This window comes from Salvia miltiorrhiza, chromosome 8, assembly GCF_028751815.1.
Source record: "Salvia miltiorrhiza cultivar Shanhuang (shh) chromosome 8, IMPLAD_Smil_shh, whole genome shotgun sequence".
Taxonomy (NCBI): Eukaryota; Viridiplantae; Streptophyta; class Magnoliopsida; order Lamiales; family Lamiaceae; genus Salvia; species Salvia miltiorrhiza.
This window is the reverse complement of record NC_080394.1, coordinates 32,177,419-32,249,507: the sequence shown is the minus strand read 5'-3', so window position 1 is coordinate 32,249,507 and position 72,089 is coordinate 32,177,419. Positions and strand designations below refer to the sequence as shown.

The 72,089-nt window shown below is 36.8% G+C and overlaps 3 protein-coding genes and 1 long non-coding RNA gene across 5 annotated transcripts; 2 read left to right on the top strand and 2 right to left on the bottom strand.

Moving 5' to 3' along the window:
• Window positions 1-21,498: 21,498 nt before the first annotated feature.
• Window positions 21,499-24,244, top strand: LOC130997746 (BTB/POZ domain-containing protein At5g03250). Its single transcript, XM_057923157.1, has 4 exons — window positions 21,499-21,782; window positions 22,129-22,198; window positions 22,281-23,495; window positions 23,675-24,244. Exons 1-4 carry the CDS (start codon window positions 21,724-21,726, stop codon window positions 24,134-24,136), a joined length of 1,806 nt encoding a protein of 601 aa, XP_057779140.1. The 5' UTR covers window positions 21,499-21,723; the 3' UTR covers window positions 24,137-24,244.
• A 465-nt stretch (window positions 24,245-24,709) lies between these two features.
• LOC130997747 (cytokinin riboside 5'-monophosphate phosphoribohydrolase LOG3) lies at window positions 24,710-27,916 on the bottom strand. Of its 2 annotated transcripts, none has more exons than XM_057923158.1 (7): window positions 27,487-27,916; window positions 26,691-26,788; window positions 26,475-26,505; window positions 25,577-25,676; window positions 25,328-25,398; window positions 25,096-25,239; window positions 24,710-25,024 (listed from the first exon to the last, which is right to left on the bottom strand). In XM_057923158.1, the coding sequence occupies exons 1-7, from the start codon at window positions 27,604-27,606 to the stop codon at window positions 24,932-24,934; spliced, it is 657 nt and encodes a 218-aa protein (XP_057779141.1). In that variant the 5' UTR covers window positions 27,607-27,916; the 3' UTR covers window positions 24,710-24,931. The 2 variants fall into 2 exon arrangements, with proteins under 2 accessions (XP_057779141.1, XP_057779142.1); XM_057923159.1 differs by lacking the exon at window positions 27,487-27,916 and adding an exon at window positions 26,880-26,932.
• Window positions 27,917-45,628: 17,712 nt separating this feature from the next.
• Window positions 45,629-47,629, top strand: LOC130997745 (uncharacterized). Its single transcript, XR_009093171.1, has 3 exons — window positions 45,629-45,945; window positions 46,349-46,591; window positions 46,983-47,629. It is a non-coding gene; the product is annotated as an uncharacterized LOC130997745 (long non-coding RNA).
• Window positions 47,630-49,165: 1,536 nt separating this feature from the next.
• On the bottom strand, window positions 49,166-51,440 carry LOC130998337 (uncharacterized). Its single transcript, XM_057923762.1, has 4 exons — window positions 50,934-51,440; window positions 50,625-50,870; window positions 49,342-50,576; window positions 49,166-49,271 (listed from the first exon to the last, which is right to left on the bottom strand). Exons 1-4 carry the CDS (start codon window positions 51,438-51,440, stop codon window positions 49,166-49,168), a joined length of 2,094 nt encoding a protein of 697 aa, XP_057779745.1.
• Window positions 51,441-72,089: the final 20,649 nt, after the last annotated feature.

The window sequence follows — 72,089 nt, the reverse complement described above, 5'->3', positions numbered from 1 at the left end:
TCCCAAAATATAGTGTGTACCACTCTTCATTTCTTTATATTTATAAATTATTTTTTATTTCATTTAAATTTATTATGCTTTTATATATTATAAAGATAATTAACAAGGGTTCACTCATCCATTTAGGGTTTATAATTATTTTTTTATATTTATTTGAATTAATAATAGATTATTTGGGTTCATTAATTCAAAGTTAGGGTATATAATTTTTTAAATTTTAATTTTTCAATGATAAATACTAATTAGAGTTTATAATAATATAATGATTTTTATTTTTATAAAAAATAATTTATAAAATAAAGAAATGAAGAGTGGTACACGTGGTACACACAATATTGTGGGACAGAGGATCTCATCTGATCCCGTTCCCCTATTTTGTTTTTCTAATCGATGCATCTTTTAATAACTCATTAATGCACCAATTATGGTCACAAGAAATGAATAATTAATCTCACCGGTATATAGGTTTCATATATATGTAAAAATATTCCATTTGCTGCATGTATACTCTCTTGTCCAATCAAAAAAAATCTTGAAAGAAAAAGATTAATAACTTGTGTTAGTTTATCAAAAAAAAATATTGTGTTAGTTTTTTTTTTAAAAACGAACGCACAAAGGAACTTATTTTATCAAACACTTTGAAAGAGCTTATAAGCTCTTAAACAATTTATAAATTATTTTGACACTACAAAAAAAAGTAGCTATTACTACATAGTTATAGTGACATAAAATATTACATGTCATAATAAGATCTTTATTGTGACATCAACTATTTTATTATTGATTATTAAATATTTATTAATTATTATTGCAACACTGAATCCTATATGTCATAATACTAATCTTATTATGACATTATAGAATGTTGCTAAACATCTACTATACGCTATTACAACACAACATATTATATATCGTTATACCTATATAATTACGACATTTCAATGTGTTGGCAAAATTAATTTTGAAAGAGAATAATTTAATATTTTATTTTTTAAAATAGTATTGCTTAAAATGATATGTATTCTTTTACATATAGGTGACACCCATTGAATGACAATGAAGCGTCAAGTTCTTCCATTGAAGAAGTTTCTACTAGAAAAGCTAGACGTTTCAAGGAAATTTAGATTTTACTTAAATATTGTAAGTACTATGTTTCCATTTAGGAGTATCTACTTATGAGACATTAGAATAGGTTTGATATTTCTTGGTTATCAATTACTGTTATTAGGCACTTTGACTTTTAATTTAAAAATATTTCATTTATCAAAAGTAATATATTTTTGTTTAGTTGTTATATATGTTTAAATCATTTTTATTCTCAAAATTTATAGTATTCAATACATTTGAAGCTAATAAATCAAATAATATGAATTTCTAAATTATTACCTTTAATTATAACGACATAGAAAAATGTGGTTAAAAGTACTACGTAAAATATATAACCACATCTTTCAATGTTAGCAATTAATATAAAGTGACATTTTACATTGTCACAATAAATCACACCAGGTGTTGTAATAAAGTATGATTCTAGACAATAAAAAATGTAGTATTAGTTAGTTTTCGTGACATTAGTAACTGTTGTATTATATTTTTAAAATCTGATAAATAATTAACATATTATGACATTATCAAGTGTCACCATAGCTAATTAACCCTTTAGCTACACTGTTACACGCGACACTAAAAATCAATGTGGAGATAGGTTAGATGTTGCAATAAACTATTTATTGGGACATTTTCAGGTGTCTTTTAAAGCTATTTTTTTTGTAGTGTGAAGAGCTTATAAGTTTAGCCAAACACCCTCATACTCATTAGGTTTCATATATATGTAAAAGTATTCCATTTACCGCGTTTATACTCACTTTGTACAATCAAAATCTTGAAAGAAAAGATTAATAACTTGTGTTAGTTTATCAAAAAAAAAAAAAATAACTTGTGTTAGTTAATTATTCTAGTTCACATTTAATTAATCAAATTTAACTAATTACTAAATCTTAATTAAAACTCTAATGTCCTGATCACCCAAGTGTTTTTTTGTCTATTATATACTGGAGTAGCAACTCGATGACTAATATATATTGTATAAAAATAATTTCTTAAATAATGTTAATTAATTAGTTTCTTTGAGTAACAATTGAAATAAAAGAAAAGCATGTACTCCCTTCGTCCCCCAATTTAATATGTATCCCTTTAAAAATGACCAGAATTTTAATAAATTTGTTAAGTGTCTTGTGAGTGGAATAAGAGTTCCGCCTTTTATAAGATTGTGTGGAGTGCTGCTCTTAAAAATAAAAATGAAAATTAATTTGAGGGGCAGACTAAAATGATAAAAAAGATACCAAATCGAAGGACAAAGAGAATATTTATATATATAGTCATTTAGTCACATTTGAGACCTTTTTTTAAGGGATAATTGCGTGAAAATACACAAACTTTGCCAAAATTCCATATTTGACATGAAGTTAGGATTTTACATTTTAATACACCAACTTTCATTGTTGTCCAAATTTGACACGACTTAATTCTTAAAAATTCAAAAAATAACCCATTTTTGTAAATAATTATACAAAGACCCACTTATGTTATTATTTGGGACATTTAAACCAAAACAAGATATTTCCTTATGATGTTTTCTTTTAATCTTTGATTCGCGTCTAAAATGGTTTAAAAGAAAACATCATAAGAAAATATCTTGTTTTGGTTTAAATGTCCCAAATTATAACATAAGTGAGTCTTTGTATAATTATTTACAAAAAGGGGGTTGTTTTTTGAATTTTTAAGAATTAAGTCGTGTCAAATTTGGACAACAACGAAAGTTGATGTATTAAAATGTAAAATCCTAACTTCGCGTCAAATATGGATTTTTGGTAAAGTTTGTGTATTTAGGTACAATTTTCCCTTTTTTTAATAGGAAAAACGTCTCAATATTATTAGTAAACGTAATTAACAAAGAAGAAACACTATAAACATTAGAGATTCATCCGAAACAAGCGAAATCAGAAATTTCTTTGATATTCTAGAAAATTAATGGGCCAACATAATTGCCTCTCTTCTACTAAGAAACTTAAAAAATCAAATTATCATTAGCATCAATATCCTAGCTCCGAAAAATCATCACGTGGGGAATTCACTGCAATCTTAATATCCAATCTCAGTCACTAGACGATCCATGAAATAATATAGTATAAGAAAGTTTACACATGTAATTTGATTGCTGAATATAAGTAAGAACCTACGTGAAATATTAAATGTAGTTATAAGACTCGAAATTGATGGAAGAGAATCCATTAGAAAAGCTGGACTCTAAAATGGCAATGCAGCCCAAACGGAATAAGGTTTAGTGACAGCTAGAAGACAACAAGTGGGCCTGGGCCCCCCAATTGTCATAATCACGTTTAGAATTAAGAGTGGGTGAGTGTGTGTCCAACCACCGACGACACTGCCGAATGTCTGTCGTTTACTTGCCTGCCCTTTCGTTAAATTGTTAATATTTTGAGGGCACTCTCGTCATCCCTCTAGTCTACGCTCATTTCAATTTTATCTCATACTTTCTCGTCCTTGTTTTTGCACACATTTAAAAATTGACACCGATATAATTCAGACTTTAAATTTATTTATACTGTTACATACCGTAGTATATACCATTATGTTTTATTGATTATATTTATGTTATAACATAATAGGATTAAAGAGCACAATCAAACCCCCGGGAGTCAGCGTTAGCCCAGCCCCTCAATTGTCCCACGAATAGTTTCAGGGCCTCACAGAAAGGGGCTTGATATTTGGGAGCAGCCGGCGCAGGATCAGGACAAACCCCAAAGACGAATAGGAGAAGGACCTTCTCCAGAACCGGATACCACCACAGAGGCTTTTCCGGAGAGTCAGCAGTTATACCCAGCAGCGTGTTGAGATCATCATCTCGGATGTTGTCCATCAGAGCCTCCAGATCCAGAGCAGAGGCCTGCTCCTCTGACGCCCCCAACATCTCTGCCGTCTTCATTGCTTTCTCCTTGATAATATGGGCAAAAAGCTGGGAGAACCCCTCCAGATAATCTAGTGTCCTCTGAAACGCCTGCAGGGTGTCCTCCAGCATCATGTCCAAAATTGCTGGCCCCGAGGGGAGATGAAGAACTCTAACCGCTGGTCCCGAACACCCAGCACATAGCCACTCTTCAGAGTGCCTTCACAGGCCACCTTTCATCGGTTCTTGGCCTCTTTATATTCCGATTGGTGTCGGGACCGGAAGCGCGCCAGATTTTCATACCCCTCTTTTTTTGCCCTCTCCAGCTCTGAGGTCAGGGAGGCCTTCTCCACTTCCAGCTGCTCAACCTTGGCCTGCAGCGCGACCATATCCGTGTCAGCCTTGCTGAAGCGCTCCATCAAGACCGTGACCTCCTAGTCACGCTTCGCCTGCGTATCATTCTTCTTTCTTAAATCTTTCTCTAGTGTATCGTAATCATCGATACACTGGATTGCCCCACCTATTTGGGACTCCAGCTGCAGGGAATCAAAGGGAAAGTGTCAGAGCAGAGAAACTAAAAAATGAGCACAGAACATCGCCAAGATAAGGGTAAATGCAGGCTACCTGAATCCATAGTTGGCCGATGCTGCTGGCCAACCTTGCCCTCTTCATTTTTTAGGCTGCCTCCCGATCCTTGGGATGGATTTGGGTAAGCAGTTTTCGAACAAAGTCTCATCCCTTCATGGACGAGACGGGCTTGGAAGTAGAGGCCTCTGATGCCTCCACAGTTAGGGCCAGAAGATTGGCCTCTTCAGCATCCGCGAAAGTGGTCTCCGCTTCACCTGTCGGCTCCTCCTCCACCTCCATCGCGCTTCCTTTCTTCAGGGATTCTCTCCTTCTCTTCTCCCCGAGAGACAGTAAGGTACCTTTCTTCCTCTTTTTTGTAAACGCAGGAGTAGGGATGTCCGGAGTCTTCTCTGGTACGGGAGCATCCTCGGAAAGATCCACCAAGGGGGTATCACCCCCGAAAACAGCAGCGAGAGCAGACCTCCCTCTGCCCTGTGAGAGCTGGCACCAGAGCCGCCGACCTTCTGCCGATCCGGGCTGAACATCTCCAGGACCTCCATGGATTTTCCCCTGCCCGGAGGAAGGCTTCGTGTGGGGGTGATCACCCTTGCGGCGTCGGACACCGTCCGAGAGGTGTTCACTTCAAAGCCAGCGGGCTACTCTGACGTGTCTGCCTTGGAGCTGGCATCTCCAGAGCCTCTACCGCCGGAACCTTGAGTCCCAGAACCACGTCCCCCGGGACCAGAAGGACGGTCGGCAGACATAATTAATCGGCATTTTTGTCTCCACGACATGCCTGCAAATAAACAATGCTACATCATCAGAATCAGGGCAATGCCGACATATATATTTATTAACACGTGACATTACCTATAGCTCTGCGTGGATACAGAGGGAATAAATCATTGGCTGCTAGAGCCGAGTTTCTCTCGGTGAGTTGTTTGCAGGGGAAGGGCTCTTCTTTACTAGAGGCGTTAAGTTTGGCTATCACCCCCAGATCAAAATCACCGGGGGTTCCTTGGGAAGCAAGCTTATGTTTAGTACGAACATCATGGCATTTTAGCTCTTGGACACCGTACTGGCGCCAACTACCAGTGGCGGTTACCACATAGAAATAATAGGGCAGAAAGCCCTTATCATGAGAGTTCAGAGAACTAAGGAAGGTGGTGGGGTACGTTTTACGGGCGGCAAAGCTGTATAGGGGACCACCCTGTAATCTTAGGGATTGGGTCTGGAGGAATAACTTTTTGGTGTCTTCGACACCATAAAATTTACATAAGATGTGGAACCAATACAATCTCCGGAGGGCGGAGGGTGCTACTTGATAGAAAGGAATCTGGAAATGATTACAAACATCTATCAAAAGTTGGGGAGGGGAAAGTCTCAATCCGGCATCAATTTGGGCCTGCCATATAGCCACGGTGTTCATCTGCATTCTTCGGAATGGCTCTAAAGACTTAGTCTGCGGTTCGAACCTCAGGCCTGCGGGGTTCTTACATATTTCAGCCATTTTATTCATATCGGCGATATCTAGCTTGGATATGGGAATGGGCTTAGGCATCTTAGGAGGAGGTGGGGGAGATTCAGGGAGAGCCGGAGGGTCTTGAGGATTCTGGGGATCGGGAGAAGAAGGTGGAGAAGCCGGAGGAGTAGGGGTAGGAGATGGGGAAAAAATAGGGCGGTTAGCGGAGGAAGAGGCCATGGATGCTATAACCTAGGGTTTACGAACTCTAAACAGAGCACCAACAAATTCAACACAACCAACCCACACCGAACACAAGTACCAGGGAGAGGGGATGTAGGATTTACCTAAGTCTGCGGTGGAAATTGAGGAAGATAAATCGCAAAGTGTACGTCGGAATCGGGGAAAGAAGACCGTCGGAAATAGTGGGAGCAGCTGAAACGTATGAAGCAAGAATGAAGAAAATGAGAAGTGAGAGTTTGAGTTTGAATCCGCTAAGTTTAACCCACGCGGGCGATAGCAGGGTAGCGGGATGAACGACACGTGGCACCAAGGAGAAGATCGACGGCCAAGGATTTCTACGAAAATACGAAAAGGAGGAAAGGCTGAAAAGGTAACCTCGGGATGCGGTAAAGTACGCTGCAAAAGGGCGGGCATTTAATGCGGGTGACATCAGCAACGCGGGCGAACACTCTGACTAGTTACTCCGTTTTAGAGCAACTAACCAGACCAGAGGGGAGAGTAGCTGATGAGGAGTAATATATGCAGAGCAGAGGAATGGGCTTGGACAGAGGAATCACTCAGGTCAGAGGAATCGTTGAGGTCAGAGGAATGCTCCACTCATAGACAATCAACGGCAGAAAAGACCACTTTACCCTGGAAGCGTCAGAGCAGAGGAATCATCTGTTCACAGAGGAATCCAGAACTCCCCGATACACACAGTTCTCTGCCTCTGAGCAGAGGAATGAGCGAAGGCAGGTGAAATTACCATAGTACCCCTGATTACGCGGGGAACGTGACTTCAAGACTGAAATTACTATTTTGCCCCTAAAGTGTACTCTATAAATACCCATGCACTTGTACCATGTATTTTTACGTGCACTTTCTCAATACAACGGCGAACTTCTTTTTGTTCTTGGCAATTCAATTCTACTCCACTCTCTTTCGATTCTTACATTCAATACTAGGTAAAATTCACAACCCGATCATGATTCCCCGATTAAAACACTATCCACTCAATTACGATTCACCATATTTTAATGAAATTTTAATTATTAGTAAAATGTGTTATTTAAATTTGAGCAATTAAAATTACATGAAAAGCATAAAAATCAAAACTAAAAAAATCAAGTAGACTATCAAGTAATCTCAATGCGGCCTCCTTACTCAATGTGGTCCCCTCTTATCAAGTAGGCACCAATGCGGATGCTCTAAAAAACATAATTAAAGGTTGAAGATGGTGTAGAGGAAGGAGGTTGAAGATGGTGGAAATTGTATAGAGAGAAAGAAGAAAGAAACAGTTTTAAAGAAGAGAAAGAAAAAAAAAATTAAAATTAAAAATCGGTCAAAGACCGAGTACCAAGGCTGCCAATGGTCACATTCCACCAATTTTGAAAATCTAAAATTTTTATTTTTATTTTTTATTTTTTAATTCGGCGCGTGCATAGCACACGCCCAAATTTCTCCTCATCAAGTGCTACACGATGCATCGAGCAGTTCTTGAGTGACGATGGGCTGTATCACCCTATTCGATGTCGCCTCTACTCGAATAGGGCGCATCGAGTAGAGCGATGCGAGTAGATACATAATATGTATGGATAAATTAATTGAAAATAAAATATTTCTAGAATAAGAAAAAAAAATAACACATTACCGTCACTTTAGTTTAGGGTTAAATTAGTCAAGCTCTTAAATAATTAATAATCCAACTATATATAGAAAATGAATTTTAAATTTTAAGAGTATTATGTAGATGAATAGATTAATTGAAAATAAAATTGTCGCACAAATGTCAATAAGGGAGACATCGACAGACTTTTTTTTTTTTAGGCAAATAGACTATTTAATCCACACGCCTAAATTGCGTGGATGACACATGCATGATCCGTATATAAATAGTTTTGATCACTTCAACTAGGGCTGACGATCGGTTCGGGTTCGGTTACCCATACCCGAATTTTCGATTACTCGAATTCGAAATTGTCATATTTCACTAACCGTTCCCGAACCGTTTTAGGTGTTCGGTTACCCGATTCGGTTATTTGGGTATCCGGAATACCCATTTTAAAAAATTAAAATTCAAATAATTTGTTAGATAGGGGATTTGAACCTTAGTCTCTAGAAAATACACAAAGCAACTTATCCACTAGACTAAAGCTTATTCTTAAACTTTAAACATATCATAATTTTATTTTAGCTAAGACTCAATTTTTAAATAAAAAATAAATAAATTAATGAATTAATAATTAAAAAATATATATAATTTATTAAATAATTTTCGGTTATTTCGGTTAACCCGTTACGGTTATTGGGTTAACCGATACCCGAAATTTTTCTAAAAATGATACCCGAAATCGAACCGATACCCAAAAAATTCAGTTATTGGATACCCAAACCCGGAAATTTCGATTCGGTTAACGGATTATCCAAAACCCGATAACCAATTAGACAGCCCTAACTTCAACATAAGGGCCAGAGAATTGGGAAGTTCCTGATAATCTTGATTTATTTTTATTTTTATTTCCAAAGTTTTGACTTCTGATAATGAGGTTGCTCACTGCATAAATCCGTTAATGTAAAATAATTGCAATTCATAAAAAATAAATAAATTATAGTAGTTAAAAAAATTAATCGTAACAAGCTTGACCTAGAAACCAGGGTCATTTAAAATTTAGATATTGAGTGACTGATTTTTACCCATTTCAACATTTTCCGCAATTCCAGCCCATCATAAGAACTCAAGTCCGGTCCAGTTATATTTTTTTAACGATTTTCTCAGTTGGGCCAGTCACACATTTTATTTGGTTAATTGCATATAAATTATTAAACTTTTAATACATTTTCACTTAATATAATTTTTTAAATTTTTTTATTTAAATTATTCAATTATTATGTTATTTCTCATTCTACATACTCGTTCATTTTTCAACCAAATTTTATACCTGAAAGACGTCGTTTCCATCCAACAATATAATACAATGTTAATTCCATTTTTTCACGCAATCTTATTTATGTCATGCGAGCAAATTTATGTCATGTCATCTTTGGCAATAATTTTATTTCTTATTTACATAGAAGATGCCTCTTTTGGACAACTAATTTTGCGCTTGTGCAATGCACGAGATAAATTATTTTTTAAAAAATATTAAATAATACCCCATCTGTCTCACTAAAAGTGGTTTGTATTTCATTTTGGGCTGTCAAACTATAAGTGGGCTTGTTCCATAAATGACAAAATTTAACACATAAAAAAGTGTAGGCCCTACCACTTTTAACCATGCACTTTACACATTTTTCTTAGTTTACGTGTAATAAAGCAACCCTCTTGATGAGGATGGAATTAGGGATTCCCGTGAGGAATACATCAAGCCCACTCAAAGCCCGAAAATAAACTATTATATTCATATTATTTTGATATTGTAGCAGGTTTAAAAATCATGTTGGGCATATCTGAAACAATTATAAATCCAAGTCCAGCAGAACTGATCAGTATTATAATTCAGAGTTGTGTCGAGTCTGAAGAAAGAGAGAAACCAGATCTGAAGATGCAAGTCAAAATTAAAGAAGTAATGAAGATACATAGTATATTAATGTGCTTGGGCCAAGGAACTTATATTGATGGGCCCTTGACATTAGGGTTTAGATAGGTTTAGAAAGTAGGCTATAAATAGAGAGAAATATTCAAATGTAAAATGAATTAATGACTCCTCCATTAAAAAACAAACACGAAAAAGTAAAAAACATCTCATCTTCATGATCCTTCGCAATATCTTCATTTTTAAGTCAAAGTTCATGTTTTCTTAACAAAATTTGATGTTGAGATTTAAACCCGACTCAGCACTATGTAGAACACGTATGAATTCGCTGTGTAAATGTATGAATTGCGAAAAATAAATTTTTTGCTACCTATGAGATTCGAACTCGGGTTCATGAATTCATCCAACAAGGTGATAAATCAACCGTAGATCTTGATGATCTAAGAGTTGAAAATGGTTCATATTTTATATTCTAAGAGGTGTTTTTATTTTACCCCACCTCATATATATATATAGGAAAAAGTATATATATATATATATATATATATATATATATATATATATATATATAGGGGAGGGCTAGAATAAAAACACTCTTAAGTGTATAAAATATAAATGATTTTCAGCCCTTAGATCATCAAGATCTACGGTTGATTCGTAACCCTGTTGGATGATATCGTGGTCCTGGGTTCGAATCCCAAAGGTAGCAAAAAATTATTTTTCACAATTCGTAACCATGTTTGATGAATTCGTAACCCTGTTGGATAAAATTCGTACATTAAAAAATATTTATATTTATATTTTAAGAAGTGTTTTTACCGTAGCCCTCCCCTATATATATATATATATATGTATATATATATGTAAATGATTAGGTGAGAACCGCATCTTTTTGTGAGAACGGAGAACCATGGACAAATACATAAAATACATGAACAAAAGACAATAAGATCTAAACATCTTTGTTCATGTGTTTTTTATTTATAATACATAAAACTCTCAGAAACACATGAACAAGATGTTCATATCTTATTGTCTTTTGTTCACGTATTTGTTCATGGTTCTCTGTTCTCACAAGAAAATATTGTTCTCACCCGATCCTAACCATATATATATATATAGAGAGAGAGAGAAAAGTTAAACAGAAAATGCTAAATATTTAGAGAATAGAGAATTCGTGAAATAAAAACGAACAGATCTACAATTTTTACGAACAAATCAATGTACTGCATGAACAACAATAACACCTACAAAATATTTGAAGGATTAAAAATTATATAAAACAATAAATTATAGTTTTATAATTATGTTTAATCAATTGATAGGATTATAATTGATACAGAATTATAATGGTTTGATTCATCTCAAGCCCATGTTTGATAGGCCTTACAAGGCATTGCTTAACTAATAATATATGGTTATAAAGGTGTATGATATCTCAAATTCTTAATTTAACAAGCTTGTTATACACTGGAGGCTTGAGCCTAGTTCATTATTCCTTCATCAATTTTGAAATCTCACACCCCGACCCCACCTAATAACTAAACTTATTGCTACAGTAACATCCATCAATTTATAATCAACCAAAACTACCCTCGTGAATCTAAGAAGATGCCGTCACTTCTTCACAAAGAATGAGCTAATCACTCGGCTCAACCTCTACATGACTTCTGGCATGAGAAAGAGACCTCCTGGGAGGGTTGTCCACAAGGGGGGAGGGGGTTGGGCTTGTCCGTGGAGGTTCAAGAAAAATAGGTTTTGTTTGGGTCAAATTTGGTGGGGGAGGGGGAGAAGACTGAAGAGGTGGTGCTAATCTTAGTGTTGTGTATTTTTTTATTTTTTGTGTGTTGGGAGGTGCTGATCGAGGAGAGGGGGCGGCTAATTTGAGGTAAGGAATCACTCCCACTGTTTGTATGTTCATTTTTTGTGTGCGTGCTAGGCAAAGTGTGTTTGTATTTGGGTGAGTAGTTGCTCCAACTGTTATGTGTTGCCTGGGGGGGGAGGGGGATACCAGCTAGGCAGCAATGAGAGTGTGTTTTCATGTGGGGCGTCGGCCAAGCTGTTCAACGTGCAACAAAATCTTTTTTTTTTTTTTTTTACATTTTTTCTTTTATATTAAATTACTTTATTCCAATTTATATAACACTAAAATTGTATTTTGCTAATTCAATCTACAATTGTAACCTTTCTACCAAATAACAATATTAATTATCCCAGGATTATAATTTACCTATCAAACACATATAAATAATACTAATAATAATCTCATATAATCCATATTATTTATATAGTTTTTATTTATCACCATTTATCTCATCCTAACTACCAAACACATCCTTTATATAAGGCTCAACTAGGAAATGGAGGCTTATAACACTGACAATTAATATATATCTATGAGTTATCCCGGATGTTGTTATAAGTGAAAATAGAAGATCAGAGTTGAAACAACACCTAAACTAAGTTGTGGCGGAGCTGAGCAGCCCAGAACGAAGTTAGCCAGCGTTTTAGCTTCAGTTTCGGTCAGCCCGAAAACAAAAACTATTGTAATAAGGCTTGAGTTAAGTTATCTTGGTTAATGGGCTTGTAACCTATAAATATCTCTCTTGTGTAAGATAGCCAAGTTATTATCATTTTCTTGATTACTTATATTATTTCTTCTATTTTCTCCAAATTTCCTGTTGAGATTAAAACCCGACTCAACATATACACCATATAATATGATCATATCATATAAATTATTTTTGAAAGAAATATGTAATAATATATTGTTGTCTAAAATGACCACATATGTTCTGTATATATAAATAAAAAAATTTAGTTAACGTAAATAGAATTATTAAAATGTTAATATTGATAAGATTTATGATTGTACATGGACTTATAACATATTTATTTATTCAATCTTTATTGAAAATTTAATCGTCATAATTATCGCTCAATTGCACAGTGTTACGTAGGGCTGAGCATCGGTTCAAAATCGAACCGAACTGACCACTTTTACTATAACCGAAACCGAACCGACCGTTGTATAAATCGAGCCGAACCGATATTAGTTCGAAAACCGACCAAAACTGAACCGATAAAAATCGATCAGTTTCGGTCGGTTTCCGAATCGAACCAACCATACACGCACACACAGATTCTCTTGTCCAGATTCTTGCCCAAATTTAAACAACAACACAATCACCTTACACACACACATGTGAAGATCACCGTTCGCAAAACATATGAATAATAAACATGTGAGAAACAAATTGCATAACTTTCAAAACTCCCACAAACATTTCAGAAATGTATTCTCATATTTGACTGCAAATCATTATTAATTTGTTTACCCAATTTGTTTCTCTCTCTAAAATTAGGCAATTTGTAAAACTAAAATCACCACACAATTTTTTGCATAATTGAAATTACATTCTGATGAATGATGTTTCAACGCCGGTGGAGAATGCTTTTGCTGGCGGCAGCCGAGGAGAATTTGGGCAGCAGCAGGTGGTCTGGGTAGACGCTTCTGCCTGCGGTGGCATCGCGTCGATGTGGGGGAGAAGGGCGGCATCATCGGTCTGCTGGTGGCGGAGGAGAAGCCTGAGAGGTGGGCGCTGGTCTGCTGCAGCTGCTGCGTCAGCGTCACAGCATCGACGCAGGCTCCTGCACAGGCCTGCTGCTAGGGTTGCCACCGGTTCCGGGCCCGAACCGGCGGTTCAGGTTCAAAAATTTCATGAACCTGAACCGGCCCGCCTAAAATTTGAAGGGCCGGTTTTCGGACCCTGAACCGGCGGTTCCGGGCCGGGCCGAAAACCGGCGGTTCACGGGCTTTTTTTTTTTTTTTTGTATTTTTATGAAATTAAATGATTTGTGATGAAATTTCAAAAAATTTTACTTTACAAGTGTTGAAAATTTTCAAAATTATTAAAGTTAAGTATTATATTATTAAAATTATTCAAAAATTTCAAAAATTATTAAAATTTCAAAATTTGTAGGTTATTATATTATTTAAGATTTTTAAGTTGAGTAATTTCAAAATTATTAAAGTTAAGTATATATATACGCAAAATTTAAAAGATACAACATATATTTATAAGTTATTATATAAGTTATATATTTATAAGTTTTTTTTTTTGACATTTGGGTGAGGGGGAGCAATGAGGTTTGATCCCTAGACCTTATAAGTTATAAGTTATATATTTATAAATTATAAGTTAGTATAAGTTATATATTTATAAGTTATATATTACATGAATATAAGTTATATATTTATAAGTTAAGTTGAATCCCACATTGAAAAATGTAGAATATGAATTTGATTTAAAAAAAAATTAAAAATTCGGGTGGAACCGACGGTTCAGGGTCGAACCGCTGGTTCAGGGTTGAAATATATGTGAACCTAAATCGGCCCTTAACGTTTGGCGGTTCGGCCCTGAACCGGCCCGGTGGTCAACGGTCGGGGCTAGAACTGTTGACCACCGGGCCGGTTTAGGGTCGAACCGCCGGTTCCGGTTGGCCCTTGGCACCATTACCTGCTGCTAGTCGCCGGAGTTGAAGGGGGAGGAAGGACCGAGGAAGGCTGAGGTAGGGTTATTGAAATTCTCTAAAGGAAGGAGAAGGTTGGGCGGCGAGTAGTTTAGTATAGTTAGGGTTATCAAATTTTAACCATGTATTTAGACTTTAGTATAATAAATATATTATAAATAATATATTTAATAATATATATATATATATATATATATATATATCTATATCAGTTCAGTTCGGTTCCCGATCGAACCATGAAATGAGAATCGAAACTGATCCGACATTTGATCGAACCATGAGACGAGAATTGAAACTGAACCGACGTATGATCAGTTTACACATTCAAAAATCAAACTGAAAACTGACTCAAAAATCTAAAAATCGAACTGAACCAAAAATAGTTGGTTCGGTCGATTTTTTTGGTCCGGTTTGATTTATGCTCACTCCTAGTGTTATGGTTGACTAAGAACATTGTTTATCTTATTTTTTGTTACTATTTGGGCAGTTTATCACATACATCCAACTTTATTTTAGTTGGGTTATGTTGTGTTTTATTGTCATTATTGGTGTTTGTTGGTGTTTTGCTTTAATTGTAGGATTCTTGGAATTTTGTACGTAAAAGTTGAATTGGAGAGCTGCAATCCACAAGACTCGTCGCCCATCCACTCTCCGCGCCCATTGGGAGGATTTCTCGAAAAAGCTCGGCGACCGCCTTGCCTCGTATAGTTATTGGAGACAGTTAAGAATGGATGTGTTGGAATAATTGGTTGATTTAGATGTTGTGAGAGCCTTTCTTTGCTAGGTTATTATGAATTTTGCTCGAGAATAAACAAAAGACTAAGTGTGGAGATCTTATTTTTGTCACTATTTTTGGTAGTTTATCACATGCATGCGGCTCTATTTTAGTTGGGTTATGCTGTATTTTATTGTCGTTATTGGTGTTTTTCGGTGTTTTACTTTAGTTGTAAGATTCTTGGAGTTTTGTGCATAAAAGTTGAATTGAAGAGCAATAATCCGCTAGACCCAACGCCCACCCACTCCCGACGCTTGCTCAGAAGATTTCTTGAAGGAATACATCGACGGCCGGCGGCCCCGGCTCCCGCAATGCTCCGGCTATTGCCACCTTGTAACGTCTGCGGGAACTATTTCTCAAAGGGGTACCCCAACAACTGCCTCATCCCGGCCACCGCACCCTGCTATCACTGCCTACCCAGCGACTGCCGACTTTCCTATTTTTTGAGACAATGCAGCAGTGGATGATGCATGCTTAAATTAGTTTCAATACGATTTTTAAAAGAATTTTTGCGAGGGTTTTCATTTATCATGACTCATATATGAGTTTTTCTTTACATTTTTTTTTGTAATTTAAGTTTTGGGATAATCTTAGTGAAGTACGGACCTAAATATCATTGATTTTTCTACTTTTATTTAGATTGTTGTAAGATGCAAAATTAACATTTTGTAAGAACCTAATTTCCTTTTGAATTGTTTCACTTTTTTGATTGAATTCTGCGATGTTGTGATCTCTGTGTTGGCTGCATTGAGAATTATTTTGTTGTGCCGTGAAAATAGAAATATGCTCTCATTAGGATTAACATTGTTTTCTTACGTAACTAGTTTTTGTGTTTATATGCGTTCTTTATTTTGTCGATTCATATTTAGGTAATTTAATTGTCTTCCTTTAATTTATTCATAGAGATTAGTTGATTAATGATAAACCCAAATTGTGATTAAAATGTTTAAGTTTCATTTTTGTTTTATGCGTGTAGCATAAATCGTCACATTATTTTGTCTTTCTCGTAAGTATGACTTGAGTTAGTTTACTGCACTGCGATTGACCTCCAACAATTACAAGGCAATTCAATAGCGTTTTGAGTTGAGTCAAACATGAGATTTGAAAATATGCATCCAGAAGGATTCCGATGAGTTGAAGGACTCTTAAAAGTGGATTGCGGGTATCAAAGATAGAACTAATGTGGCGAGTAATAATGATTATGCATCTATGGATCTCATTGAAAATGTATATTGTATACTTAAATGATCTAAAGATCCATTTATAATAAAAAATGATCTAAAGGTCCAATAAGAGATATCATTTCAAGTAATTATCGTCTTACTCGAACAATATTCACGACAATTCTGATTTCAAAAAATGAGGAATAGTTGCTCATACTCATATTATACTCCCTCCATCCACGAAATGTTGTCATAATTTGCTATTTTGGTCCGTCCATAAAAAGATATTCTAATTTATTTTTAGTAAATTTGTGGGTCTATTTCAACCTCACTAACATGTGGACTCCATCCTCTACTCATTAACTTAATTAACTTTTTTCACTTTTCTTTATTTGTAGACTCCTTTCTCCACTAACTAAATAAACAATACAAAATTTCCTAAACCTCGTGCCTCCTTCTCTTTGGACAACATTTCGTGGACGGAGGGAGTACAACTTAAAATTTTCTATTCTCATATATCATTAATAAATAATTAAATTTTAAATATAAAAAATATTTTATTTAATATATATATATATATGGGAAGGCTAAAATAAAAACCAAAATTAGACTATGAAATAAGAACTATTGTAGGCCATTAGATCTTGATCAATTAGCGGCTAAATTTAGTTGATGATTTCTTTAGCAAATTTTTGGTGCTTATGTGTATTGGGTAAACAAGTAATTTTGTAGTTTTAATTAATATCTTTTCCTAAATTATGGGGATTACATTCAAGCGTGTATCTTTTTTTTATCAATTACTAAATCACAATTAAACACGTTTATTTATCAATAATCAATAATTGAACACCTTATATCCATTTTTAAAATTTCGCTTGATTAATCATCCAAAAAAACCAAACAAATTAATAGAATTACGAACGAGTTTGCATGTAATTATTCTTTGAAATTGACACATGTCGATTGCAAAATGTACACAATTTCTCTTTCTTCAATCTTTAATCTGCAAACATGTATAATTTGTTTAAGCTTCATTTTTCGAGCAAATCAACTGTCCTAATATTTAATTTGACTCTATAACATCATCCACCAATACCATAAAATATATTTCAATGCATTGTTACTCACTATTTTCATACATTTCTTCATTCCAAGCACATGTAAATTTATGTTTTGTTATTAAACAAATATATTTGGACGTCCTGTATGAATTATTAGGCAATCATTTTTTAACATGTATGAATTAACAATTATATACATTATATGCTCATGAATTATTAGGCAAGTATTTTTTGAGTGTAATGTATGAATTATCATCTGTAAGAATTATATGCATATGAATTATTAGGCAAATATTTTCGAATGTACTGTAGGAACTATCAACTATAAGAATTATATAAGTACGAATTATCAGGCAAATATTTTGAATATACTGTACGAATTAGCAGTGCAATGATGAATTATTTGTATGAACTATATGCATGTCAATTATTTGTATGAACTATGTATTACCACCTCTATGATATCGACTTTTGTTAAGTCCGGAGGGTCTCGAATAGGTGTATAGGGGGGGGAGAGGAATACACCTATGGGCTATTTTTCTTTCCTCAAACTGAGGGATCTCAAGATAGAGATCAAAACGAAACTTTACACGCAAACTGTGACACCTGTTAACTGAAAGGAGTTTTGACCAAACAGGGTTGACGAATGATACTGAAAACTCTTCAGTAAGGAGTTATCAGTTAAGTTACTGGAACTTAACTGATGCACGTAAGGGCTTCAGTCGAGTTTGCTAAAACAGAGATGATAACACTCTTCCTGACTATCAGAAGATAGATCTGTCAGACTGATATCATACGCAACGGAAATAAACTTAGTTTCGTAATAGCCTCGATTGAGCACGTTGTTAGTCTTAGGTTTCTCTTTGCAGTTATTCAGTATTCAGTTTATCAATTGAAACAACACAAGTAAGAATGTAAAACTGAAAGCTGTAAATAACACAGAGACTTTTATGTGGTTCGGAAAACCCTTTCCTACATCCACGGTCGGTTGATCAGACCAACAATCCACTCTACAACTGCTTAACAGGTGCACTGCAAACCAAACCGTGTGCTTGCCGGGTGCACACAACCATACCACTGAAGAAACCACTTCAGTACCCACACTTCACTCGTGTCGGATTTCTCGCGCTAAGACTTCTCAGAGTCAGAGTACCTTCCTGAACTCCGAATCACTCAAACACTCTACTCTTTCTTCTTGAAAGGAGGTTTGAACGGTTGTCAACTGTACTTCAAAGATCAAGTTCTTTGGAGCAAGTTTGACATTGGCTTCTGGGTAAACAGAGGGTTTGCCTAAGGTCTAAGAGAATGTATGTAATCAGCAGTGACTGATTTTGGCTTTGGAATTCTCTTCTTCGATTCAAGCTTTGGGGAGGTTAAGCTTTAGGCTGAGTAGCGATTTTGGCAGAGCTTCAGCTTATGTCGTTGAATCGGTGAAGATTGAAGTTGATCATCGAGCGCTATTTATTGGAGAGGTCTTGAATAGATCCGTTGGCGGAGAACGTCTTCAAGATTTCTTCCGTTGGAGAGCATTTCGAATTTGGGCTGAGGCTTCAATCTCCGAGGTTCCTTGTTTGGTGGAAACAGCTCTCTTGAAGGTCAGGAGATGTGACGTCTCTGATAAAGTAGCCACCAAATAGGAATGACCTCTGCAGAGATAAGGAGATCCTGAGATCTCTGCATTTAATGAGGCTGTACTTTTGTGAGTACGTGGCTTCCTTTGAACGTTGGAAGTTTAGTCCGAGGAAGAAAGTTTAACTGATACTTGACTTTAGTATCAGTCCGCTGAGTCCACGCGGCACGCATTAAGTAATCAGTTCCGAACTGATTCTTCAACTGATACTTCAGTTGGTATCTTCAGTCTTCAGTCCTTCGTCCTTCAGTCTTCAGTCTTCAGTTTTCAGAACCGCAAGCTAAACTAGAAACGAACTCTAACACTTGAGTTCAAAACTGTTCTAGTCTATTACAATTAAGACCTATGGATTTTGGTATCATCAAAACAAAGATTAGGATATTCCACAAGGTTCCCAACAACTTCTTTTCCAAAAAAATTGCAATAATTGCGGGATCTAGTTATTAAGGTAGAGAGAGATTAAAATGCAATACCCAAATATACCCTTATGCGACAATTATCTATTAACTATATGCACGTCAATTTCAAATGTAACAACTCATAATAATTTAATCCCAGCCGTTCAAGATTTGATATAAATGGTCAGGATTTGTTCTTATATTATAATCTAATGGGAGTTTTCTGTATAGCCCTCCCCTATATATATATATAGGGTAGGGTTAATATAAAAACCCCTCTTAGGATGAAAACTAGGAACCAATTTAAAGCCGTTGATTTAAATAAAATAGAGGGCTGAGATTAAACTACAGATGCACAATTTCGATTGCATAGATGCACAGTTTCAATTGCATAGATGCACAATTTCGATTTGCTTGAGTATTTTGCATTGTTGGTTTCAATTGCATAAATTGCATATTTTTTAAGTGCACAGTAAAATATAATAGATGCACAGCTTCTTTTGTTGACTAAATCCTAACAATTAGATCTAATATTTAAAAGGTCAAGATTAGGTTCCTAGTTCTCATTTTAACAGAGGTTTTTATTAGAACCTCTTCCTATATATATATATATATATATATATATATATATATATATATATATATATATATATAGGAAGAGGTTCTAATAAAAACATCTGTTAAAATAAAAACTAGGAACCTAATCTTAACCTTTTAAATATTAGATCTAATGGTTAGGATTTAGTCAACAAAAGAAACTGTGCATCTATTATATTTTACTGTGCACTTAAAAAATATGCATTTTATGCAATTGAAACCAACAATGCAAAATACTCAAGCAAATCGAAATTGTGCATCTATGCAATTGAAACTGTGCATATATATATATATATATATATATATATATATATATATATATATAGGGAGAGGTTCAAATAAGAACCACTAATAAAATAAGAACGGAGAACCATTTTAAGCCATTCGATCATCAAGATCTACGGTGGATGTATCATCTTGGTGGATGGATGCAGGTGCTGGGTTCGAATCCTGAAGGGAGCAAACAAATTACTTTTTTCGGATGCATTAATTTGTATAGCAGATGCAGTAATTTTATTGGTTCTTATGTTCTCACGATAATTGTGGTTCTCACTATAACCGCACCCTATATATATATATATGTATATATATATATATATATATATATATATATATATATAGGGTGTGGTTCTAGAGAGAACTACATTATTTGTGAGAACGGGAGAACCATCAAATTTAATGCATCCACTGTAAAAATTAATGCATTCGCTGTTAAAATTAATGCACTAAAAAAATGCTCCCTTCAGGATTCGAACCCAGGATCTGCATTCATCCAACAAGATGATGCATCCACCGTAGATCTTGATGATCGAATGGCTGAAAATGGTTCTCCGGTCTTCTTTTATTTATGGTTCTTTCTTGAACCTCTCCCTATATATATATATATATATATATATATATATATATATATATAGTGTGGTTCTAGAGAGAACTACATTATTTATGAGAACGGGAGAACCATCAAATCTAATGCATCCACTGTAAAAATTAATGCATTCGCTGTTAAAATTAATGCACTAAAAAAATAAAAATAAAAATGCTCCCTTCAGGATTTGAACCCAGGATCTGTATTCATCCAACAAGATGATGCATCCACCGTAGATCTTGATGATCGAATGGCTGAAAATGATTCTCCGGTCTTTTTTTATTTATGGTTCTTTCTTGAACCTCTCCCTATATATATATATATATATATATATATATATATATATATAGGGGAGGGCTATTCAGAAAACTCCTCTTAGACTATAAACTATAAACTAATTAAAATGTATGAATTATATGTAGAACACCCATGAATCCGCTGTGTAAATGTATGAATTACGAAAATTAAATTTTTTGCTACCTATGGGATTCGAACTCAGGACCATGAATTATTCCAACAAGGTGATGAATTAACCGTAGATCTTGATGATCTAAGGGCTGAAAATGGTTCCTATTTTATAGTCTAACTTTGATTTTTATTTTAGCCTTCCCCTATATATATATATATATATATATTTAAATAATATATGGATGTAGTTATTATATTTTCAGATTGGGCAGGTGCAATAGCATAAGTGTGACTGTGACTGCGAGTGTGTGGCAAATGACATAATAGACTGAATCTAAAGTAGGGAGAGAAAATGAAGGAGAGCGATGACAGTTGGATAACGGCCTTCATATTTGCAGTTCTTCACTCCCTCCAATTGACTCGGACGCACTCTCACTCCCACCAAATTATTCCACAACACCAACAAAACTAAACCCCTTCAATCCTCACATTTCTTCATTTTCACTTTCCATTTTACTTTTACTGTTCCTCCTCCACCTCCACTCATGGCGTACATGAGGCTTGGCTCCAAATCTGAAGCCTTTCATCGCGACGGCCAGACTTGGTAATCAACTCAACCATTAATTATACTTCGTCACCTTCATTATATTAAATTACTGTTTTACGCCTCCAATTGTGTGTTTATATCGTCATCATAAGCTTATTGTACTTTTTTCCAGTCTAACTGATTTCACATGGCTTGATCTCGTTATCATTATGGATTGATTACATACACTAGGGTTCTTATTTCCGTTTTTTTTCTTTTTTTGTGATTTTTATATGATAGATAGGAATAGAATGTGATCGGAATTTATATTTTGTTAGCGAACAGATCTTCGTGTAGTGGAGAATTCAGAATTTTTGGATACTCTCAACAACTAGTATTTAATCTAATGATTTTACATTAACAGGCAGTGCACTTCTGGCCTACAGAGCGATGTAACAGTTGAGATTGGAGAAATGTCCTTTCATCTTCACAAGGTGAACTTAAATTTCAAAACTTTTATGGCTAAAAGGAAATAGAAACTTGATATATTTTGTATTAATTGTTTACATGTTACAGTTTCCTTTGCTGTCAAGAAGTGGAATGCTGGAGAAGCTTATTTCGGAGCTGAGTAATGCTGATGGATCGCCTTGTGTTTTGCAACTGAGTCAGCTTCCCGGTGGAGCTAAATCATTTGAGCTAGTTGCAAAATTCTGCTATGGTGTCAAAATCGAGCTCACATCTATGAATGTGGTTAGTCTTAGATGTGCAGCAGAGTACCTCCAGATGAGTGAAGAGTATGGAGAGGGGAATCTGATTGCACAAACCGAGGCTTTCCTCACCGAAGTTTTTGGCAATTGGACTGACACAATCAAAGCTCTTGAAACCTGTGAGGAGGTTCTGGTGCACGCGGAGGAGCTCCACATTGTGTCGAGATGCATACATTCCTTGGCAGTGAAGGCCTGCGCGGATCCCAATTTGTTTGGCTGGCCTGTAGCAGGGTGCAACGAGACAGGGAGGACTTCAGGGGCGGGGTTTTGGAACGGGATATGCACTGGTTCAAAGACACTGTCGATAACTGATGATTGGTGGTATGAGGATGTGTCGTTCCTCAGTCTGCCTCTGTATAAGCGGCTGATCCAAGCTGTGGAGGCAGGCGGGATGAGGGCTGAGAATGTGGCGGGGGCATTAGTGTTCTATGCCAAGAAGTATATACCACAGATGAATAGGCAGTCCAGCTTCAAGAATTTGAAGACTGGTTCGACTATCTCCATCCCTTCTGAGGCGGACCAAGGCTCGCTCCTTGAGGAGCTAGTGGAGTTGCTGCCTTACAAGAAAGGGGTTGTGCATACGAGGTTCCTTCTCAGGCTGCTACGAACTGCTATGGTGTTGCAGGCGAGTCAGCCGTGCAGGGAAAATCTGGAGAGGCGAATTGGGTTGCAGTTGGATCAATCTGCATTGGAGGACCTGTTGATACCAAACATTGGATATTCTGTGGAAACGTTGTATGATATCGACTGTTTTCAGAGGATTCTGGACCATTTCATGTCGATAGAGCAGGCTTCAGCTGCTGTTTCTCCGTGCATTATTATGGAAGAAAGTCAGATAGCAGATGGGACGAATTCATTAACATCGTTAACCATGGTTGCTAATCTTGTAGATGCTTATCTTGCTGAAGTTGCGCCGGATATTAATTTGAAGTTTCCAAAGTTCCAGTCTCTGGCTGCTGCAATTCCTGACTATGCCAGGCCAATTGCCGATGGAATTTATCGTGCTATCGATATATATCTGAAGGTAAAATTTTGGTAAATCTCAGTTTTTTTTTTTAATAAGATGAATTAGGCCATTGTTAGAAATTTTAACTTTCCCATTGATTGCTGAACTTAAAAGTTTCAAGATTGACTAGATTACCACAGCTATGCATCTTTATTTAATCCTTGTGTTAAATTACTAAGATACAATGACTGCATCAGGCGCATCCTTGGCTGACAGATGCTGATAGGGAGCAAATCTGTCGACTGATGAACTGTCAAAAGCTTTCATTGGAGGCGAGCACTCATGCTGCCCAAAATGAGAGGCTGCCTCTGAGAGTGATTGTGCAAGTCTTATTCTTCGAGCAGCTGCGGCTGCGCACATCAATCTCCGGCTGGCTCTTTGTTTCGGACAACCTAGACAGCTCCCAGGATCCGAGCTCAGTCCTTCCAACATCCAAGTGGCGCCATAGGGAAGCATCGGATATAGACGAAGTGAGGGAACGCGTTAGTGAGCTGGAGAAGGAGTGCCAGACCATGAGAGAGGAGTTCAAGAAGATTAAAACAAAGAGGAGTTGGAATATATTTTGCAGGAGGAAAACACATCAAGACTGCAATGTTAAGGCTCAGAAAGCATGCAGCAATGAGAAAAAGCGTCACCAAAAGGGGGGATTGGGAATTTGATTGGGTAACAGTGGAATGATGATTCATGGCAAATATAGATTCAGTTTTGTGCTGTGTAACTCTACCTTTGATTTGTTTAGTATAGTGAAGGCAGCCATAACTTCAAAATAATGAAAACTGAATATCAAATTCAAATAGCGATTAGAAAAAAAAAGAAGAAGAAAATATTAGTGATGTTTTCGGACTTGTCAATGTGTTTTATTAAGAGAAAATGTGAATTAAATATGTGAAGCAATTTGATAAACTTATATCGAAAATGGGTTGAGCTTTGTGAATTGTGATGAGTACATCCACCCCCACAAAATACCCACACATGCATATGCAGATGCAAAATGACAATGGTGTTGGGGATATTATGATTTTGTCTTCAACTATAGATGAAACGAGCACATGGACATGGCCCTTCCCCCCACATTCATTTGTAAAATGCCATGCAACTGCAAATTTGAAGCTGATTTTCTTGCAATAAAGCAGGCAGGGCATAATCTGTTGAATTTGTGGGAAACCCAATCCATATCTACATCTCATCATGTCCAAACAGAATCAATGGTGTTTGGTGAGAACAGAGTGAAGTGAACAACAAAAGGGAATGATACTTTTCCATTAGTGAGGAAATTACATAATGCAATTCAGTAGTTACATCTTGCAAATCAAAACTATTCGCCGAAACATGTAGAGAGGGAAGGGGGGTGGGTATCACATAATGGGATCATATCAATTCCCATATACATTTACAAAAATAAGATTTTCCTAAAATCCCAAGTTAGCCTTCTTGAAACAATGATCTCACCAATTTCACCTCGACAAATCATAATCTTGGGTGTATCCGAGCTGCTCCGTCTCCCAGCTGAGCTTCGAAGCAACACGTTCATGGCGAGGCACGTACTCCTGCAACCACAATTCACCATTTCAATCCACCATGCACACTTTCTTGTTTCTAATTATATGTATAAATTTACCTCCAATTTCTTGACCAGCTCCTTTGGTGTTGGTGCAGATACAATAATGTGGCGAGCATTCGGACTAATGAACCCTTCCTCTACGGCCTTGTCGATGAATGACAACAAAGAGTCATAATATTCATCCACATTAAGCAATCCTACCTGCAAAATAAATACTTGTTCATTTCCTATCTTTCTCAAACTCATTCAAAACTAACTTTATATTATATCATTATAATCAATCTTATACCGGCTTATCATGGATGCCGAGTTGAGCCCAAGTTATAACTTCAAGCAATTCCTCCAAAGTTCCATAGCCACCTGCACTTCAACATTGCATCATCTATTGGTTTGAAGCAAATGAATTTTTGAGTGCAAAAATGTCAAATCAAAAACCTCCAAGTTGGGGACAAGCATTATTAGTTGGCATCACAAGTGTCGGACCTTTTTAATTTGAAGAATATGAAGCAAAAGAGTATTTGATGGAGAGAGTGGAAACCTGGTAAGGCAATAAAAGCGTCAGAATGCTTCGCCATCTCAGCTTTCCTTTGGTGCATATCTGCTACAGCTTTCACTTCTCCTACTGTTTCCCCAGTTAGCTGCAAAGCAAAAAAAGTGCCAAATCCCTTAAAGCATTCATAAAAGCATGACCAGATTTGAGTTTAATTGTATTGGTTGCTGTGCACTCTTGCAGTCAAGCAATCATGATTTTCTTTTCTTTTTTCTTTACTCATTTTTTTTGCAGAGGAAAATAAATGTGGAATATTTAATTCATGTCAGAGCCTGTGGTGGATTTACAACCAGATAAGCATAATTAATTAAATTTAAAAAGGAAATTGTGAAGGGAAAACGCCAAAAGAGAGGAATACAAGTAATAATAATAATTGTACCCATAAGCAGGGGCAGGGGCAGGGGCAGAGAGCAGAGCAAAGTGATGGTGAAACAGAAATGGAAAAACCAGGACAAAACATTTGCAGGCCTAAAATTACATACATACATTGTACTCGAACAACCCCAACCTCAATCTGAGGATAAGGATTTCAGTAACCAACCAAGAATCAAGAACATCTAATGTTGTAGAACACGTACCAGAAAAAAGGGTACAAGAAATTATAATTAGTATCAGATCAAAAACATCAACATACCGAGTTAGAAAAGTAGTCAAATTTCCAAGTCTAAAGCCCGGAGCAAAAGAGGGGGCAAAAGGGAAAACAGAGGTAAGGAAGCATATGTCCTAACAACAAGGAAAATTCAAGAATTAAAGAAAAAAAATTAGAGTGAAAAAGGAAAATGCAATCGTAGTTTAGCAAAAATGATGTTCGTTTTCATGAATAAAATAAAGAAAAAAAATTAAAAAGGAGCAAGACTTTTTTCAACCATAGCAGAACATAACATACCTCTCGAGGCATGAGAGTCTTGGGAATCACCCTGCAGAGGAGACAATAACAAGACAAAAAAATAATCAGTTTTTATTTCCTAGTGAAGAACTAAACATAAAAACACAAACTTTAATAACAGATTAAATCCATCTAATCATTTGAGGCAAGTGGTCAAAGGATAAGAGTAGAATGCAAGAAAAGAAAAGAAAAGAAAAAAGGTTTTTTTTCACTCACCCAATGACATGCCGACCGCCATCATGAACTGCTTGTGAGACCAAACCCATCAGGCCTATGCTGCCACCCCCATAGACCAAATCAATGTTCCTTGAAACCTTAACAAACACACAAAATTCATCACTTTAATGTTTCAAGATTCAATCTTTTTTCCCTCTCAAAAAATAGAATTGAAATCTTTTTGCATACCAACAAACACAGGATTATTGGGCCACGTTTTCATAGTTTGTACTGAGCCAGGAGGGTTGATTGGTTAACAAATTTATGACTGAGACAAGTATAGTCACATTGTTTTTGACAGTGTGGGGTAAAATTTAAAGGGTTTCTACCATGGTTAAGTGCAGATAGTACTGTGTGAAGAGTAGTTGTTATAGTACACCACCCACATATCATGTTCTTATCCATTTGAGGTATATAGAGAGAGAGAGAGACAGACAAGTATTCGTATAGAAGAAACTGAGAGAGCCCCTGTAGATGAAAGTAACAGGACTTGTGGATAACAGAAAATACCAAGCAAAAAACATGTAAAGATTGTAACTTTTTTATCTCCTTGGTGCAGATAAAGAACCTGAAACTTAAGAGAGAGGGAGAGAGAGAGAGGCTCTTTAAGTCCTAGGGAGAAGGATTAATGAGCATGCAAAATTCCGGCTTTAAATACTTGAAGAAGGACTATATATATGCATGAGAATATTAATGGGGGAAAAACAAACAAGGGAAAACCAAAACATTGAAGAAAAATGAGGAAAGGAAAGTAGAAAAAATATATACATATATACAAGAGAGATGTGTATTTTACCAGAACTTTGCCAAGTTCAATAGCAGCTTCTTGGTAGCTAGCCTTCTTGCCTTGGCTACTGCCACAGAAAACACAAACCCTCTTGAATCTTGATGATTTCATTTCACTATCTCTCTCCATTTTCTTTTTTCCTTCTTCTTTGTTCTCTCACCAGTCACTGCCCCCTTATATATTTGTCTTTTATCTCCTAACGTAGGTCACAACTAGGAATAAAATAAGAATCTTGCTTCTATTAGTCTCCCCTGTTTATGGACCTAACTAGTTTGTGGGCACAAACTATATAATGCCTATATGCTAGGTAATGTCTATTACTTGAGAGAGAGAGAGAGAGAGGGAGAGAGACAGAGAGTTTGTGCAATGATAGAATGGAAGCACTAAGGCATCAACTAGAGAACTCTTTGCTTGCCCAATCTTGGCTCTTCACCAATAAATTTTGGGGAAGCATTTTATTTATAAGGACTTTCGCACGTGAGAAAAGTACTGCGTGGCTGGCACGTGTGAACCACTGCATAATTTTATTTTGGATAGCATGTAGTAATTTATTTATTTTTCGAAACCATATACTATAATTTCACGGCACATGTTTGCATATTTTATTTCTCAAACAAAAGAAATGAATCCTTATGTAACATCCATGCATATAATTTATCTTTTGTATAAATAGAGAGATCTATAGTTCAAATTCACCGTTGGCCTTTTTCAAGTAAAAAAAAAAGATACTTCCTCTGTACATAAAAAATTATCACATTATGAACGGCATATATTTTAATATAATGTGAGTGGAGTTATCAATGGAATAAAACCTTAAATATGAGTGGAGTTTTGTGGATCCTATAACTATAAATGAAAGTGAGAAATTTTCTATGAACGAATCAAAAAAACAAATTGTAGCAAATTTTTCGTGGACGAAAAGAGTATATCTTGTTCAGCAATGGAAGAAACAGAGACAGATAGAAATTGTTAATTCCTTTTGTAGTTTATCTCAAAAAGTGTAAAGTGACTAATTATATGTAAAAGAAAAGGAAAAACTCAGGAGGGAAGAGATTGATCTCAGTATTGCATCGCTGAAGATCAACAATGAATTCAACGAGATATTCGTTTTTTTTGAATGAATATGATAGCAATACTCAAGAGGGGACAAGATTCACAAATTGATTATAATGAAACCTAGAGTCTCATCTGATGATAAAATAGCGAAAGAATGATAGTGACGGATCATAAAGCCTTTTAAATCAAATGTACATTTTTATCCCACTGTAGTACGCCGATTTGATTTCATGGGGAAATACTGTTCTAATTTACTTCAAATATCCATTTGGGGTTGTTCATTTTCAGGCATATTTTGCTATAAAATTGCTGCAAATTGTGATGGCCGGGTTTAATTGATGAAATTCTTCAATTGTCATATTTGGAGATTATAATATTTGTTATTTAATCACTACTAGATTCAAATAAAAACTAATATATAAAATAAAAATGAATAATTATTTTCACTCATTCAATCTTCAAGATCAACTGTGGATGCATTATATTGCTGGTTTATGTGGCTATTCATGATTCTCAGTTCTCACGAAAAATGTGGTTCCCACCTGATCCTTTAACTATATACTCCCTCCGTCCTAAAAATTGTGGCTTTATTACTATATTGAGATGTCCCTGAAAATTGTGGCATTTCCTTATTGGAAATGATCCTACAAATTTTTCCTCTCACTATTTACAAAAATATGTGGGACCCAATCTTCACTTAAAGACAATTATCACACTTTTTCTTAAAACTCGTGTCATCTCTTTTGGTTCACAATTTTTAGGGACGGAGGGAGTATATGGGAGGGCTATGATGAAAACAACTCTTGAGTATACAATATGAATAGATTTCAAGCATTGATCTATCCATAATTTAACGGTTGAGATTTAATCTTAGAGAAATCGTATGTAAATGTATGAATTGTGTGTAAAACACGTATGAATTCGCTATGTAAATGTCTGAATTGTGATTTTATTTTTTTTTGTATTTATAGAATTCGAACACATGACCACGAATTCATCCTACAAGTGTATGAATCGCCCCTAGATCTTGAGGATCTAAAAGCTGAAAATGATCCATATTTTATATTTTAAAAGTTATTTTTATTTTAGTCTCTCTCTCTCTCTCTCTCTCTCTCTATATATATATATATATATATATATATATATATATATATATATATCTAGGAAAGGGCTACCGTGAGAGCACCTCTTAAAATAAGAAATAAGAACTATGAAAAATGTATGAATTTTATGTAGAACAAGTATTAATTCGCTGTATAAAAGTATGCAGTGCGAAAAATAATTTTTTGCTATCTTTGAGATTCGAACTCGGGACCATGAATTCATCCAACAAGATGATGAATCAACCGTAGATCTTAATGATCTAAGGGCTGAAAATGATTCTTGTTTTATATCTTAATAAGTGTACTTATTTTAGCCCTCCCATATATCCATATATATATATACATAGGGATGGGCTAAAATAAGAGCATTTCTTAAGATATAAAATAAGAATCATTTTCAGCCCTTAGATCATCAAGATCTACGGTTGATTCATAATCCTGTGGGATGGATTTATGGTCCTGAGTTTGAATCCCAAAGGTAGCAAAAATTTATTTTTCACAATTCATACCTTTATACAGCGAATTCATACGTGTTCTATATAAAATTCATACATTAAAAATTGCTCTTATTTCTTATTTTAAGATGCGCTCTCACGGTAGCCCACCCCTATATACATATATATATATACATATATATAAGGAAGGGCTACCATGAAAACACTTCTTAAAATAAAAATAAAAATATTTTTCAATGTACGAATTTTATGTACAACACATATGAATTCATCCAACATGGTTACGAATTGTGAAAAATAAATTTTTGCTACTTTTGAAATTCGAACTCAGGACCACGAATTCATCCAACAGGATTACGAATCAACCGTAAATCTTGATGATCTAAGGGCTGAAAATAATTTATGTTTTATATTTTAAGAAGTATTAGCTCGCCCTTTTATATATATATATATATATATATATATATATATATATATGTGTGTGTGTGTGTGTGTGTGTGTTTAAATTAACATAGAAACCATCCCCAACATTAAAAGTAAGAAACTACTTATACACCATTGATTACAAGAAAAATAGAGGGCCCAAATTAAATTTTCAAATCTTCACGTATTAAGCACACATCATCTAAAATTTGGCATAAGGATGAAAAGGTACTTTTCACTTTCATTTACAGGCATCACTTTCACTCTTTCTTTTATAATCCATATTTCATCTCTTGCGGCTGCATGCAACATATCTTGCATAGTAAATGGTAATGCGTTGCATTGTTCTTACAATGTAATGTGTTGCATTGTGTGTGTATGCAATTTGCACAACGATTTCTATTTGACTGTTTATCGTGTAATGATGCAACTTTTTTTTTTTTACTTTGATGGTATTTGGTTAAAAATAATATTATTGGAATTGCAGATGACGTATATTTGAATTGCACAAGACGTATATTTGAGTTGCACACGAGGTATATTAGATACTACGTGTATTGGAGTTACATTTTTTATATTATATAGTTGCACAGATATAATTTTGTAATTGCACGAGTACTTTTAATAGTATATTAAAGTTTCACACAACGTATATTGAAGTTGCAGTTATTATATTATATGGTTACACGGATATAATTTTGTAATTATAAAAATCTTACTGTTATAATGTAATGCTTCTTTTTATATATAAATATATTAGTTGTATGAATAATAATTTAAACTTGCATAACTTCTAATTCTTTGTTGCATTGTTGTTAAATGGGAGTTGCACATCGATATTTTTATATAGGTTAATATGAAATGATTTACGGTTGAAAATAAAATTACTAATAAGCATTAATTTGTACTCCCCACATCCTTATAAAAAGTATCAATTTTTAAATAACACAGGTTTTAATAAAGTAGTTGACAGGAGTAAGGGTCCTACTTTATTGTGATTGGAAAACTTACAAAAAAATAAATTGGATATATTTTATATAGACGAAGGAAAATGATCAATTTGATACTACATTTTATGTGGATGTAGAGAGTATTTCTTAATAGTAACTAAGAGTGCTTAGCAAACGAAAGTTAACAAAAGAAAAATAAAAGAATAAAAAACAAAAGAAAGTAAATTGAATAAAAAATAAAGAAAAAAGTAACTAGCCTATTTAAGACGTGAAAAATCCCATATTTTTCGGACATTACCATGCAAAGAAAGATTAAAAATTACGTTAAGTAACCTCAACCGTTATCAGTAATAAAAAAATGCACAATATATCAAAACAAATCTTAACCGTAGAATATTAAAATTGAAAGGCTGATATTAATTCTCATTTCTCACAATAATTTTGATTTTTATTAGAACTCATCTCTCTCTGTATATATAGGGGAGGGTTATGATATAAACATTTAATTGTTAACATATAAAATACGAACTAGCTAAAATATATGAATTCTATGTAGAACAAGCATGAATTCGATGTGTAAATGTATGAATTGCGTAAAATAATTGTTTTTGCTACCTATGGAATTCAAAAACGGGACCATGAATTCCTCAAATAAGGTGATGAATCAACCGTATATCTTGGCGATCTAAGAGTTGAAACTGGTTCCTATTTTATATATTAAGAGGTGTTTTTATTTTAGTTCACCCCTAATATATATATATATATATATATATATATATATATATATATAATAAACACTTCAACACTTTATAACACTTCTTAAAATATAAAATATAAACAATTTTCAACTCTTAGATCATCAAAATTTTCGGTTGATTCGTAACCTTATTGGATGAATTCGTGGTCATGAGTTCAAATCCCAAATTAAGGTAGCAAAAATTTATTTTTCACAAATCATAACTCTATTGCATGAATTCATACGTGTTCTACATAAAATTCGTACATTGAAAAACATTTTTATTTTTATTTTAAGAAATGTTTTCACGGTAGCCCTTCCATATATATATATATATGTGTGTGTGTGTGTGTGTGTGTGTGTGTGTGTGTGCGTGTGTGCGTGTCACGACCGCACTTGCTAAGGATAGCAAATTCGGGGAAACCGCGACTAAGGGAGGAAATTTAGGAGCGGGAGTAAGAAAGGGGCATATTCGGTTTCTTGATGACTCGACTTGTATAAGGAAATCAATCGAAATATCTAGATATCAATGAAGGCCACAAGGGGACCGTACATAATATTATCCCAAAACGGGGTACTCAATAGTTTTAGTACATTATTAAATAATACATATTGTTTGACATATTATCTTTAACATAATCAGTGTTCGCAGCGGAATAACAATTTGAGTATATGTATGAAGACATATACTCTACTCTGAGGTAATCATCCTAGTTTGACAAAGCTCCGCTTGCACACTACATCCTTGATCACCGCTCAACCTGCACATTTAAAAATACATGCAGGGCTAAGTACAAAAGTACTTAGTGGACACTTGCCGAAATTTACATACATGCATAATATTTTATTGTCAAGCCTTTCAACAGTAGTAAGATACGAGGGTTTTCCTTTAAAGACTCGTATTTACCAAACATAATATCATTTCTTTCATCAATAACCCGCGCAGGTATTTTATATCATTAATCACCATATCAGTAACTCGTGCCGAGAGGGAGGCCTCCCTCTACGGACACTATGATCGGCCAACCCGCTAGATGACTCACGATCACAAGGTGTACACTAATTCCGAAGGGATTTGCGGTCCCATCCAGAATCCGAATTCGATTAACATCAGATAGGCAATTAATAATAAAACATAAAGCATTTAGGCATTGACAATATCATTTAAATTCATAAGCATAAAGTCTTAACAATTCTAATATATAATTTTAGTTTATACGTAGAAAGCCTACCTGAATAGCAGACTCACGGTTTAGCTCTAACTCTGGTGCTTGACCTTTAATTCGAGAAAATAAAATAAGATTCTAATTCTCGAAAAATCTCAATAAATGAGGATGCGTGAAATGATTATGCATGACTCATATTCCTTTAATTAAATTATGAGATGCTAATCCTATTTAAGGAATTAAATCTCGTCTTATGAGGTCGGATTATTAATCTTTAATAATCTACTCATCTTTAAAATAATCTAATTCACTTACTAATTAATAATTAGTAAGTCTTAAAATTTATCACTAATTAAAATAATTAGGTTTAAATAATGGGCCTAAATTAATAAATCTCATTGGTCTTAACTAATAAATTTCATTGAACTTAATCAATTAAAATAGTAGGAGTTCAATTAATAAAAATAATAAATTCATTATTAATAATTAATAGAAGCCCAATCAAAATAAATAATAAGAGCCCATTTATAAAAATAATAGAGTCCAAACAATATATATATTAGCCCAATGGAAATAAAATAAGCAAAACCCAATTGAATTAATCTCCGGCCCAATAAAATAAACTAGGCCCAAAAGGAATTTAATTCGAGCCCAAATGAACAAATTCGAAGCCCAGTGCATTAATAATATTAGGCCCAACATCAATTAAATTCTAGAGCCCAACAAATGAGGCCCAAGATAATAAAATCATGAAGCCCAATAAGTGAGCCCATCATCATCCTTAAAATAATTAGTAAATTTTAATATTAATCTTATCTCGTCAAAACCTTAGACTCAAAACATCTATCACATAACTATCATTTAGGTTCGAAACTATTTATTCGAACATCAACATGCGCATTAATCATAACTCGTTCTATTTATGTCATCAAGTCAAATATTCCGTCATTTTAAAAAAAACAAAACCTATAATATTACATAGATAAATTATATCATCATAGATCATGCTTTCTCATACATAAAACAATTTAATCCTTTTCAAATAATCCATATTAATAAGTCGTTTGAAAAGAATTAATTTAAATGAGAGTTTAACTCGAAAAATTTCATTTTATAATCCATTTATAAATACTTGAAATAAAGAACTCCATTTAAATAATTAATTTAAAGGTCAATATATAATTAAATTAATCAAACTCAATTTAAATTAATTATTAAGAGCTCAAATAATTTAAATAGATATAAGCCCAAATTAATTAGATAAATTAAGTCTATCATGTTTTTCTTTGAATAAGGCCCAAACAATTTAATTAAAAATCGACCCAAGTCTCGGCCCAAACAATTAATAAAATCGGCCCAAGAGGGAGCCCAATATTTTCGGCCCAAACCCTGCTCAAACCCGGCCCAAACCCGGCTGAAACCCGGCCCCCTTTTCTAACCTAAATATACACACACAAACACCTCCCAACACACACACAAGTTTCTCTCTCTCTCTATCTCTCGGACCTCTCTCTCTATCTCTCGGACCTCTCTCTCTCCCGACCCTCTCTCTGCTCGGCTGAGGGCGGCGCCGCCTCCGGCGCGCCGCCTCGCCGTCGCCTTCGCCTTCGCCGTCGCCTTCTCCTCTATCTCTCTCGCTCAATCTCGGCCGCTGGAAAGGCGCAGCAAGCGCAGCCACGCCGCCGCTCCGTCGCCTCCGCCTCTCCTCCATGGCAGATCCGCCGCCGCCGTTCAACGCCACGGCCACCGCTTGGGTCGACGGGAGCCGCTGGAGCTGCTGCTGCTTCGCCGGGAGTCGACGGATCTGGCCTTCAGCCGTTCGTCTCGCTCGGAGCTCCCGCCGCCGTTGGCTTGCACGGAGTCGCCGCCGACTGCAGCTGCTTCGCCGAGAGTCGACGGATCTGGAGTTGCTGCAGGCTCGTCCGGTGGTCAGTGGCTCGCTGGAGGAGCGCCGCCGCCGGCCGCTGCTGTTGGCAGCAAGAGCCCGGCAGCCGCCTCTCCCGGAGCCGCCGTCGCCGTGAGTCGCAGGGCTCCGACAATCCACCATCCTTTCTCTCTCGTTTTATCACTCACGATAGGTTCGTAAATTTGAATTAAAAACTGAAACTCCTCTTTCCCTTTCTTGGCAGATCGGAGACAACCGCGGCTCCGTCGCCGTCCGTCAACCGCCGGCGACGACGAGCCACCGAGGCTGCCCTCCCCCTGACCTCGACTCACACACGCAAACAGCCAACACAAAGGGTTTTTGTGCGAGAATCATATACTGTAATTGCTCAAATAAAAGTTTTAACTCTTTCCTTGTAACTTCAGTTCACAAGTACATATTTAGTAACTGTAAATCTATGAATTTGCTACTCATTTTCTTCATTTATCAAAGCATATGTAAATCTGAGTTAATGAGCATGTGTTGGTATTCTGGAATTGATGTATACAATTGAAGGATAATATATAAATTAGAAATATAAACCTTGAATGATGAAAGATGTGGTGTCGTTTCTTGGCTGCGAGAGAGATGGTAGATGAATGTGAGAGGTGGGAATTGGCTGAAAAATGGTGTAGGTTATAAAAGAAAAAAAAATGGGGTGGCTTGGATGGAAATTCTTCAGCTTACAGGTATGAACACTTTCAGCCTGCATGTAAGACTGAAGAATTTCCTTCAGCATGCGCTCCAAATTTCTTCAGCTGGCATTTAAGACTGAAGAATTTCCTTCAGCATGCGTAGTAAGAATTTCTTCAGCATGCTAGGATTATTCAACTTTAATCATTAAAAAAAAAATCTAAGAGATTAATATATTAATTATATGGTTCCAAACTCATTTAAATACATTAAGACATATAAGCCTAATTCTTATTGAAGCATAAAATCCATTTGAGCTTGCTTCTAACATAAAATAAATTACTCATGGGCTTAAGTAAACAATCGATAAAAGATTCATATTTAACACTTCAGTGTTAAATTCTCCACAATAAATTAATGGACTCAAAATATATTTTGAGTGCATCATCTATTGAAAATAAAAAAAAATAAATCATCACATATATAAATTATCAATTTCATATAAGTTCGTATTTTATTAATGGATGCTGAACTCTAATTACCATAATCAATCCTTAAATCAGTAATTAAAAGTATATAATCCTTAATAAAAAGTCGGGTCATTACATACTATCCCCCTTAAAAAAAATTTCGTCCCGAAATTTGCATACCTATGTGAAAAGTTCTGGGTATTTTTCTTTCATCTGGTCCTCAAGTTCCCACGTTGCTTCTTCCGGTCCATGGTGTCTCCACAGTATTTTGACTGACGCGATCGATTTATTCCTTAACTCTTGCACCTTTCGGTCCAAAATGGCTTCAGGTTTTTCTTCGTACGTCAAGTCTGGGTTAAGAATCATTTCATCTTGGTGAATCACGTGTTTGGGGTCAAACACGTACCGTCTCAGCTGTGACACGTGGAACACATTGTGGACGTTTCCAAAGCTAGGTGGCAGTGCCAACCTATATGCTACGGGACCTATTCTTTCAAGGATCTCATAAGGTCCTACAAAACGGGGTCTCAACTTACCCTTAACACCGAATCTAACGATCCCTTTCGAGGGTGATATTTTAAGGAAAACCTTGTCTCCAATCTGAAATTGTAGTTCAGTTCGTCGGGTATCAGCATAAGACTTCTGTCTGTCCTGAGCCTCTTTAATTCTTGCTCTAATCTGGCGGATGGTCTCAATCATCTCGCTTACTGCATCTGGCCCAAGGATTTTTCTTTCACCCACTTCATCCCAGTAAAGTGGTGATCTACACTTCCTTCCATACAGCGCCTCATAAGGTGCCATATCAATGGTTGCCTGGTAACTATTGTTGTAGGCGAATTCGATTAACGGCAGCACTGATTCCCAACTTCCTCCTCGGTCTAGCACCACTGTCCTCAACATATCTTCAAGGGTCTGAATTGTCCTTTCTGATTGTCCATCTGTTTGAGGGTGAAAGGCGGTGCTAAAGTTTAATCTCGTTCCCAACTCTTTCTGCAAACTGATCCAAAATCTAGAAGTAAATTTTGAATCTCTATCTGAAGTAATGGATATTGGTATTCCATGTAGCCGTACAATCTCACGAATGTACAGTTGGGCTAGTTTCTCCGATCCATGGGTAATTGGAATCGGTATAAAATGAGCGCTCTTCGTGAGACGGTCTACTATTACCCAAATAGCTGTGTTGCCCCTATTTGTCTTGGGTAAACCCGTCACGAAATCCATCGCTATGTGCTCCCACTTCCATTCTGGGATTTCCAATGGCTGTAATTTCCCATATGGTCGTTGATGTAAAGCTTTCACTTGTTGGCATGCAAGGCAACGCTCTACAAACGAGGCTATATCTCGTTTCATCCCGTCCCACCAAAACTTCTGTTTTAGATCTTGGTACATTTTGGTACTTCCGGGATGAGCGGTATAGGGCGTGTCATGAGCTTCACTCATGATCTCGTTTCTGAGTTCCTCGTTATGGGGAACACACAATCTTCCTTCAAAAAGAACTGCGTTATCCGTTGCCTCTTGGTAGCCTCCTGGCGTGCCTGTTCGGATCTTGAGACGAACTTTTTCCAAGCTTTCATCCGCTCTCTGGGCACTGACGATCCTTTCTCTGAGGTCTGGGACGGCTACTAGAGTTGCAATAATTGCTCTTGTCGTTGCCGGTGGCTGAACCACTTCTATCTTCAATTTGTCAAAATCCCTTACAAGCGTGTCCTCTTGAGTGAGAAGAAGTCCTAACTCGGATTGAGTTTTACGACTTAAAGCATCAGCTACTACATTAGCTTTTCCCGGGTGGTAGTTGATACCGCAGTCGTAATCCTTCACGAGTTCGAGCCATCTCCTCTGTCTCATATTCAAGTCTTTCTGCTCGAAGAAATACTTAAGGCTTTTGTGATCAGTGAAGATTTCACATCTAACTCCGTATAGATGGTGTCTCCAAATTTTCAAAGCATGCACAATTGCTGCCAGTTCCAGATCATGAGTGGGGTAGTTCAATTCATGTGGCCTTAGTTGTCGCGAGGCGTAGGCAATGACCTTTCCTTCTTGCATCAACACACAACCTAGCCCATTTTTGGACGCGTCCGTGAAGATCACGTATTCTTTATCGGCTGCTGGAACTGCTAGCACTGGTGCAGTTGTCAATTTCTTCTTCAGCTCTTGGAAGCTGGCTTCACACTCTTCGTTCCACTTATACTTGATTCCTTTGCGAAGTAATTGCGTCATTGGTCTCGCTATTTTAGAGAATCCTTCGATGAATCTCCGGTAGTATCCCGCCAAACCTAAGAAACTTCGGATTTCATTAGGTGTGGTTGGTGATTTCCACTCGCGCACTGCTTGCACCTTGGCGGGGTCCACCTTGATTCCATCTGCTGATACGATGTGCCCTAGAAACATTACTTCTTTCAACCAAAATTCGCACTTGCTGAATTTGGCGAACAACTTCTCCGTCTTTAATGTCTCCAGGATGATTCTTAAATGATTTTCATGCTCTTGGTCATTCTTAGAATAGATGAGGATATCATCTATAAACACTAAGACAAATTTGTCTAAGTATGGATGGAAAACTCGATTCATGAGGTCCATGAATACTGCCGGTGCATTGGTTAGACCAAATGGCATGACAATGAATTCATAGTGACCATACCTTGTGCGGAAAGCGGTCTTAGATATATCCTCTGGTCTGATCTTCAGTTGATGATACCCAGACCTTAAATCTATTTTTGAGAATACACTGGCTCCTTTGAGTTGATCGAACAAATCATCTATCCTTGGGAGAGGGTATTTGTTTTTAAGCGTCAGTTTGTTCAACTCTCGATAATCAATGCACATTCTCATGGTTCCATCTTTCTTCTTGACAAAGAGTACAGGCGCTCCCCAAGGCGAGACACTGGGTCTGATGAAACCCAAGTCCAAGAGTTCCTGTAGTTGCACCTTTAATTCTTGTAGTTCCTTTGGGGCCATCCTGTACGGTGCCTTTGATACTGGGGCAGATCCAGGTTCTAGATCAATGGTGAAATCTAGTTGCCTGTCTGGAGGTAGTCCTGGCAATATTTCAGGAAAAACTTCTGGAAAGTCTCGTACTATTGCCACATCTTCCACCTTCTTGTCTTCACTAGCTTCCCCGTTTAGGTAGACGAGATAAGCTGTGCTTCCTTCCTTCATCATCTCTTTTCTGGCTTGTAATGCGGATATCACTGGTACTCTTTTCTTCATACCTATGCCGTGAAATTCCGTCGGTTCCTTTCCAGGTGGTCGAATAGAAATTTTTCGTTCACTACAAAGGATGGTGGCGTGATTCTCAGCTAGCCAGTCCATTCCTAAGATTATATCTACGTCCCACATGAGCAGAATATTAAGATTGTTCGCTACCATCTTAAGTTCTCCTATTTCAAATTCTACGTTCGAGCAAACATGTGTGGTGGTAGATCTTCCTCCTGAGGGTGTAGTGATTCTTAAGGCACACTTAGCTCGTTCTGATTCGATTTCTAAGGTATCTACGCAAGGGGCAGATATAAAAGAATGCGAGGCACCAGTATCGAACAGAATCATTATGGAAAAACCCTTAAGCTTGCCCATACCTGCCAGGTTTCCTTGGTTTTTCTCGGGCTGGTTTTGGGTGAGAGCAAAGGCTCTCGCCTGCTGCGGCAATGGTTGTTGCCGCCTTTGTTGCTGTTGGCGCTGTTGGTTCTTGTGTTGGTATTGCTGCTGGTATGGCTGTTGTTGGCGGGGCTGGTATTGGTATTGCTGCTGGTATGGCTGTTGTTGGCGGGGCTGGTGTTGCCCTTGAACTGCTTGCAGGGGCTGGGCATAAGTGGCCCTGATTGCCGCGCCCTGCTGTTTGTTGGGGCATTGTGAGGAGTAGTGGCCCTTCTGGCCACACGTGTAGCAACTGTCAGTTCCAGCCTTACAGACACCACGATGTGGTTTGTGGCATTTTGGACAAAGGGGAACTTCATTTTGTCTTTGGCTGCCTCCAGCCGGGGCAAAACCCTGTTGCTTTCCTTGTCCTTGTTGCTGATATTGTCCCAACGGCGCATTTCCTTGCCATGGCCTCTTGTTAGTCTGGTTTTCATTTCCTCTATGGTCGTTCCAGTTGCGCTTCCCTTTAAAGTTCTGAGGGCGTGCAGGTGGGTTGGCTGGCGCTGAGGTCTGTGATGGAGCCAACCTTTCTACTGGCATCGCAGCTTCGATGTCCAGTGCCCTGTTCAAAGATTCCGTGTATGAGAGTCCACCATGACTAGCTAGAGTCATCCGAATCTCGTGCCTCAGACCGGCACAAAATTTCTCCGCCATTTTCTCATCAGTATCCACCTGTTGTGGAGCATAACGCGATAGATCGCAGAACTCTCTGTCATACTCTGTCACCGTCTTCTTCCCTTGTTTCAGGCTATAGAACTCAGCCTCCTTCTTCTTTCTGTAGCTTTTGGGAATATACTTATCATATAATCCCGTCTTAAAGTCTTCCCAAGTGTATGCTGCCCATTGTTCGGGAGTCAGAGTCTTTCGGCGGGCTTCCCACCAAAAGTCAGCCGATCCGGCTAGTTGGAAAGACATACACGAGAGTCGCTCCTCTTCTGTGCAGTGTAGGAAAGTGAAGATACGCTCCAAGGCGCGTATCCAAGCTTCGGCCTCGGCTGGGTCGCCTGTCCCAGTGAATGTGGGCGGATTCTGTCGAAGAAACAGTTCTTCAGTCCTTCTAGCAGGGGGTGGAGGGGGTGGGGTAGGTTCCCTGTCGTTTCGCCGCCCTTCAGGTATTTCATCGCGATTTCCATCATTGTTAACGTTTCTCCTAGGGGGGCGACCTCGTTTAGGCGGCATTCTGCAAATTACAAACACCCTTTTTAATACATTCTATACAGGAATCTCTAAGGCAATTAAGAAAGAACTGTTTGTTAATTTTAACTTACCATAACTCCAAAACTAAGACATTAACAGGAACCGTTGTATATACAAGTCACATTATTCAAAGTTACTACATTCTTAACTGACTCGTGAAGAATAAAACCCGTAGAGAAACATAAAACATACACGAGATCGTCGTAGAAAACCCATGCTAGGGTCATTTATATCTCATGGAAAATTGTCTCATCGAGGGCTTTTACATTGTCAACCCAAAATGTAAGTAAAGTCTATCTAGTACTCCCTATGATGTATCGGCTTACTAGTTAAGCAATCACAAAAGGGTTTTTATTCGCGGAATGTCCTAGAGACCAACATTTCCGTACTAATGCTAGCTAGAAACAACATAATTAAAAACATAGTCATTGGAACGAATTATCATTTCCGGAGTACATCCACAAGCTAAAACTATCAAATCTGTGAACTCTGAGTCGCGGTATGACTGCTCCTCGGTGACGCCAGGGGGTCCTCTTCTGGATCCTCCTCGGGGTCCTCCTCCTCATCCTCCTCGGGGTCCTCCTCCTCATCCTCGCCCGGCTCCCAGCTGGGCAACGGAGTCTCTCCCTGGCCCTCGCCTGTCTCCTGCATGATCTGGGCTGAGCGGAAGATATCGTCCACAATCTCACGGATCGGATCGTCTCTGGTGCTGATCCTGGCCGTGGCACGAGGCTTGATCGGAGCTGGAGGTGGCACGGGCTCGGGACGAGTAATTCTCATCGTACCACACTGTGCTGTATCGTCATCCTCCTGCATAGGGTATTTACCCCTATCTAGAAACTCCCTCATGTTGGCCATGACCCTGTCGACATCTGCCATGGAAGCCTCAAACCTTGCGTCTATCGTAGGTATCAGTGGTGGTGGAGTAGTAGTAGCTCGGATTGCTGAGTCAGGAGGCGATGGGAAATCCCTACGAGCCCGTGGACGAGAAGGGCCTGTCTCGTCATCGTGCCTACCACGGCGCCCTAGAACTGAGGCACGTGGTGGAGAATCTCGTGGCAAGGCCATCGGAGACTCAGGGGCAGTAGCGGGTGTCTCCGCTGGCAAAGGCGTCCCCACTTGTACGTAGTCTCCCGGAAGGATGTAGGGCCCTAGAGGGGCGCGGCCCCACAAAGTGAAACAGATCTGAAGCTCCGCAATAAAGCTAGGGAAGTCTCCCATGAGGTCGTGGTAATTTTCTCGGCGAAAGATATATTGGGTAGAGATCTGCCTAGCCCATCCCTGCCACTCGGAAGGTAACAGTAAGATCAACCTCTGGATACCGTCATACCCTGATACTCCATGTGCGCTCGCCTCGACCCAGTGTCTGTGAAAACCTGCGAGGAACTGTCCGAGGTTATCCCCGTGACATGGAGCATAGGTGCGGTAGGACCGCTCGACCTCCTCTGGACTAGCCCATGGGGGCAGTGGTCGTCGTCGGGTGAAAACAGTTCTCGCCATCTAACAAAGGAAATTCTATCGTCAAAAGTAGCACACGACAAGTAACTTAAGGCGATAAGGTTCTAAATATCTAAAATCGGAAAACAAGTTTGGTTCAATAACCATAACGTGCAAAAACACCTCATCATCTAAATCTAGCATTTACACAAGCCATACAGGTTCTTAATACTTAATCACAGATTACCAATTCGACTATCATATAGTTCTAGTGTCGTTGTTTCCCGAACTTAGGGCTTGTTATGTGATGATGATATTTTCTTAAATCTAGCAACGAGCACTAAAAGTTTCAACAAAATAAGTTCAAAAGGCCAGGCTAATTCGAGATCTCATCGTAGAAAAACACTCGAATATTTAAGCTATGCCCATGCCATCAACGTACTATTGGTGTTCGTTACGCTGCTCAATCTTCATGCTCGTGGTTTCATCATGCGACCCTTCGTGTAATTCTTCTTTCTCTATTTCGACCATCATTGTCGATGTCATCGTAACATGAAGAAAAAGTTAAGGCATCTCCCTAAGTTCTCTTCTATGTTCCGTCGTGAGAGTGAGCATATATAACTTAACAGTTCTAAGTTCTTGTGATTCATACCATAGTCATACTTATTCATGCTTCATACATTTCAAGAAATTAACTTAATTAAAACTTGAAAGTACTTACCATAACCTCCGTTGAGCGTGACGAGATGTAGTGCCAAGCTTTTGTCAACTAGTTCAAAAGTGTATTAACTTACTTAATCTAGACTCAACTTAGAAGGAATGATTAGTACTCAGAGCAAAAGAAATGCTCTGATACCATTCTGTCACGACCGCACTTGCTAAGGATAGCAAATTCGGGGAAACCGCGACTAAGGGAGGAAATTTAGGAGCGGGAGTAAGAAAGGGGCATATTCGGTTTCTTGATGACTCGACTTGTATAAGGAAATCAATCGAAATATCTAGATATCAATGAAGGCCACAAGGGGACCGTACATAATATTATCCCAAAACGGGGTACTCAATAGTTTTAGTACATTATTAAATAATACATATTGTTTGACATATTATCTTTAACATAATCAGTGTTCGCAGCGGAATAACAATTTGAGTATATGTATGAAGACATATACTCTACTCTGAGGTAATCATCCTAGTTTGACAAAGCTCCGCTTGCACACTACATCCTTGATCACCGCTCAACCTGCACATTTAAAAATACATGCAGGGCTAAGTACAAAAGTACTTAGTGGACACTTGCCGAAATTTACATACATGCATAATATTTTATTGTCAAGCCTTTCAACAGTAGTAAGATACGAGGGTTTTCCTTTAAAGACTCGTATTTACCAAACATAATATCATTTCTTTCATCAATAACCCGCGCAGGTATTTTATATCATTAATCACCATATCAGTAACTCGTGCCGAGAGGGAGGCCTCCCTCTACGGACACTATGATCGGCCAACCCGCTAGATGACTCACGATCACAAGGTGTACACTAATTCCGAAGGGATTTGCGGTCCCATCCAGAATCCGAATTCGATTAACATCAGATAGGCAATTAATAATAAAACATAAAGCATTTAGGCATTGACAATATCATTTAAATTCATAAGCATAAAGTCTTAACAATTCTAATATATAATTTTAGTTTATACGTAGAAAGCCTACCTGAATAGCAGACTCACGGTTTAGCTCTAACTCTGGTGCTTGACCTTTAATTCGAGAAAATAAAATAAGATTCTAATTCTCGAAAAATCTCAATAAATGAGGATGCGAACACTGATTATGTTAAAGATAATATGTCAAACAATATGTATTATTTAATAATGTACTAAAACTATTGAGTACCCCGTTTTGGGATAATATTATGTACGGTCCCCTTGTGGCCTTCATTGATATCTAGATATTTCGATTGATTTCCTTATACAAGTCGAGTCATCAAGAAACCGAATATGCCCCTTTCTTACTCCCGCTCCTAAATTTCCTCCCTTAGTCGCGGTTTCCCCGAATTTGCTATCCTTAGCAAGTGCGGTCGTGACAGTGCGCGCGCGCGCTTAGGTTCTAATGATATTGTTATTTTTCGTGAGAATTGAGAATAATGAATAAGCTAGTATATGGTGTAGAATAACGATATTAAAAAAATTAGTAAAATTTTCGTCACTCCAGGATTGGAACATAGGAAAATATCAGCCATAGGATACTACAAATCAATCTAAAATCTCATTATATATGAGGGATATTATTAAAATCATTCTATACATATATATACATATATATATATATATATATATATATATATATATAGGGTGTGGTTATAATGAGAACCACACTTATCGTGAGAACATAAGAACCATTAAAATCAATGCATCTGCTATATAAATTAATGCATTCGCTATTAAATTTAACGCATCCGAAAATAATAAAAATTTTGCTCCCTTCAGGATTCGAACCCAGGATCTACATTCATCCACCAAGATGATGCATCCACCGTAGATCTTGATGATCGAATGGCTTAAAATGGTTCTCCGTTCTAATTTTATTTAGTGGTTCTTATTTGAACTTCTCCCTATATATATAATATATATATATATATATATATATATATGTATAGGGGTGAACTAAACTAAAAACAGCTCTTAAAATATAAAATATGGACTATTTCCAGCCTTCAGATCATCAAAATCTACGGTTGATTGATCACCTTGTTGGATGAATTTATGTTTCCGAGTTCGAATCTCATAGAAAATATGTATAAATATTGATCGTCCATCTATGTAAAATTAACGGTCCAGATCTTATATTTGGTAGATAGATGATTCATGTATTATGCACTTGTAATTCGTAATAGAAAACATAAAAAGGGTATAAATGTCAGACAACAATATTGACTTTATGTGTATGTACGTCTGCTCCGATTCTATCGCCCAAGGATATGGAACGATTCTCTTTACATATCCGAATTTATTTCTGTTGGAATGAATTGAATGAACAAAATGAAGATATGCATTTTAGAGAAGAATAGAAAATTATATTTCGTGTCTTGATACTGAATTTTGTAGTATCTATATACGAAAAAAATCTCAAAATTCTCTCTCTCTCTCTCTCTCTTTTAAATTATAGAACGAAAAAAAAAATCTTCTACATTATTCCATTTCAGGCGCAGAGACGATCCAATTCACGGCGCAGAGATTCGGCGGCAATAGTCGGAGACGAAATGGCGAAGACGAAGAATGAGAGACGAGGTTTGTTGCTGTGGTTTTATTTTTTTAGTTTTTCGAACAATTGCTTGAATATGGTGAATCGAACCGATCTACAACCTCTCTCACAAGATTTCTTTAATTGCTATCATTCTTGAGAAAAATTCGTGCCTTTGATTTTAGGATTCTTTGATCTTGAATGTTTGTGGTCCAAAATTGGGTATTTTTCATATTTTGTGTATGAATCGCGTCTTTTTCCAGATTTTTTTTTCTTTTTATTTGGGTGTATGTGCGTGGGTTGTTGTAACCCCTTGGAACCTTGCAAATTTAGCGTTTTTTTTTTTGATGAATCGTGTTTCGTCGTTTATTTATGTTGTTTTTTTGTTTTTATAATGTGAAGCCGACAAAACAAATACCTTGTTTCTGTCCTTTTTTTTGGTTTGGATAGGTTACGAATGGTATGTTTCCGTGAACTTTCATATATGAAGGATGTTACGAATCGCAGAGGATGAGTGAAAGATTTTGTTGTCACACAAATTTCTTTATTTGATATGTAAATGTATTATTACCCTTATAATGATTATTAATATCTTTAAAATTTTATTGGCAACCAATATCACATAAGAGGGTAAAGAAAAACAAGGAGGTTTACCGCTGGAACTCGATGAGCATAATGGCCGACCAAATGAAGGTATCTGTATTACGAATTTAGAGTAGAATTGTTACGAATTTAGAGGTTTACCGCTGGAACTCTATATCGTATATTATTTTTAATTTGTTGTATATTATTTGATTTTGAAAACTTTATTCGCAGCCAACAACAAATCAAAGGGTAAAGAGAAACGAGTAGATGAGTTGCATGAACATGAGGAAAATACCTACCAAGAAAGTGAAGATATTTTGTGAATTATTGTTTGATATGTACTATTGTGAAAGTTTAATATGCCTGCAATGTTGATTTGGGGTACAATGACTGTTGTGTTGATTCACGTGTTGGTTTATTTGTTGTTTTTTTTTTTTTGAATTTGTAACTTGTTTAATAAAATTTCACATTGAATAGTTAAATTTTGAATGTTGTACAGCGAACATTCGTAAAAGGAAAGCTCAGGAAATGGGTGGTTCATCAACTAATTTGCCTACTGTGGAGGAATTCAGAGCTACCTGCTGTTACGGGATCCACTGTTGTCGACGCGAAGATGTTACGTAAGGTGAACAAGAAAAGGCTGCATTGTTGAATTATAAACAACTTAAAGTGAAGCCTGCAGAGGATTACTCGTCTCTCTTTACGAGGAGCATGCCGTGTGTGCTGTACAAGGCTGTGGGAGAGATGAGTGACATGCAACACTTTGCTGTTGCAACCATGGGGTTTGACGACCTTATTGAAATCCTTATAAAAGATATGTCTGGGAAACTCAACTACTGGCTGCTCGATTGCTTCAATTACAAGAGGTGTGAGTTGGTACTTCCTTGCGGGACCAGAATCCCAGTGACTGCAGACAATGTCCATCGAGTTTTTGGTTTGCCAAAGGGTGAGAAGCCTATGTTAACTGCGAAGAAAGAGGATAATGAAGATCTGTATGAGCAATGGATGGCTTTTTTCCAAATACGAATCCTAGGCTCATTAAGATCAATGAACTGAAGGATGTGATGTTGTCATGCGTCGATGACGGCAGATTAACTTATTGCCTAATTGAGAGTACAACGAATGGGTGCATAATTCCGAGGATCATTGGCTGTTTGGATGATTTGAATATTGCTAGAGAATGGAATTGATGTGAATATGCCATTGACTTTTTAATTAGGAACATGAAGAAATGGGAGAAGGGCATTACTATGTATACCGGACCTGTTTTGTATACATAATGCTTTCCTTCAATAATATTGTTTGATATCAAATTCAAACAATATTTTATAGTCACAAATTATAAGTAATGTTGTCACGAATTTCAGAGGTGCTAAGTTGTTAATTTTATTATAATTCATGAAAAAATTTTATTTTATGCACGAATCTGAAATTCGTTTGTTACGAATTATGTTCTGAATTTTCTGAAGTTCTTTTGTTAAAAATTGAAAGTACTTTTGTTACGAATTATATTTTCATGTAACACGAAAAACTTTCATTTCATGCATGAATTGGAAGTACTTTTGCTACAAATTATATTTAATACTTTGCGAATTTAATTTATGCTCGAACTGGAAGTAATGTTATAATCTTAGAAATTTTTAATGTAATCACGAATTATAAGTAATACTATTACGAATTTCTAAATAAAGCCATGAGAAATATTGTACATTGAATATATATATATTAGAAACAACATCAGACGTACTGGGATAGATGTTAAAAATGATGAATTCAGAAGCTTTCGTTAATATTTCGAGATTGATGATACAAAAACTGAATTGGTAATTATTTTGTGGTTATAAAAATGTGTTGGACGTCTAGGTTAGGATTTTATTAAAAGGTTAGTGATTTGAATTGATAATATATGGAAACAAATATTTGTTTAATTACACAAATCTTAATTACCGAAATAAATATTGCAAATTTACCCCCTTAACCTCATGTGTATCAGTCGTGTAATGTTGTAGATATTATTAAGTTAATTTTAAGCCATTAGATCAATCAAGATCTAATGGACAAGATTCATCCATATTTTATACACTTAAAAGTGTTTTTAATTATAGTCCTCCCCTATAATATGCGTACACGGCTGCGAGTTCATCGGTACACGGTTGCGTACACGGTTGGTCCCAATCAGTACACGGTTAGGGTCTAACCGTGTACAGAGGGCAGACAACCGATTTTCAGCCCAAAAACACTTGTTTTTCGAATTTTAAAGCCAAATCAACATGTAGCAACAACAAATTCAATGTCCAAACAACAATCAAACAACCAAATTCATTTTCAAAATCAAAATCAACCAACAAACAACATACAAGCCCAAATTTATTCACATGGACGTCGAGGACATGCATTCCTAGTGTGTGTTCCACTCCTACAAACACCGCATTTCTTCTTTCGACGCCTTCGTGCATCGGGTTGCTCGACACCCTCCATCGGCACGTTCAAGTCCAATGCAAGTGGTGCTGTGCATCTCCGGGCATTGTGACCTCCACCCTTGCAACGTGAGCATACTTGAGGTCGAGAATTAGGAGGACCCTCAACTGCTGAACGAGCTCTACTCAACTTCGGTCGTCCCGCATGGACCGTGATATCTGGGGGTTTCACAACATAGGCTGATACCAAGTCGAGCACATTCCATTACATAGGATGTGGAACGGGAACAATACGCTCCATGTATGTGGCCAACAACACGGATTGTTTGAAATATCTTCCAACAAAATCCGTGACTTGCAATCCTGCACGCCTAATAAAATGCAAAGATAAAAATATAAATTTACAAAAAATTAATACAATATGCAAAATTTGTAATAAACCTAATAGCGCCACAAGCATGACGACACGTAATGTCATCCAGGTCAAACTGAGCACAACTACAAGTCCGATTCTCAAGATCGACAATGTAGAATGCATGATCATCTTCAACACTAAACATGTGCGTCGTCGTCCCTCGAACATCCAATTGCCGACCCGCTTCGACAGCCACATGCAATTTTTCCTCTACTACCTCAGTCAACTCATGTGACCTCGATGCAGTCGAGAGGCGTCGCCTATCGAACCATTTCTCCATAATGGCTCGATAGGTTTCGATCAATGAAGCAACCGGGAGGCGTCGTGCCCACAACAGTCTACTATTCATCGTCTCGGCAGCATTCGACGTCATGAAGCTCGTGCGTCGTACAGGGCACTTGGACCTAGCCCATCTCTCCACACCAATAGTGTCGAGACGTGTGTGCGCGTTGACATTCAGTACTTGAAGTGCAGAAAAATTCCTTTGAAAATCGTCTGATCGATAGGAATATGCCACTGCTTTGAAGACTGCAGCTACATGCAACCCATAATGCGCGAGATTCTTCTGCAGATGGTAATAGCACAACCCGTGTGGGACGTTCGGGTAGACACACTCCACAGCATTTCTGATGCTCTTGTGCTGATCAGACACAATCAAGAGATCATCCGGCTGACCAAAGCAAGTCCGCAGTCGGTGGAAGAACCAAGTCCAAGACTCGTCGTTCTCGATAGGACCAAGCCCAACTGCGAGAGGAAATATTCCTTCGTTCCCATCCTTTGTAACAGCGACGAACAAAATGCCGCCGTTCCTTTCCTTCAGATGGGTCCCGTCTACGACGATGACCGGCCTCAAGTAACCCTTCTCAAAGGCAGCCACGCTCTGTCCAAGTGCAACAAACGTATGATGGAACTTGCCATCATCCTTCATCTCAAGGTCATATAATGTGCCGGGATTACTCATTCTCAGCATATACAAATACGATGGGAGCATCTGATACGAGTTCCCAAAATCACCATACGCCATCTCAATCGCGATGTTTCTTGCACAAAGAGCGAAACTGTAATTGATCTCAATACCGAATAAGCGTTGCATCTCTAACATCATCTCCTTTGGCTTCAAAATGACCCCCTCGCCTACCAATTTCCGTGTAAAATATCTTCCAACAACCCTCGCCGGAATTTGTCTCGGGGCAGTGCGATTCAAATCCGTGTGGCAGGAATGATCTATCACCACCTTGATCACTCTCCAGATTGATGCTCTCTGAACGGCTCACAGCATGAACGGACAATCGTTGCCATGCTTGCAAACAAACCACAAACGGGTCGTACTGGAACGATCCACGGCGTATTCCACGTGATTCTCCATATGGTACAGGCCAACAGCGATCGCCAAATCATCCTTCGACCGGAGTAGAGCCCCCACAGATAATATTCCGCTCTCTAGTACGTTAGAATCCTTCCAACCTAATGCCGGCGCATCGTCAAAATCGAGGACTGGAATTCCCCAGTCACGTGCCTCAAGCTGCTGAACTCCGCCACGAGGCTCGACATCGGGCTGATCATCCGATGTGAAATTCTGAGGCCCTGTCTATCTCCACGCTTCCTGTTCAGTCGACACTGAATCCAATATCTCTCTACGTAGTATCGCATCTTCTTCCTCATCCGAAGACTCGGACTCGTGTTCCTCTTCCTGCGACGATGAATCGTCCCTACTATCATCGTGTGTCGGGATACTTCTTCCAACGTCCGTCTCGATAGGAAACACAGTAGACCGCTGTCCCTCATAATGTACCCGCTCCTGATTCTGAGGAACTGGAGCCGCAGATTGTTTGCCCTTCTCGATCACGTAAACAACGAGATATTTCTTCTGCTCGGAAATCAGCCGGTTCAAATCTGAATCGGCCTTCAAAGCCACTTTTATTTTTCGCCCTTCGTCCGTGGTCGATGTGTAGAAAAGCATATAAGTGGATCGACCATCCTCGTTTAATTGATCGTGCACCTCTTGCATCAACTTCGCATGACAAAGCTCTTCCTTAGATACGTACACGACAACCTCATCGCTGCCTTCATACTCGGTTAATTTCCACTGACCACTGTGTCGTATAACGATTGCTTGAAACGACATCTGCTTCAAAACGACAAAAATACAATATTTAAATACACAAACAGGAAACCGTGTACCCCAATACATGAACTGAATATACAAACATGCTAAAAATAACATCAAAATCATATTCAACCCAACCGTGTACAGCAAAATCAACCTCCGTGTACAACCGTGTACGGAGAAACCCTAACCGTGTACGACAGAACACTAAGGGTTCAAAAATAAGGTAATTTACGTACAGAGTGTTTTTTGAGGCCGTTTTTTAGTCCAAAACATGTAATAAGTCATATATATATATATAACATAATTATCGAAATAAACAACAAAAAATCACTAAAAATCAAACCGTGTACTCAAGATCACTAACCGTGTACAGTCAAAATTTAAAAAAAAAATATTATTTCACATACCTTATGTAATATAAGCCTTTAGATGATTTTTTTTGAAATTATGAGCAACCGTATACGAGCGTGTATGTGTATTGAGAGGATTTTCTTTTTCTTTCTTGTTCAAATGTGTGATGAATGAACATTTGGTTGGTATCCTTCATTAAATACCCACCAGCAACCGTGTACGGAGCAATTAATTTCGTGAATTTAAGATTGTTTCCTTAACAAGTCGTGTATGACTTTGAGTTGGTATAAATGCACCCAACAACCATAAGATATGGTTTTAATACCCACATAAAATCATGCCATAAACCCATATAATAACCCACATAAAATTTAAAAAATCACGCCTCAGTTGGATAATAGAATCAAATTTAACCATATAAAATAACGCCTCATTTTAACGTGAATAGAGAGAATCAGATTTTGGTTTTATTTGGTTAGTTTTAAATCAAAAATAAGTAATATGACACTATCATTCACTTTATTGACTTGTCATAAGGGTACTTAAGTACTTTAGGTCAAAATGTGCTACAAAATTTATTTTTTTATGAGTCTTGATACTTAGCTTATTTATTTTAGGGAAAAGTATCAAATAAGCCCCCGTCGTGGTGGCCCTTTTCACGTCTGACCCCCTATAGTCGAAGGGGTATCAACTAAACCCCTGAACTAATTAAAATCGAATAATTTCCCCCCTCTGACCTAACGCCGTTAAGTGTCCGTTAACGTTTGGGTTTAATTGCACCCTCTACTTCAGGGGTGGATCTGCACCTTTTTTTTTCGTTTTTTTTTTTATAATTTCAGCAACCCACCTCCGACATCAATTTAACCGCCCCCCGTACTCATCGGCTCCAACTTACACTTTGTCAGCTCGCACGCGCTCAATCTCTTGATCGTCGAGTGCTTACCGCCGACATGCAACAGCATCACCAACTCCAGATGTGGACTTGGATCGAATCCTGCTTGGTCCAAATCCATGTCCGTATTTTTTTACTTAGGTCAGGATCCGGTCCAAATCCATTAGGTCCAAAAAAACGAGATTCATGTCCAGATCCATTAGATTCACAGGTTCTCGAGTCTTGACCCGAAAAAGAGAAAAAAGAATGGATTCGGGTCAGGACTCGAGAACCTATGAATCTAATGGATCTGGACATGAATCTCATTTTTTGGGACCTAATGGATTTGGACCGGATCCTGACCTAAATAAAAAAATACGGATATGGATTTGGACCAAGCAGGATTCGATCCAGGTCCACATCTGGAGTTGGTGATGCTGCTGCATGTTGGCGGTAAGCACTCGACGATCAAGAGATTGAGCGCGTGCGAGCTGACAAAGTGTAAGTTGGAGCCGATGAGTACGGTGGGCGGTTAAGTTGATGTCGGAGGTGGGTTGCTGAAATTATAAAAAAAAAAAAAAAGGTGCAGATCCACCCCTGAAGTAGATGGTGCAATTAAACCCAAATTTAAACGTTAACGGACACTTAACGGCGTTAGGTCAGAGGGGGGAAATTATTCGATTTTAATTAGTTCAGGGGTTTAGTTGATACCCCTTCGACTATAGGGGGCCAGACGTGAAAAGGACTACCACGACAGGGGCTTATTTGATACTTTTCTCTTTATTTTATTACAAATGCTACTACTATGTATTGTTATTTTTACAACAATAAACACATAAATTACATGAGTATTCTTTTTAGAGGTATATTATATATTGAAACACAACTTTTCAACAACAGAAATCTTAAGAGAGAAAGGAGCTTCTGCCAGTCCTGCTACATTCATTTTAGAAATTTGAGCATTGGGATTGTGCTTAAAGATTAACACCTTTTTCACCTATAGTTAAGAAAGAAAGAAATAAATAATAACCTTATAAAACAGACAGTGAGAGATGGGCAGCGTGTGCATGCGCATTAAAATCGTAGCAGACAGTTCATATTTTATATGGGTAAATTTCAAGAATTCAGATGAGATTATATTATGGAGCACTGTGTAAAAAAATTAATAGAAAACGAAATAATGATTGAATTAAAAAAAGAAATGGGTAATGAAGGGGTATAAGTTTGCGCCCTGATGGGAAAGTATTAAGAGACAAGTGTGCTGTATACATAGGAAACAACGTATGTATTTTTATTACATGCTCCCATCCCTTTTCCCATAACATTTGTACAAGCATGCTGTCCCCAACTCTCATCCTTCACTAACCTTCTTCTTAATTACTTCCTAATTCTAATTAATTAACATTATTAAACATCTTAATTGTATAAGGATTAACCCATAGGTAAGTGCCTACATTTTGTTGATTACTATAATAAGAAGAATTAAAAGTTTCTAAAAAAGGGAAGTGGATTTGAAATCACTATTTTCTATTAAGTGTCCCCAACCGTCAAAATACACATACCAATAGAATGAATTATTTTACATTTGTAACCTTAGTAATTGTCATAATAAATGCATATATCCAACTAATTATTACAATCATACAAGTATTAAATAAGAATAAAATAGAAAAAATATCATAAATATACTCTCAAATTGTGAAATGGGACACTTATTGAGAAACAAAAAATGAGCTAAATGGGACACTTATAAAAAAACGGAGGGAGTATTTAAAAAGTAAAGTTAGAAATTCATTTTTGTCCGAATTTCAGAAAATATAACTTTTTAACTCAATCTTATTGATTTCAAACTATCGTATTCTTTCAACCATGAACAGGCTAAATCGATCATGCCAATCAAAATCAATTTGTACCACTTAATTACATAATTATATCATAATTATAAAGAAAACTCCTTTTGTTCCGCCCTAAAAAAAAAAAAATCCTTTTGTCCCAAAAAATTAGTCTTAAAAAGGATGATGCGTGCTTTAATAAAAGTGGTTGAATGAAGAAAAGATCTCACTTTAATAGTAATGTTAATAATAATTAATTAATTGTATGTGGATAGGCATGTCGATTGGTTCGGGTTCGATTACCCGAAATCGAATTGAGCCCAAATTTACTAACCGCTTTCGAACCGAAAGGGACTGGCCCAATAGGGTATCCAAATAACCATTAAAAAAAAACGATTTACTAACCTTTCTCAAACCAAAAGAGATTTTCGATTACCGAAATATCCGATTGGGTATCCAAACAACCATTTTAAAAAATAAAACTCTAGAAAATTGCTACTTGGAAGATTCAACCACCGGTCTCCAACAAATACAAGGCGCTACCCATCCACTACATCAAAACTCTTTCATGTTATATCTTAATACAACATAATTTTATTTTAACTAATAATAATAATAATAATAATAATAATAATAATAATAATAATAATAATAATAATAATAATAATAATAATAATAATAATAATAATAATAATAATAATAATAATAACTGCATGTAATATCACAAACTTTTTCTGAAATTCTCTTTGCCCACGATCTTTAAAAATTTTATTTTTTATCACAAGCTTTGACATTTGTTCAATTTTCCACCGTTTTGGGCAAAACAAATTTTGGACAAAGTTCGTGATATTATATGCATTAACCCTAATAATAATTAAAATATACATTAAATTATAAATTTTATAAAAATCGGTTATTGGGTTAACCGATAGCTAAAATTTTTGAAAATTTAATAACCGGTACCAAACTGATAACCGAAAAATTTGTTCTCGAGTAATTAAACTTGAATGGTTCGGTTCAATTATCAGATTATTTGATACTCGATATCTGTTTAGACAGCTCTATATGTGAGTGGAGAAAGTGTCTCACTATATGATAGCGTAAGTAATTAAATAACTTAATATATTAATAGCAGATTAGCAATATACATGTAGTATACTGCTAAAAAAAATATATCATGTAGTATATTTATAAACGAAAAATATTAATTTTTATGAATTTACTAAAATAATAAAAATTAACTATTTTTGGGACGAAGGAAGTAATACTTTGTAACACCTTGAACGGTTGTATATACGACCGTTAGTTTCTAGAATAGTATAGTTGTTTAGAGGTAAAAGCTCGTATATAAAAGAATAATAGTAGTACTTTTAAAAGGTTAGGTATGAAAAAAATAATTCTGTTAAGACCTTGGGTAAATTTGCAAGTATCACTAAAACAAAGAGTAAGGTAATAATGCTAGTTAATTGGAACAACACATACAATATTGCATAAAACACCATGCTCTTTGTGTATAAAGGACATTGACGTGTAAATTCACAAATTATTAATCAATTCTTGAATTGCATGCTCTTTAAATTGATATGACAATATATAAATTTTTTATTTGTTACTATCTTTCCACGAAATTAAAATCTCTAAATCTAAAGTTGACATGAAAGCCGAAATTTACTTACGCTGATTTTTTTAAAATAAAATAAGATCGTATTAAGCATTTTCCCATAAATTAAGATAGCCAGCAACTAGCTGGGAACCCCAACTTTGTGGGGCAAATCATCTAATCTTTTGCCGCTCAAGACAATAGAGGATGAGTTACACCTTCCTTCCATAGTCTTTTTATACTTTTGAATTTCTTTCATAGGATCAATAGCCTCTTCCCATCAATCTAGTGGAATTAGTCTTTCAGCTTTTATTTTGTTCTTGAAATTCTCAGCTCGTTGTTGCCTATCTTAATTCATAGTAAAGTGTCCAATATGACGTCATTTCATCTAGTTAAAGACGACGTCGTATTGATCATCAGACGTTCGGGCCTTCACGTCAAATTTAAATTTAGAGATTTTGATTTTATGGAAAAATCATGACAAGTGGAAATTAGTTTTTGTATTGTCATACCAATTTTAAAACTCAAAATTGATTAATATATAGTTTATGTATTCATAGGCCAATATCACTAAAATATATAAATATCTGCAGATAATTACATTATAGGACACGACGGAAGCAGCACCATCTATCCACATTTCCACAAAACTATATAGATTTATGGTTTTGGTTCTATGCATGCGAAGATAGATTTACAAATTATAGTACTTGTTTTTTTTTTGAGCCCATAAAGTACTGTGTTGTGCAAGATGTCCACAAACTCTATGGCTTAGGATCTTCAAAAGTAGAAAGTGTGAATAATTAGTTTTAATAAGGAGTAGGATGACGTGAAATTAATATTGTATGAGAAGGTGCAGGAACCATTAATGCAACCTTTTCCTTGGTCAAACTATAAAGTGTTCACTACTTTTTACTTAATTTTTTATTCCGAAAACTATAAAAGAAAAAAATATTCCATCCGTCCCAATAAAAGTGGTCACTTTTTTTTGGGCACGAAGATTAAGAAGAGGATTGTTATGTTTTAATTGAGTGTGACCCACCAAAATTAGTGAGTAATTTTTAGAAAGTGGCCTACAATTGTTGACCAAATTAGTGAGTAATTTTGGCATTTTTAGAAAGTGGCCTATAATTGTTGACCAAATTAGTAAGTAATTGTTGACTTAATTAAAGTAAACTTTTGTCATTTTTAGAAAGTAGTCACTTTTAATGGGACACCCAAAAAGGAAATGTGGCCACTTTTATTGGGACGGAGGGAGTATGTTGTTTTCCTGATTTATGGATTTTTCAGATTTTATTGTAATGCCCAACATAATTTCTTAAAACATCAAATAATTTTAAAAAAATATTAGTAATTTATTGTATATAAGTTAAATTGGAAGTAGATTATTATTATTATTATTATTATTATTATTGTTATTATTATTATTATTATTATTATTATTATTATTATTATCAAAAAGGTTTTTCATCTTGGCAATGAGTTGAGGTATGCAGGTTTGGGATGAGATCCAGTGTCCCACAATCTTATGTGTGTCACTGTGTCTCATGCTTATATCTATTATTTAAAAAAAAATTATAAAAATAAAATTTATTATAATACTATGAATTATATTTAATTTTTATTTCAAAAAATTATTTTTTTAAAAAGCATATACCATGACTTTGAATTTATCAACCTATTATTAGTTAATAAAAGTGAAATTAAATGATAAAAAATAATTATATACCCTAAATTGATGAAATAAACCCTAGTTAATACTCACAAAATTAAACTAAAGCATAAAAAGTTGAAATTGAAGAAAATATATATAAAAATTAAACAAATTTGAAAGTGGGACATAAAGTGAGATATAAAGTGTGATACACTGAATCTTATTCCATGCAGGGGTTTACGAGTACGCTAAGCTCCAACGTGTACGGAATTTTGGATAATTTTAATTAATTTGAAATAGGCCTTCATACCTTCCAAATTTTGTGTTTCTCCGTCCCACTATTACGGTTTCATTTATTGTTTTAAATTTTTTCATTATTATTGTGTTATTTTCATAAAAGATAATAAGTAATTCTTCAAAAAGTGTGGGAGTCCTCCTACTTTAAATGAATTAATACATTCTTCTTGATTTTTCATGCTAAATTTTTATGGGACAACACTAATTGGAGGAAAAGAGTAATTATTTAGATTAGGGTAAAGGTTACTTTTTGTCCCATCGTTTTAGCGAATTTTCAAAAATGTTTCAACTTAATGATAATACCAAAATGATACCCAACCTATCAAAAAAATATCGTTTGTGTCCTATTAAAATTTTCCGACCATCGAAAATTGACGTTGATAGCCGGAGTTCCAATATGGCATATCTACGTGGAATTATGTAATCTAACTGAACAATCATTTTTATATGCTTAAAAAATAGAAAAAACACGACGTCGTATGTGATTTGATAGACCTACCCTTTCACCCCATCTCGACCCTAAACGTGTCCTTTCCGACAACTTTGCTCCAAAGTAGGAGCTCCCTCCCACCGCCTGCAACACGGTGGAGGGCTCTGATAATACTCATGTTTCCATGGTTTTTAATGTTCTTATGATGTTAATTTTATATGAAATTGAGTGTTTGATGATTGTTTTGTGCTTAATTTGCTTTATCTTGTGAAACATGATTCTTACTCGAACTTTGAAGGAAATTTCAGGTTTATTGAGTTCTAATTTGGAAACCTTGTCTGAAATAGAAGTTGTAGTTCGTCTCGAGAGGAGTTTGTGAGCGCAAACGGATCATAAATCGGAGTTCGGACGAGAAATATATGGCTGAAACAAGAAAGTCGCGCGCAGCAATGAATAGTGTCCGACGGGAATTTCCGAATTTTCTGGAATTTTCGGAATTTTATCAGTATTTTCGAGTTCTACACTGTATTTATCTTCTGTGCTTATATAAAGGTCCTTTCCCTGACCTATTAGACAAATCTCTTTACCTAATTTCTCCATCTTTTCAGTTTTAGACTTAGATTTTTATTGTTTTCATAGATTAGCTTTATTTTCCTACAATATTCAAGCTGTCATTCAACATTCTTCCGGGTTTTATCTATTTTATTTATTTCAATTGCTTTCTTTTATTTATGCTTTTATTTTATTTTATTTTATTTTATTTTATTTTATGATGTCTAGCTAGTTTTTTATCTGATCCTAGGGTTTGTACAAAGTTGATTTAATATGTGTGTTTGATTTGTTGATATCAATTTGCCCTCCAACTTGTGATTCATGATTCCTGGTGCCTGTTTTCTTGTGAATTACCTGATCAATAATTTACATGTCTAGCTGTTCAGTTTGAGTCTTGAATGCGATAATTGTTCAGCCGATTCAGGAATGCATGATATAGTGTTAGCTTTGAGTCTTGAATGCGACAGATGAAGCTATAGGAAGCTATTCTTTGTGTGCTATTTGGAGTTAATTTATTCCTTGGAGTCTTGAATGTGAAAAGGGGTAAATTAATCTACGTTCATAGGTGTTCGTTAGAGAAACTTGTGAATAATATAGTGATCTTTCATCAGGGTTGGATTAAATTGGTAATTGAATTAATAGATTGAATGCATGTGTTTGATTAACGATAGTACATCCCTAGGGTCAGAGTCTTTTATTATTTGAGTTTTTATCCTATTTTATTTGTTTTGTTTTGATTTTAGTTTTATTCTTCGTTCTTGTGGGAGTTTGCCTGAATACTACTAGAGTTTACTCGGGATTATTTAGAGTGATTCGTTATAATAGTCCCTGTGGATACGATAATCGGTTACTGATTATTTGCTACAATTGCACCGTGTTAGTTGCGGTACTTTTATTGCTAAAGAAATTAGTGATCAACTTTTTGGCGCCGTTTCCGGGGACTATTTAGAATTTACTTTAATATTTCTGACTAGTCTTAAGTATTATTTTAGGCGTTTTAAGTTTTAATTTTATTTTTAGTTTTTGATTTCTTGTTCCTTATTTTCGTTTGGTGTCTCAGTTGTTGGATAACCGCGAGAAGAAGAAACAAGCGATGGTTGAGAATTTTGATCTTGAAGCTACATGGCGTATGATTGCAGAACTGCAGAGGCAGTTGAATGAGCAAAGATAAATTAAAGAGGCCAACAGATGTGCACTCCTCCACCACCTTCACTACTCGATTACATGTACCAATCTCAAGTTGGGCAATTTGATGGAGGTGGATGGGGTCAGCTATGCAGGCAAACACTTTTGAATTGGAGGAGATGGCTTCCAATAGCTACCAATTGCCACATGATCGGAGCTCCACAAGGATGATTGTCAATGAGCCTAAGAAGGTGTCACTTGAAGAGATGATGCAGCAGTTGTTGGTGCAGATGACTAGTTTTGAAACTACTATTGACAACAAGATGGCCAGTATAGAGACGACTGTGGGTGCCAAGATTGCCAATCTTGAGAATAGCATGGGTGTGAGGATGGCCAGTCTAGAGAATGGTATGGCTAACATGGGGAACAATGTTTCAGCACTGTCCAAGCAGGTACAGATTTTGGAGATGCAAGTTAGCCAAATGGCTAGCCATGCAGTTGCGCAGAATAGGACATACCGAAGGCAAGCAGAATGACCAATGCAATGCAATTTTCGATGACACTGTGTCTCCTAAAGATGAGGAAGCGATTGAATTTTTCCTGGCAAACTGTGAGGAGACGAGCAAGGAGCATGAATCTCTGATTGAGGAACCATACAAAGCTCCTGTTCCACTTAGGGAATACATCCCAAACGTTCCATTCCCCCGTAGGCTGATGAAGAGGGAGGTGCTTGAAGAGCAATGTGCTGTGCAGCCGAGCAAAAAGGTGGATGCCAAGGAAATCAAGCTGGAGATCTCCCATTGCAAGAATGAGAAAAAAAGTTGCCAATCCCGAGGAGACAAAGCATAGACGTACAGTGGATGAGCTAGAGAGACTACTTGAAGAATCGGATCGACGTGCACAGCCTCAAACTCTCTCACAATTGCAGGATCCCAAGGAGAAATAAGAAAAGACAGTTGTCCACACCAAGAAGATGGGTGATGATGATGAGAAAATCCCGCAGGTGAAAGCTGTATGCACTGAGCTGCCAATGAAGCTACTTTCGAAGAAGAAAGATCCGGGTAGCTTCACCATTGAGTGCGAGATTGGAGGAGAGCTCTTTCCCGAGGCTCTTTGTGATTTAGGGGCTAGTGTCAATGTGATGCCCATCTTCGTTTTCAAGCGGTTGGGAATTGGAGATCTCAAGCCGACCTCGATGGAGATTCAGATGGCGGACCGATCAAGAGTGAAGCCGAGAGGAAAGCTTAAAGACATCTTTGTGAAGGTTGACAAGCTTGTCTTCCCTACGGATTTCTTGGTCCTCGATATTCCTGAAGATACAAATTCGCCATTGATTCTTGGTCGATCATTCTTAGCTACGGGGAGAGCTATGATAGATGTGCCGAATGGAAGCGTCGTTTTTCACGCAGCTGATGCGCATGAGTCCTCTGTCTCTGTTCGTGTTAGGCGATCTGTCACGCCCGCTGCGTTTGATGTTCATTGAGGCCATGAGGTATCGTCGAGCTCTAGACGTTAAATTAAGCACTTGTTGGGAGGTAACCCAACCGTTTTCTTTGTTTTGTTTTCTTTCTTTTAGTTTCTTTTTGTTTCTTTGTTTTGTTTGGGAGTTTAGTGCAGTTGAGCTTGGAAGATGCGGAAACTCGCGCCTTGTCCATACTACCACCTTGGAGCATGTGTTTTTGTGAGTAGTGACACACATATCATCATCCCTCCAAACTTATTTTCGAACTTATGTTCTGTAATAAGTTTGGGGGAAGGGGTGAGAGTAGATATGTGTATCACTTTTATTCTTTTTGTTGGCTTTATTGTTTTATCTTGCTTGGTTGGTGGTGTGTGATTGTTAGCTCCATTAGATTTCTGGTGAGATGCCAATGATGATTTCTGTGAAAAAAAAAATGGAGTTTGATTTTCTTTGATGATTTGAGCATAATTGGAACTAATTTGCATAATTCTAGAGTGATTTTGACCTTGACTTTTAGACATTGAATAAACCTGTGAGATTTTGAGCCATAATTGTTTATTATACACAGTTTATTCTTTGTTGTGAGTTTTGTCATGCATGTGGTGATCTTCTAGAAGTTGCCATGGTTTCTGTGTTGAGGTTGCTGTTGGGCCCATGATCAGGAGATGATTTTAGGCCATGTTTTGTTAGCCACATTTTTTTTCCCAAACACTGTCCTTAACGAAAAATTATCCTTTGTTATCCACTTTGAGCCAATTCAGCTTTTATTCTTTAGCCGGATGAGAGGGGGTGATGTAATATATGGGGATTTCTGTGTGGTGAATATCATAGTGGGTCATGAAAAACAAAGGGATGATATTGTGCTACTATTTACTATTATAAGCTCTAGAAAGTTGTGAAAAGAAGAAAAAAAAATTGTTGAAAAAAAGAAGAAGAGAAAAAGTGTGAAGTCGAGTGTACATTGATAAATTTGTTAGAAAATCGACTTTGTTTGTTGGAAATAAATGGAGAGCATAAAAGAGTGTTTAGTTCTGTTTTGTATTGATTAAATTCCTTGAGTTGTGTTAATTATGGTGGCATAGTTGGGAGGAAGATGGAATTTATTCCATACTTGATTTGGAAAGTTATAAGGTTGGTGTTCTTAATTATTTTGAGTCACTTAGCCTATATTTCCTTACCTTAACCAATGTCCCTACATTATAACCCAAAGAAAAAAGATCTTTTTGATCTTGGTCTTGACACACTATTAGCGATGGTGATTGTAGACGATTGGCAAGCTTATGGTAAGTGATCTATATTGCATTGAATTCGATGAGAGCATACACGTCCTATATATTCCATCAAATTGAGAGTTGAGTGATACACATACCTTGTGAGATTCAATTGTTTGGAATGTCAAGATTAATTTTGCTATAGGTTGTGTTTATTGGTGATTTTTGTGTTAATTATTAAGGATTTGAGAATTCTATCATTCTTTATCTTTCGGAGGCATCGATGAGCTAGATTTCTTACCCATTCGTGTTATTGATTGTGTTCTTCTCATTATTCGAGGACGAACTGTTGGGAACCTTGTGGAATATCCTAATCCTTGTTTTGATGATACCAAAATCCATAGGTCTCAATTGTAATAGACTAGAACTGTTTGAACTCAAGTGTTAGAGTTCGTTTCTAGTTTAGCTTGCGGTTCTGAAGACTGAAGGACGAAGGACTGAAGACTGAAGATACCAACTGAAGTATCAGTTGAAGAATCAGCTCGGAACTATTTACTTAATGCGTGCCGCGTGGACTCAGCGGACTGATACTAAAGTCAAGTATGAGTTAAACATTCTTCCTCGAACTGAACTTCCAACGTTCAAAAGGAAGCCACGTACTCACATAGTACAACCGCATTAAATGCAAAGATCTCAGGATCATCCCTCTCTGCAGAGGTCATTCCTATTTGGTGGCTACTTTATCAGAGACGTCACATCTCCTGCTCTTCGACATAGTCGTTCCCACCAAACAAGGAACCTCGAAGATTGAAGCCTCAGCCCAAATTCGAAATGCTCTCCAACGGAAGAAATCTTGAAGACTTTCTCCGCCAACGGATCTATTCAAGACCTCTCCTATAAATAGCGTTCGAGGATCACTTCAATCTTCACCGATTCAACGACATAAGCTGAAACTCTGCCAAAATAGTTTCTCAGCCAAAAGCTTAACCTCTCCAAAGCTTGAATCGAAGAAGAGAATTCCAAAGCCAAAAATCAGTCACTGCTGATTACACACATTCTCTTAGACCTTAGGCAAACCTCTGTTTACCCAGAAGCCTAGGTCAAACTTGCTCCAAAGAACTCGTTCTTTGAAGTATAGTTGGCAAGTTTTCAAACCTCCTTTCGAGAGATAGAATCGAGTGTTTGAGTGGTAAGGAGTTCAGGAAGGTACTCTGACTCCGTGAGATCCTAGCGCGGGTTGTGCTAGGAGTGAGAAATCCAACGCGAGTGAAGTGTTGTTACTGAAGAGTGGAATCTTCAGTGGTACAGTTGTGTGCACCCGGCAAGCACACGGTTCGATTTGTAGTGCACCAGTTAAGCACTTGCGGAGTGGATTGTTGGTCTGATCAACCGACCGTGGATGTAGGAAGTGTTTTCCGAACAACGTAAAAGTCTCTGTGTTATTTACAGCTTTCACTTTTACATTCTTACTTGTGCTCTTTCATTTGATAAACTGAATACTGAATAACTGCAAAGAGAAACCTAAGACTAACAACGTGCTCAACCGAGGCTATTACGAAACAAATTTATTTCCGCTGCGTACGATATCAGTCTAACTGATCTATCCTCTGATAGTCAGGAAGAGTGATATCATCTCTGTTTTAGCAAACTCGACAGAAGCCTTTACGTGCATCAGTTAAGTTCCAGTAACTTAACTAATAACTCCTTACTGAAGAGTTTTCAGTATCAGTCGTCAACCTTGTTTGGTCAAAACTTCTTTTTGTTAACAGGTGTCATCGTTTGCTTGTAAAGTTTCGTTTTGATCTCTATTTTGAGATCCCTCTTTGTTACAGGAGAAAAATAGCCCATAGGTGTATTCCTCCCCCCCCATACACCTATTCGAGACCCTCCGGACCTAACACGAACAATGACTTAAGTTTGGGGGAGTTGATAACACTCATGTTTCCATGGTTTTTAATGTTCTTATGATGTTAATTTTATATGAAATTGAGTGTTTGATGATTGTTTTGTGCTTAATTTGCTTTATCTTGTGAAACATGATTCTTACTCGAACTTTGAAGGAAATTACAGGTTTATTGAGTTCGAATTTGGAAAACTTTTCTGAAATAGAAGTTGTAGTTCGTCTCGAGAAGAGTTCGTGAGCACAAACGGATCATAAATCGGAGTTCGGACGAGAAAGACAAGAAAGTCGCGTGCAGCAATGAATAGTGTCCGACGGGAATTTCCGAATTTTCAGGAATTTTCGGAATTTTTGGATTTTATCAGTATTTTCGAGTTCTACACTGTATTTATCTCTTGTGCTTATATATAGGTCCTTTCCCTAACCTATTAGACACCTCTTTTCTCCATCTTTTCAGTTTTAGACTTAGATTTTTATTGTTTTCATAGATTAGCTTTATTTTCCTACAAGATTCAAGCTGTCATTCAACATTCTTCCGGGTTTTATCTATTTTATTTATTTCAATTGCTTTCTTTTATTTATACTTTTATTTTATTTTATGATGTCTAGCTAGTTTTTTATCTGATCCTAGGGTTTGTACAAAGTTGATTTAATATGTGTTTGATTTGTTGATATCAATTTACCCTCCAACTTGTGATTCATGATTTCTGGTGCCTATTTTCTTGTGAATTACCTGATCAATAATTTACATGTCTAGCTGTTCAGTTTGAGTCTTGAATGCGATAATTGTTCAGCCGATTCAGGAATGCATGATATAGTGTTAGCTTTGAGTCTTGAATGCGACAGATGAAGCTATAGGAAGCTATTCTTTGTGTGCTATTTGGAGTTAATTTATTCCTTGGAGTCTTGAATGTGAAAAGGGGTAAATTAATCTACGTTCATAGGTGTTCGTTAGAGAAGCTTGTGAATAATATAGTGATCTTTCATCAGGGTTGGATTAAATTGGTAATTGAATTAATAGATTGAATGCATGTGTTTGATTAACGATAGTACATCCCTAGGGTCAGAGTCTTTTATTATTTGAGTTTTTATCCTATTTTATTTGCTTTTTTTTTTTATTTTAGTTCTATTCTTCGTTCTTATGGGAGTTTGCCTAAATACTACTAGAGTTTACTCGGGATTACTTAAAGTGATTCGTTATAATAGTCTCTGTGGATACGGTACTCGGTTACTGATTATTTGCTACAATTGCACCGTGTTAGTTGCGGTACTTTTATTGCTAAAGAAATTAGTGATCAACTTTTTGGCTCCCTCCCCAGCTGTCTCGACGGCGGAGTCTACATCTGCAGCAGCCCAAACCCTCAATTCATCACAAAGGGCCCTACCATTTCTTTGAGGGCGATATAATAACCCTCGACCACCATGATGTCAGAGCTTCCACGCCATTCTCGAGGATGACGATACACCCAAAAGTCAATGGAGTCACCGGAGAAGCCTTTGCCAATGAATACGACGGCAGCTCTCCATTCTTGACCTATTTTCCAGATGGTAGGAGTGGTGGCAATCGACGAAGGCAGGTAAAAAGGGTTGCTCGGCGGAGGAGAAAAGAGTGGTTATGGCACTGCGGTCTGCGATAATGTGAATAGCTCTTGGAGGTGGAGACTTCTCCATTGAAGGCTTCTTCGTTGTTGCTATTAAGGGTTAGGGTTTGTAATTTATCGTCAGCAGAAAGGGGGTGAAGAAATTCTTCTCGTTCTCCTTCTGTTTTTGCATTATTTGCTTTAGGATTATTCTCTAAGCCCATTATTTCTTCTGTGAATCTGAAATTTATGGATTTGGATTGGATTGTAGAAGAATTCCAGTCAAATAGGGGAAATAAATGAAAAATGTTGCCTCATCGTCGAGCCAGAAGAATGAGAGAGCACAATTATGATTCTTGGAACCGAGCCGACGATGACTCTTGTCGGCCCTCCAGTGGCAGCGGCGACGACGCATCAACAGAGGAGGAGGCAAGTCATCGAACGGAGGTCCTCACCGATATCAAAGCAGCCGCGACTTGAGAGGGATGGATTCATTGGCGGTGGAAGAGCTGACCATTTGCCGGAAATTGCAGAGAAAAAAAGAAAATGAAATGATAAATTACGTGTATTTTAGGTTTTAGTTTTTGTCACACCCCAATTCTTGAAACAATAACTATAACCGGGGTACAACTCATCATTTAATGAACAAGGGAAAAACCTTGTGAAATCCGAATAAAAGGGATAACAATCGGGCTTAGCCCCTTTGGATGAAGAAAGATAGGTATTCAAGTGATACAAATCAATCAACAAACATAATAACTTCAGGATCACAAGTTTAGTGTCATGCTTCAGATAACCAACATTTATAGAATGAAATACTTGCGAATTTATAGTCTCGACTCAACAAAAGATGTTGTTTAGAGTCGTAGCATAAAGGTCTTAATTTAAGAAAACAAAAGACAGATACTGGCTAGTTCTATAGCGGAAGTCAAAACACGAAGTTGAACCCTAGCCTCAGCTCGTCCCGTCAGCACCAGCCATTAACCTGAAAAACATTTAAAGATATTTGGGCTAAGTACTAATGTACTTAGTGGGCAACAACTTTTGAAATATTTCATAATCTGAAGAACAGTTTATCCAATCATACTGACATGACTTAGAAGGTTTTGAAGTGAAATAACTTCTAAGCATGTTAAAATATTTCATTATATAAATATATATATGCTTAATTTGCGTGCAGTTGTCACACTCATTTCTGTTACTCGCTATGATCCCGGACCTTTTAGCCACCGGCGGATCCATTTCTCCCATTTACTTGAACTGAGGGCGTAACCCAGACAAGTTTCTTTTGACCTCGGGACGCTACCCAGGCAGGCCCTTACTTTACATGCTTCGGAACACATCCAGCAAGCACCCTTATAACACCTCTTAGTTAGTGCCTGATGGAGATCAACCCACCAGGTCAGCTAACGGTGTACACAATTCTCAAATAACGTGTTAGGCCATAAGAGAACCTCAATTGATTCGTTGTGGCAAGCCTTAAACAGAGCAGAGTGCACATAAACATTTTATTGGATAAACAATTTATATTTCACGAACATTTAAGCTCATTAGCTCAATCATACATTTGAAAAATAAGCCCACATGTTTAGGCAAAGCCCGTCATTTAACTTATCTCTTAATCGGAATAGCAGTACCTGGTGTTTTATGAAACCAACACCTAAAACTACAAAGTGAAATCATAAACTATACCTAGTGCGGTTGACTGAAGAAGACGAAAATGAACGATCGGAAACTTTGCACTAGAGAGAAACAACTGTTCTATTCAAAAGTGTATGATAGCGTAAATGTAATACACGAGCACGAGACCTATTTATAGATTACAATTGAGGGTAAAAAGGTAAAATCGATGCTAGTGCATGCGTTTGACGTGACTGAAGGGTATATCAGGAATTTCATCTTCACGCGGGAAAAATCCTCCGCGTCTTTGGCGATCCTTCTGAAAGAGGCGATTTCTCTGGCACGGATGACTTCCCTGGCGTGGAGGACTTCTCTGACGTGGATGACTTCTCTGGCGTGGAGGACTTCTCTGACGTGGATGACTTCTCTGGCGTGGAGGACTTCTCTGGTGATGGATGACTTCTCTGGCGTGGAGGACTTCTCTGGTGATGGTGACTTCTCTGAGGGGGATGACTTCTCTGATGATGGTGACTTCTCTGATGGGGATGACTTCTCTGATGGAATTGACTTCTCTGGCGAGTGTATCTCTTCTGCCATATTCGTCCCGCCAGTGGGGTCGATTCCTCTGATTTGTATTCTTTCCCTACTCTGCACATATTACTCCTCATCAGTACCAATCCTCCTGATGTTCAAGGCCTACAAGAAATCTATTCTCAAAAGGTCTCCTTAAATCTAAACTCAAGTCACAGTAAAGTGCTTAACATTCTATGATTCACTTAGCTGGGTTTTCAAAATTTAATGAATAAATAAATTAAAACATTTTCTCTTGAGTTAAGAACACCAACAATATTCTTACTCGACCTTCTTTTGTAATTGGAAATATAAATAACCAATTAAATCATGATGCAATGCATGACTCATTTCATACTTAAGCATATAAGTGTTTACTTAATATGCACAAGTTCTCTACTTCGTTCTGTTCTGCTACAATAACTCTGGTCTCTACCAGCTCTGGCTATCCCAGCTCTACTCTACAGCTCGGGTATCCCAGCTCTGCTCTGTGATATAGCTTTGCTCTGCAATCTAGCTCTGCTCTGCGATTTAGCTCTACTCTGCAATCTAGCTCTGCTAGTCAGCTCTGGCATTCAGCTCTGCCAGTTTAGCTCTGCTCTTCAGCTCTGCCGATCAGCTCTGCCGGTCAGCTCTGCCGGTCAGCTCTGCCTTTCAGCTCTTGCTGGTCAGCTCTGCCGGTCAGCTCTGCCCCTTCCAGCCCTGCTCTGCCTTCCAGCTCTGCTTTGCCTTCCAGCTCTGCTCTGCTCTCTCGCTCTGCTCTGCACTCCAGCTCTGCTCCGCACTCCAGCTCTGTCGGTTAGCTCTGCAATTCAACTCTGCCGATTAGCTCTGGCGTCCGAGCTCTGCAATCCAGCTCTGCATTCTCGCTACTCTGCTCTTCTCTGTACTCATCTCCTTGCTCTTCTCATCTCCCTAATTCAGTACAGCTCACGACTCTTTCTTTCTCAGCCCACCGGTACAGTTCACGTCGATCACCTCCTTGGCAACGGCGAAACGCTGTCACCTCCCTCTGTTTCCGGCAACCGCAGCAAGCCACGGCTGCTACCCTCACTCTCCTCTACTCTCGACTTATCCGCCCACACAGCCAACTCCACAAAATAGCACGCTCAAAGCTCGATTTACAGCAACATAAATCAAGACTCTACATTTATCCTTATTCTTATAACACCAACACCCAATGTATGCAAGCATAAAACATAACAGAGTATGAACATGTATTTTTTTTAAAATCATTTGTTCGATCATGAGTAAGAATGAAAGGGCAAAGGAGTTCATAGATGAAACCTTGGCTTGAATGCTGGGCTGCTGTGTGAATCGAGAATGAGCTATGGTTGTTGTTCTTGAATTCGCTGGGTGTTGTTCTTGAGGTTCAGTCCGAGAGAGATGAAGTGAGTGAAATGAGAGAAATATCTTGGCTATTGTTTGAGTGCTTGCGGAGGAGTTAAAGGTGAGGAGAGAGGGAAATAGTGAGGCGGCCGAGAGGTGAGCAAAATATTTAGGATCAAAGATGGGTTGGGCTTTGTCAAGATGGGTTGGGCTTTCATTTATTTACTCAAATGTAAATAAAACATAAGGTCCAACATGAAATAAATTCACATACTTTCATTTAAATCAATATGCAATGCACAAGAATTTAAATGACTTAAATATTTACAAATGCTTTTGTAAATCATTTTTGTTGGAAGTAAAAAATTTTCTTTTTTTTCTCAATCCGGCGTGAATCATCTTAAATCTAAGTTTAAAATTTATTCTAAATTTAGCTCGAGGAAACGGGGTATTACAGTTTTTCTTTTCTTTTCAATCCATGTAGGCTCTCCGGTCGTCCACATTAATTTACGATAGTCAGAAAATTTTAATAAGACACAGACGATATTTTTTTGATAGGTTGGGTATCGTTTTGGTATTATCATTAGGTTGGGACATGTTTTTGAGAATTCGCTAAAACGATGAGACAGAAAATGACATTTACCCTTTAGATATCTATACATTGCCAGGTACAACATGGTTCCATATATTGGGAAAGTAATACTCCCTTCGTCCATAAAAAAGAGTCTACATTGAGGGTCCATAAAAAAAAGTTTCATTTGAGGGTGAACACGAGGTTTGTTAAAGTTATTAAAATTATTGTAAGTAGAATGAAGGTACAATCTGTAGGCATAATGTTAGTACAAAAGAATAGATTAAAGGTGTATTATTAGTTAAAAATATGAAATAAAAGTACAATTTATAATTAAATATATAAAATAACGTATGATGTGATTGATGGTTCAAAAAGTAGAATGAGACTCATTTTTATGAAAAAAAATTAATATATATATATATATATATATATATGATTCTTTTAAGTTAATGGAGGAAGTACTTGATAAAAATTCATTACAGCACAATTATTGCCATGGTTACATATTCCCTCCGTTCTGCGAAGTTTGAACAATTTCTTTTCAGCACAGATTTTAAGGAGTTAATGTTTTGTATGTTAATTGTAATAGGTGAAAAAGTGAAAAAGGTGAATAAAGGGAAAAACTTTTGCAATGTAAGAAAAGTGCTCAAGCTTTGCGTGGCAACTCGAAAAGTAATACTGCTCAATCCTCACGGGATGAAGGGAGTATTTTGAAAAAGTAATTCTTCACAAGGATCCATTGCAACAATAATTTTTGTTGCAGCAGTTCATTAATAGATGCGATCGCCTAATCTGGTTTGAGCACAAACTAAAACTGAAATTAAGTTTTATGTTCCAAATGTTTTAATTTTGAAAACTTGTTAATAAAATAGAAGTTGTTTTGGATAAAGTTTTTTTTTTTTTTAATGTTTCCTTTTGGATAGGTTATTTGTCAAATTCAACATAAATTTTTACCATCCCCCGCCCCATGCAATACAAATTTTGGAGCGATCGACACGAATTATTCTAATGGCTTCGTTCTTACTAATTATCCAGATAAATCTTGATATGAACAGAATGAATGATGGTAATGAGTGCATTGACTTTTTCTATTTCTCCCGATAGATCTTGAAACAAATGATAAGAAATTAATCATTTGTACCATTCCATGATTTTCCTTTAACAAAAAAAAAAATGTACCATCCATTCCAGATTCATAGGTTTAGATTTGGATATCATAACTCTTATAGGTTTGGAATTGCTAATACTCATAGTTCACAAGTTTTTGGAGGAGATGATGTTGACGGCGACGACGACAAAAATTGGAGAAGAGACGCTCATCGTAGAGAGAGAGATTTTGAAAAAGAAGAAGAAGCTGATCGAAGTATATAGTAGTAAAGCGGTGACGCGTCAAAGCAAAGATTTTAACGACACAATAGGAGTATTAGAGCTTCAGAGTGGTGGCAATGCGACATAGCAACTAAGGTTTGAGATCGAAGGGGTGCGAAAATAAGAAAAAGACAGATGTCGTATTATTTTACGTACAAGAAAGAAGAGGATAATTCAATGCAAAATACTGAATTTTGATTCTAATTTATTGAAATTATATATAATTGGAGTACAATTATTGATCTTTACTATTTTGTATGATTATTATTACAAAATCTATCTCTAGATATAATTGATGAGTATATATATTTTATGAGATGTAGTAGACACAAAATTAT

Coding starts and splice junctions, on each gene's coding strand:
- LOC130997746 (XM_057923157.1), top strand. CDS start 21,724: ATGGCGTACATGAGGCTTGGCTCCAAATCTGAAGCCTTTCATCGCGAC. Junction 21,783..22,128: donor CATCGCGACGGCCAGACTTG/GTAATCAACTCA, acceptor TTACATTAACAG/GCAGTGCACTTCTGGCCTAC. Junction 23,496..23,674: donor CTATCGATATATATCTGAAG/GTAAAATTTTGG, acceptor TGACTGCATCAG/GCGCATCCTTGGCTGACAGA.
- LOC130997747 (XM_057923158.1), bottom strand. CDS start 27,606: ATGGAGAGAGATAGTGAAATGAAATCATCAAGATTCAAGAGGGTTTGT. Junction 25,677..26,474: donor AGACTCTCATGCCTCGAGAG/GTATGTTATGTT, acceptor TTTGCTTTGCAG/CTAACTGGGGAAACAGTAGG. Junction 25,240..25,327: donor TCGGCATCCATGATAAGCCG/GTATAAGATTGA, acceptor TTTATTTTGCAG/GTAGGATTGCTTAATGTGGA.
- LOC130998337 (XM_057923762.1), bottom strand. CDS start 51,440: ATGTCGTTTCAAGCAATCGTTATACGACACAGTGGTCAGTGGAAATTA. Junction 50,871..50,933: donor GTAGAGAGATATTGGATTCA/GTGTCGACTGAA, acceptor TCGGATGATCAG/CCCGATGTCGAGCCTCGTGG. Junction 49,272..49,341: donor CATGCTTGTGGCGCTATTAG/GTTTATTACAAA, acceptor GCATTTTATTAG/GCGTGCAGGATTGCAAGTCA.